The following is a 72,089-nucleotide window of genomic DNA, read 5'->3' on the forward strand; positions in this document are numbered from 1 at the left end:
TTTCGGTAGAGCTTTTTATGGCAAACAGTTTAATTCAATAAAAGTAGACTTCGTGACTTCTGGAAAAAGTATATATAAAAGTAGATTCTGTTTTCACAAAATTTGTAGAAGCTTAATGTGACTGTAAAAAACGACTGTTCTTTGTAGCTTTTAAAATTATCATACGCCAAAATAAAATAAAGCTTTTGACAGATCGTTCTTCGAGAGAATATTAGAATTCAATAAAAGAAGATTCGGTTTTCAGAAAATATGCGAAAGCTTCATGTTCTGCTCTCGTTCACCCAGACCCATTCGCTTTGCTTCTTTATCCAGTTTAGAAAAGGCAGAACTAACAGCGCGGTTGTTAAGGCCCATAGCGCCAATATCGTCGGCATGCGTTCTTTTCCATCATCAGGTTAAAGAAGGCGCACGACTGCGAGTCATAAATGGGTATTTTACAAAGGCTTTTCTTACGGATTTTCCTTCCAGGTCTAAAGCCGTACTGATGAGGTCCAATCAGTTGATTGATGGAGGGCTTCAGCCTTTCACATAATGCGCTCCGGCGGTATGTGGCGCAGATTGCATGATTCCCACTTAAATTCCCATCGACAGGCATGTTTTCATTCGCCCATATTTTGCATAAAAGTTGATGTATGCAACTTACCAGCTCCTCGACGCCCTGTTTGAGTAGCTCAGCCGGCAGTCCGTCGGCTCCCGAGGATTTGTTGTTCTTTAGAATTAGAATGACTTACATTAAGGAAATTCAAACGAACCAGTACTTGTGCCACTGGCAACTCAATCCTGGTAAGTAGATATCTATATCTTGAGCTCTCACTTTATGTTGTCTCAAAATAAGATATGCATTTATTTATACCATTCGATTTTTTTCAAAAACTTAAACTACTGCAATTAATTACATATATACTTATAAAATTATGTTCTAACTGTATCAGAGCGGTTATACACAAAAACACGCATGATATCAATCTGATAAATGGCTTTCAAGAAGTAAAAAACTAATAAAATATTAGCTGCTTATAAAAAGCAGCAGCCTAAAGCTAGGCAACACTGGTGAAGCATTTTTGCAATATTGACTTTTCAAATTCCTACTCTCATGCAACTACACACAATGTAGCCTACTTTTAGGTGGACTTTTTCGTAATGGGGTACGCCAATGTATAAGTAGCAGTAAATTGATGCAATTGTTTTTGTTGCAACCATTTATGTTGTTGTAGCATGCGCGCCATCACCCAGCTGGGTATATACGAATCGATTAAAGATTTTTGTTGACGCACGGCAAAGATATCCGGAAATTGTCTAACACATTTGCTTCCATAGCCGGCATTCTTGCTCTGTGCGCTGTGCGGTGGTGACGCAGTCGTGCTTGTGCTGGTAATGCTGATAAACGAAGGTGGATAAGGTAAGAGGGTGTCATATGCTGATGGGGTGCTCACATCCGTGCGACGCTTAGGTGCATAGTACTTCTGATTGGAATGACTTTTGTGATAAGTGGCTGGTTGTTTGTGACTTGTTGACGTAATAATAGCTGGCTGATCACCCAAGCGATTGCCAATTGATGATATTTGCTTTTCACGATCGGTTCGATAGTTTTGTGCTGGCGGCAACGCGTGTGGTGCGTATACAATTTCGGCGGATTTTGTGGCCAATTGGAAGCGCGATGGATGACTGTTTGCGGAGCGCGGAAAATTGTTGGCAGCTGCAGGAACATTTTGAACGCGTGATGAGCTAGTGGAGAAAGTGAAAAAAAGGAAATAATTAAGGATGAACTGTAATTAAAATCAAAAACAAATCTTTTGAAGTCCAACAGAAAGTTTTTGTTTAGAAGCCTACTACGATATCATGCAAAGTTCATAAAAAATACCCCTGACAAAAGTTTAAGAGCCGTTTGGAGATAAAGCAGAAAAGGAGCGACTAATAAATGAATAAAAAATATAGGAAATGGCTCTCACCAATGAGCCAAATATTTGTTGTTTTAGTTTATTGTTTTTATATACAATAAAACGAAAACTAACGCGCGCTAACGCCGGACGCTTGAAACCACTGAAATGTACCAACAACAACACGCAATGTTCCCAAGCGGTCCCCAATCCAAATATGTACTAACCGCGACCGACACTACTTAATTTGGGTGATCGGGCGGCCTTTCAGAGATATTTTAAGAATCTTAAAGTCAATGAAAGTAAAACTGAATTACTTTTAAAATTTATAAATGGTTTTAAGCGAATTTCTCTCTCGAATTAAATTTGTGTTTTACATAAAATTAGTTTTTAATTGCGTTGTATTTTTGTGCGTTGAACAAATGTTGTTATTGTTGACTTATACAAAATTTTGCGTTCGTAATGATTTTCAATATTTAATTAAGAAACTATTCAAAAAGACTTTTTTCTAAAGCTAATTGCTAAAGATAACTACAAAATTAATCTATTCGATAGCTTAGACTACAGAGCGCTAACAAAGAAACTAACGACACTGAAGCTAGCTTGGCACTCGTATGAAAGTAAGCAAACAAGGCAAATAAGAGTAATTGTGAAAGATTTCCATCACACTTGTGAGCCAGAAGAAATTGTTGCGGATCTGGTGAATCAAGGTCTTAAGGCAACGAATGCTTTTAGAAAATTAAAGTGGAAGACAAAAGAGCCTCTGAATATGTTTATACTATGCTTTGACTCTAACGAAGATATAAAGAAAATATATGAAATCAAACAGATCCTTAATTGTATTATTAAAATAGAACAATTAAAACCATCGAAACTCATCCCACAGTGCAAATCATGCCAAGGATTTATGCATACAAAAAACTACTGCTGCAAGCCTCCTAAGTGTGTCAAATGCGCTGAGGATCACGAAACAATTAAATGCACTAAACAAGATAACGAGTTACCAAAATGTTGTAACTATGGCCAAAATCACCCAGCAAGTTATAGAGGTTGTCAAGTGGCCAAAGATTTGCAAAAACTACGCAATAAAAACATTGCTGGTCGCAAATCAATAACCGCCGCTAATCCGATTTTAAAAAAACAACTGTCAAGAGTCGAAGGCGGCAAAACTTTTGCTGAAGTTCTTTCCGAGAATAAACCTGCACCAATAAAGGAAGATATCTTGGCTCGAATTCTGAAGAAATTGGATGAACAAACATCTTTTAATCAACTTTTGCTTAGTCGAATTACCAATCTAGAGAAAACAGCAAATGTATGACATGAAGAGCATGAAAAATGTCAAAATAATGGCTTGGAATGCAAATGGTATTATACAGCACCAAAATGAGTTAGAACTACTGCTGCACAAGGAAAAAATTGATATTTGCCTTATATCCGAAACACACCTAACTTAGCAAATGTATATTACATTTCAAGGTTACAATATGTACTGCTCAAATCATCCCCTAGAAAATGCAAGAGGTGGCAGCGCCATTATTATAAATAAATCCATACATCTCTTCGAGGACGAAAAAATAAGATTAACAGAGTTCCAAGCAGTAGCAGTTTGTATAAAACTATCTGAAGCTGGTTTAACAGTAATAGCGCTATACAGTCCACCTAGACATAACCTAAAGTCAGAAGACTATAAAAAACTTTTTGAAAACTACAATGGGCGTCTGCTGGAGTACCTCAAGGAAGCGTACTGGGCCCCATACTATACTTAGTATACACAGCAGATATACCAACGCCAACTACTCGAGGATCAATGATAGCTACATTTGCAGACGACACAGTTTTAATGTCAGGTAACCACAATGAAGAAGCAGCAACAAAAACACTGCAAGATACGCTATCAGCTACAACAAAATGGTTTGAAAAATGGGGCATAGAGGTCAATAAAGACAAAACACAACATGTAATATACGCGAAGAGAAAATCTGCAAGATATCCAATCCAAATTAACGGGGAAGACATAAAAATACACTCAAGTGCAAAATACTTAGGCATAACGATTGACTCAAAACTCACATGGAAAAAACACATACTAAACAAGAGAAACGAGATGAAAAACAAATTCCGACAACTCTACTGGCTATTAGGAAAACAATCAACCCTAAGCTTACTTAATAAACAAATGATATACAAATCAATAATCAGACCGACATGGACCTACGGACTAGAAATTTGGGGGACTGCCAGTAAATCAAACCTACAAATCATTCAGAGAAGTCAATCTAAGATGCTAAGGACCATCACAAACGCAAATTGGTACATAAAAAATGACGATATTCACCGCGACCTCGGCATAGACACTGTCACTGAAGCAGTAAAAAGAAGCAGCAGTGAGCACATCTTGCGACTATTAGAGCACAAAAACCATGAGATGAGACTAATACCGGAAATGGAACTTAAACCAAGAAGACTAAAGCGCAAAACACCCACAGATCTTGCCCGTACTGTGATATAAAATAAAATATAATAATATAAAATTATAGAAAACTATGTATTAGTAAAATTGTAACTAAATACCACCAAAGACAATAATGTTCTCTTTCAAAGGGAAGGGACATTTTAATTCCAAACCCTAACACCAATTACTTATTGTTAATATTAACAGATCGTAATTTATAATGGAAAAAAAAAAAAAAAAAAAAAAAAAAAAAAAAAAAAAAAAAAAAAAACAATGGGAGATACATAATTGGTGGAGATTTCAACGCGAAACATGTAAGCTGGGGTTCTCGCCTAACAACAAGTAAAGGTCGTGAACTATGGAAAGCGGCAAAATAACTTGGCTGCCAAATTATCTCAACCGGAAGTCCAACCTACTGGCCTTCAGACCCTAACAAAATCCCCGGTGGTATAGATTTCTTTGTAGTCAAACAAATACCAAACCATATCATCCAAGTAGAAGATGGCGTAGATCTGAACTCAGACCATTCACCTATTTTTATGTATCTTAATGGCAAATCAAAATTTAACGAACGAAGTCCCGTACTCTCAAATAAAATGACCTACTGGAATTTTTTCAAGTATAAACTCGATACGTATATGGAAAATACCGACACAATTACCAACGAAGAAGATATTGAAGACGAAACAATAAATCTTACAACACATATTCAGAAAGCAGCTTGGATAAGTACAGCAGCAAGTAAACAAACACGAGATAACCATCAACAAAGATATCCACAAGAAATATTAGAAATATTAGGAGAAAAGTAAGAAAAAAGTGGCAATCAACAAGGGTGCCCTCCAAGAAAACTGAACTAAACAGATTAACAAAATTGCTCAGAGAAAAAATACAGGAGAATAAAAACAATATCATAAAAAAAACTCTGAGCAACTTATCAGCAGAAAAACCAGGTGATTTCTCGCTTTGGAAAGCGATGACGTGTGTCAAACGACCAATTCAACATAATCCGCCAATGAAACAGCAAAATGGTATTCACATTTGGGCTAAAAGCGATGAAGAAAAAGCTGACGTATTTGCCAACCACCTGCAGAAAATCTTTCAACCGCACCGAAAAACAATAAATTTCACTCCGCCATCAACTGTACAAGAGTTCGTTAAAATAAAGCATTTCAGTATAGATGAAGTTGCTACCGAAATTTCCAATTTAAAATTAAGGAAGAGTCCAGGGTTCGACTTAATAACCGCCGAAGTTTTGAGAAATATATCAATTAAGGCGCTAATGAAATTGACTTTTATAATGAATGCATGCCTAGATTGGAAATATATCCCATTCCAATGGAAAGTATCCAAAATAGTAATGACACCTAAACCAGGCAAAAATCCGAATGAAGTGTCATCTTACCGGCCAATCGCTCTGCTTCTAGTAATGGGTAAACTATTCGAAAAGTTGTTCTCCAAACGCTTAAAATCTATAATTGCATGTAGAAACATCATACCCTCACAACAGTTTGGCTTCCGGGGAAAACACTCTACCCTCGAACAAATACACAGGATAACACATACAATAGAACACGCGCTAGAGAGTAATAAAGTCTGCTCAGCAATATTCCTTGACGTTGCCCAGGCATTTGATAAAGTATGGCACGAAGGACTACTTTGAAAATTAAAAACCCTTCTTCTGTTGCAGTTCACTGACATTTTGGAATCGTATATAACAAATAGGTACTTTAGAGTAAAGCAAAAGCAGGCGTATTCGGAAATAAAACAAATATTGGCCGGAGTACCACAAGGCAGCATACTCGGCCCAGTACTGTACCTACTCTATACCACAGACCTGCCAGTACCGAAAATATGCAAAGTAGCTAAATTCGCTGACGATACATGCATCTTAGCTGTTGGATCAACTGAAAACGAATCCATCCAGAAACTGCAGAAGTCCATTGACGAAGTAGTCACATGGACTGGAAATTGGAACAAAAAGCTAAATGAAACCAAATCAGTTCATGTGGATTTTACTAATAAAAAAATTATCTACAAACCAGTTCATATTTTGTCAGCAATAGTGCCAAATGCTAATAGTGCAAAGTATCTAGGCATGACTTTAGATGTAAAGCTCAAGTGGAAAGAGCACGTGAGAATCAAAGCTGCTGAGCTGAATCTAAAGACGCAAAAACTCCAATGGCTAATTGGTAGAAACTCTGAGCCATCAACTCAAAATAAACTCCTCATTTACAACCAAGTGCTAAAACCGGTGTGGACCTATGGTCTTCAATTATGGGGATGTACTGCAAAGACCAACATCGATATTATACAGCGCCTCCAAAATAGAGTAATCAGGGGAATCGTTAAAGCTCCCTGCTACGTGCGTAATGAAGATCTGCACAAGGATTTAAATTTAAAAACCGTCTCAGACACAGCCAATCTCTGTACAGTTAAGCATGCTGAAAAGTTAAAAAAACACATTAACGCAGAAGTTTCCGTACTAAGCGATGAAGCAACTGTAAAAAGAAGATTAAAAAGAAAGAAACCTCAAGACTTAGTTGTCAATATTGTTTAAGCTACTTCAAATTATGAAATGAAAATTACTTATTAGTTTTATACTAGGTGTAATCTTTATGGAATGTAAATAAAAATTTATAACAATTCAATAAAAAAAAAAAAAAAATATTCAAGGCCACAAAAAGGCAAAAAAAAAAATATATAACACAATTGGCAAATTTTTTTCAATTTATTCAAATGTAAACACTTAATTATCTCGTAACAAGAAATATATGACTTAAGTAGACCACTTTCAAAATTATGCACACATTTGACATTGAATCCGTTCTGAGTAAATGGATGTAATTGCTCCTCAATCAAGTCAGACTCTTAAAAATGAAAATATTTCTATTAAACTATGGACCTTGTAAAATCCATTAATTTTCGCATCAACTTTATCAGAACGAACGAAGCAAAAAACCCTGTGAGAAACTTTCCATAATCGCTATTGACATGAGAGTGACTGAGATTGAGAACTCTTGCGCTAAGGCTGAAGAACTTGTTGCTGTTCGCGCCCAGCTCACTGAATTACAAAGCAGTGCAGTCGTCACAGACAACGTAATAAATCCTGAAGAGAGAGATGAAAATTTGCCTGAGATCTTCGCTAAGCTGCGCAGTGTAGCACATTACAAAACACCGCCACTGCGGGAGGCGATCAGACTGCGAAGTGCCAAAGGCAATATGCGAAATAACAAAAGCCACGCACCAATCGTCGTTAAACTGTTCTATTTGCATGACTGCCCAGTGCTGTTTAAATCAATTGCTGCCTTGTGCAAGACCCGCAAAAGCTCTCTTAAACTCTCTGACATTGATCAGCCCAGATATGGGAATGTATATGTGCATGAGAGTTTACCAAAGACGTTGCGTGAGGGGATGGCTTGTGCAACTGAATTCCGGAGAAAAAAGCTACTAACGTCAGCGTTCTCGATCAGGTGCACAGTTTACATAAAACAAAACACTAAGGAAGAGCGCCAACTAGTGTGCAGCACCGCTGACGTGGATACTGTTATAGGCATAACAAAGAAACGAGTGCGAGCAACATCTTAGACTTGAACCCAAGGTCCTTTACTATCTTCATAGATGAAACAAAACTGAACGACAGCGTCCACTCCAAAGAAATCTCATTAAATATGAGACTACGCCCAGCTGACGGCTGCGGTCTCTTTCAAGCTGAATTAGAGGGGCCTTATATTCGGTTTTACATTACCAGAACGACTCGTTTTTATATTCGATCAAGATTTTGGCACTTTAGCTGGATATCGAAAACATTTGTAGCGAATATTTTATGTTGTTACAACAACTACTGGTTACTATAAGATGGCGCAAAATTAATCATTCAATTTGGTTTCTGAATAACTCTTGTACTAAATAAAAAAAAATATTTTAAGTGATATAAATCTTTGTTTTAACCTTTACGCGCTCCATTGGTTGTCTGCTTGTATATTGCAGCTGTCTAATTGTGAAGTAATATAATTGAAGCGCAACGCCATTTGCAAAACTATAAACTTTCCGATACGGTGATTAATTTTGCGCCACCTTGTACTTGACACTAATATTGAGAGTAGAAGAAAAAATAATTGACGCGTACACTTCTGTTAGATGTTGGGCCGAGCTCCTCCTCCTATTTGTGGCGTGCTTCTTGGTGTTGGAGGGACGTTCAGCTTTAAACCGATTCCCAGCGGCTTTTTTGGTTTTCTATGCGGATCTCTTTCATGGCAGAAATACCCTCGGAGGCTTGCCATTGCCTGCCAAGGGGCAAATATTTTTAGTAGTAATAATGGCAGACTGTTTTATGGCGATGCACGAAATGCGGATAGGTTGCGCAAGAAATGATTTTTAACGCAACCGTTGAGTATTGCACACCTCCGCTTTCACTGCTTTTCCCTGGTTGAGGCGCGGATAAAGGTGCATAATTAGTTCCTCGCATGCCTAGCGGATGTACTATACTCAGCGGTTGATACAAACAGATGCTGCTTCATTAAGCGCACTCTGTGTTGCACCTCAACTATCGCATTTGGGCTCTATAAAAGCTGTGCTAAGCCTCTTCTTTTATCATAGTTGTTTATTTCTAATTTCTAAAGCATTTAAAATGCTTCACGGATCTACTGTGCGCTCTCCTATTACCAAATATTGTAAGTCTTTGAATATCTACATTTTTGCGCTTTTTCTACTTTGCGCTTTTTCTACTTTGCGCGCATTTTTGGAAAAATTGTATACCGAGGTTCCCTTTTTCTAGTTTTATGCACGCTTTTGTGTTACAATACATACACATATACATAGATAAACATATGTACATACGCATGCAAGTATACATAGTTCCATATCATTATTGTGGTAATATTTTGCTTTATTAGTAGCACACGGCGGGTGGCTAATAAATGGCTAACCACAAAATTTTGTAACGGTATGGCGGTACTTTTATGTGTATTGCGGCTGCTGTGTGTGCTTGACTAACAAACACTCTGGCAAATACTCAGCAAGTCAATGAGTGAGTGAGCGAGTCAGTCAGACAGACAGACATTAATGACACAGCAGATTTGAATGCATATGAAACAATTAAAACTTTCAGAATAACAACAGCAAAAGCAATAGCTCAACTAACAACACTATTATCTAATATTGCCAGCACTAACAGCAACGTCGCTCAACTGATGAAAATGTGGTTGCGCGCATGCGTTGTAACGCATCAGCTAGTTTTGCTGCTGTCAGCTGTTAATAGTGTCGTCAATGCATTGGTAAATGCCCATTGCGGTAATTATTGCACCTTTATGTTGCAGAAACAAAAAAAAAGATAGGAATTCCGCCACAAGGAAAATTTCAAAGAAATTATTAAAAAAAAATTCAAGTTATTGATTTTGTATTACTGAAGTTGTCAGGTTGAAAAAAGTTTTTTTCTGCTTAATAGGAAAAAAAATCAAAAATAATATTTAAAAAAAAAAATTAAATACAAAATAAAAACACAATTTTTTTATGTAAATAATAAAATAAAAATTTCTTTAAATAAAATACAAACAATTAAAAAAGCTGTTGAATTTGTACCAGTGACACTGGTTTTCTATTATGTAGAAAAAAATTAAAATTCGAAAAGAATATTAAAAAAAAATTTAAAAAAGTTAAAAAAAATTAAGCCTTTGATTTTGAACCAGTGAAGTTGTTGGGTAGAAAAAAATTGTTTTTTGCTTAATAATATAGAAAAAAATTCAAAAAGAATATTAAAATTTTTTTTAAACACAAATTAAAAACACAATTATTTATACATCAAAAACATTAAATTTTTTTTTAATTAAACACAAAAATGAAAAAAGATCTTGAAGTTGTCAGTATGACAGAAGTTTTTTTTCTACTTAATAGAAAAAAATTCAAAAAGAACTTTTAAAAACATTTGTTTATATACAAAATAATAGCACAATTTTTTTATATAAAAACATAAAAATTTTTTAATAAAAAAAATTGAAAAAAAACTCTTAATTTTGTACCACTGAAGTGGGTAGGTCGAAAATTTTTTTTCTAAATAATAAAAAAAATAAATAAAAAAAAATATCTAAAAAAAATTAAAAAAACAATTACAAAAATAAAAATCAAGCTCTTGATTTTGTGCCAGAGAAGGCCAGTAGGTCGACACAAATTTTTTTTCTACATAATAGAAAAAAATGAATATCAAAAAGAATAATCAAAAAAATTCAAAAGGAATATTTAAAAAAGTTTATTTTTATTTTTTTATTGAAAATTTAATTTATTTAAAGCAATTCTCTTACAGATTAGCTGGCACAAAATCAAAAGCGTGACTTTTTTTCTTTACAATTTTGTTTTTTATTTAAAAAATCTTCTTTTATTTTTATATTTTTATATTTAATTTTTTTTAATTTCAAAGTAAATTCAATAAACTTAATTAAAGTTTATAAATTTATTAAAAAAAACAACAAAAAAAAAAAAAATAAAAGCTATTGCAGGTCGGAAAAAAAACTTTAAATTCCTGGTTTAACATAATAATTCAAATTCTAAACATGCAAAATAACCGAAGTATTCCGTTTTTTGTTTTTAAAGATAATTTTCATGCTAATTACGTCCATATATAAGTTTTGAAATATTTGCTTGGTGATAGGCCTAAGCATACATTAGTTTTATATATTAACTAAGAAAATGGGTGGCAACCCTATTTAAAAATAAGTCGGAATAAAAACAAGTTCCACTTGAAATCACTTTTTAACCACGGGTATGTTTATTAATTAATTTATGTATTTATTTCATTTAATATACATTTTTATAAATAGTTGGCAATCCTATTTAAAAATTTTCTGACCACCGCTTATATCGTTTATAATCTGAGTTGTTGTATATTAATTAACTTATATCTTTAATTAACTTTAATTTTTAGATAGGTGGCAACATTACTTAAAAATATATCTGTAAGGAAGAGCATTCTCTTTGGAATTCGTACTTTAAAATGCATATTAAGTAATGTTTAAATTTATACTTTTTTATTTACTGTTATATTTATTTCATTCCAACTTTTTAGGTAGGTGGCAATCCTATTTGATTTGAAATAAATACGGTTTCTTTAAATACTATAAAAATAAGTTAAAGTGTCTCTTTTGTTCTTATTTATATGTGATAATAGTTTGCATAGCTGGCAACTCTGTTAAGAATATATTTTGACAAATGTTTGCATATATATTTTAAATATATACAAATAAAGTTCTCTCTTATTAAAAACTATTTAATGATCAAATTATTCTGAATTACCTTTACTTTGACTTTCATGTTGCAGCAATTTTAATTAACTTTTCTATTTATTGTAAAATGTTTTAAATATGTGGCAACCCTATTCAAAAATATGTCTTGATTAAAGCATTTTGAAGTAGCTGCGGTTTGATGCAAAGATTTTAATTTATTGTTTAGCTGTCATACTTAATAAATACATTTTTATTAAGGTGGCAACCCTTAATAAGAACTATTTAACGATTGAAGTATTCTGATTTACCTTTAGTTTGGCTTTTATGTTGCAGCTTTTTTAATTAGCTTATATATTTATAGTTAAATTTGTTAAATATGTGGCAACCCTATTCAAAAATATATCTAGATTAAGGCATTCTGAAGTAGCTGCGGTTTGATGCAAAGATTTTAATTTATTGTTTAGCTGTCATACTTAATAAATACATTTTTTATCAAGGTGGCAACGCTTTTTATAAACTATATATTGATTAAGGTATTCTGGATTACCTTTAGTTTGGCTTTTATGTGGAACCTTTTTTAATTAACTTACATATTTATAGTTAACATTTTTTTTAATTAAAGCATTCTGAAGCATTCGGCTGCCGTTTAGTGCATTATAAAATATTAAAATATTATTTAAATATATTATTTAGCGCCATACTTGCTTCATTAAATATACATACATAAAAAAATATATGGCAACCCTAAATATAAATATTTTCTGATTAAAATCTTCTTAATTACTCTTTGTTTGATATATATATTGCAATATTTGTTCAACTTACATATTTCGCTGGTATACATATTTGAACATGTGGCAACACCTTTCAAAAATATGCCTGCTTTTACAAATTGCCTTCTTCCGATACGAAAATCGATTGAAAATTTTATTTTAGCATGCGCGTGTATCCGATACAACTTTGTTATTTTAACTCTACAAACATACATATCTATGTGTGTGTGTATGTGTGCGAGTATAAAAAAGTAAGTAATGTTTTCGGAAGAATATCAGTCAAGAATAACGAATTTTCTTGTTTTTACTTTATTTGAAAGCTTATTGCCTTGCGAATTACTCTCTTTATAATAGAAAATTGCCACCTTTTTGTAATTAACGACGAATATTTTTTTCCAAAAAAAAAAATAAATAGCGATATAAAAGTTTGGGGAAAAAGAAATCCATTATTTTTGCATAAAATGTTTGCGCAAATAATTCAAAACAGTTTTATGGTCGATCTTTAGCTCCTGGGCGATGCTGCGACTACTTACAACTTCGGTCAGCTTCGATTATTTCTGTGAGTTTATCGACATTTTTGATATTTTCACCCTGTAATTCACAACTGAGTGGAACAAAAAAAAAAACAGCAAAATTATTTATTTTTTACAAAATTATTTTGTCAAGGTCAACGAGCATAAGCTTTAAATAATTTTATCGATACTTTACGAGATATCAATCACTATAGCCACCTACCGAGAAAACAGTGGATTTCTTTTTCCCCAAACTAATATAACGTCCAACGATATTAAATAGCCATTAACTGCCACTTTCACCAGTTCTGAAGCACAATTGAATCCGCCTTTAAAAAATGGAATTGATGGATGACGATCGATTATTTTATAATTCAATTGGCCAGATTGAGTTGGTCGGCCGTGCAATAGGATTTGAACTGATGCACAGAATTTCGACTTTACACTTTTATCTAAGTTAGAGTCGTTTTCTCAACTTCCTCTTCGTGATGCAGATATAAATTCCATTTCGTTTATTTGTGATCGTACGCAAGTCCTTCAACTATCAAATTTTAAAAATTAGTGTATAATGAACGATCATAAAATGCCAGGGTTTCGCGCTATTGAACATAAAGACCTCTATAAAACCAGAATGTTTGAAAATAAAATTAACTCTGTAGGTCACATGGCAAATGGGTTAAATGCTTTTTCCAGGTATCCGAAAATGGTTAATGTGTGCAAGTGATTGAATATTTGCATGTAAATATGTAAGTATGTTTCCGTGCCAAACCCATCAATAGAGCCCGTTTGTAAGCAACCTCAAGCTATGTATGTATAATTTCCAATGCATGCATATATGTATGTATGCGTTATAAAACGCCACTACACATTTTGTTTATTTTCAATACAAAAGTCAAGCTTGCTGTCTTTGACTTGGGAAAAAAGGAAGCAAGTTTGTTGAAAATTACCTGTAAAACCTGCAATGCCAACAAGGAAGCGACGACGGCAGATGAACTCAGTTATTTGCATAAAATACATATCCATGTATGTACGAGTATGTACAATACATACTAACATAACCCACTATATTTATGAATGTATGGGTGCTTTTTTGTATGAAAATAAGCTGTTAATAAAATTATTTGCTTCGCTTTTCTTCTATCAAGCAAGCAGTTGATTAGCAGAGACAGTTTTTCGCTTACTCGTCAACGCAAGTTCGCGACTTAAGTCTTTGCTAAGTACGTACACAAACCCTATGCAAGTGGTATTTACACAAATACATTCCACTAAATCAAAACTTTTTGTGGCAAAGCTCTAATGGGGAGTAGCTTATTAGATATTAAATTTGTGTGCCGTATATTCTGCTAAAAAAGTGCCGAGAGTTGATTGTTTAAAAAGCTCGTTCGAAGAGTTTGTGAAAATTCGAAAGAAAATCAGTTTTTGAATGTGGAATATACTAATTTTAAAGAGCAAATTTGTGGAAAAAACTCATCGATTTTGCACTACGTTAAGGGTTAATATCATAATTTTAGAGAGCAAATTCGTGAAAAAAACTTATGGATTTTGCACTACGTTAAGGCCTAATCTCTTAATATGTAATCATTGCGAAATAAGATTTTCAAAGAGGTCAACAAATATCAGCGAACAACTAATGCAACTACCGGTGCAGATTGACTTTTTTCTCTATCCAAAAATCATATAACTACACCATTTTCTGTGCTTTAGAATACAAACAAGATAATTCGCGAAGGTAATTCGAGAAAATTCGTTTGAAAAATATTTTGAAAGTTGGAATATTCGTTATCGCCCACATTGCTGCATTTTATAAATTTTTTGTGTTCTATGGTCCAATTCTGCGCACTTTTTTGAATACCTAAAAATGTGCAGGTAAGACTGCATTAACGGCGTCCTTAATTAAATGGGGGTTTTCATATTCATATTACTTATTACGTATTAAATACCAGCCTGAAAAAGAAATTATTTGTACTCTAGAAATCGCACGTAAAGGTTTTCCAATAAGAGGTGTTATTGGAGGTCTTTTCCCGTAAAAGATCAACGGTTTCGTTGCTTGTGTGGCACGTAGCGCCGTCTTGTTGAAAATAAAAGTTGTCCAGATCAATACCATCCAATTCCGGCCATAAAAAATTGGTCATCATCTCTCGATAGCGCAATCCATTCACCGTAACTGTTGCTCCAGTTTAATTTTCGAAAAAGTATGGTCACCGGACCATAAACCGCATCAAACAGTCACACGTTGAGGATAGAGAGGCTTTTCAACAACAACTCTTGGATTTTCTGAGCCCGAGATCAGAAAATTTTGCTTGTTGACGAAGCCATCGAGGTGAAAATGAGCCTCATCACTCAAGATGATTTTTCGATGGAGTCCCGGATCATTTTCATGCATTTCAACGATCCAATCAGCAAAGACACGACGTTGTTGATAATCGGCCGGTTTGAGTTCTTCTGTTAACTGGATTTTATAAGCCTTAAGACACAAATCTTTATGCAAGATACTGTGTAATGACGTTTGTGGAATGCATAATTCCAAAGAATGACCAGGAAAGGACAAACCTTGGTTTTCTTCAACACTTTCGGCACGGGTTTTATTCTTCACATCACTAACTTGTCCCAACGGCTCGATTTTTTCACACCAATTTCTGTATTGCGGTCCGAAAAGGTGCTTCACGATGACCTAAAAATGTTCGAGTTCTACGAACCGTCTCTGCCAAATTTTCACCATTTTTATAGTGAATTTTAATAACTTCCATGCGTTGTTTAAGCGTGTAACGTTCCATTTTTATTAATGGCGTAGGTTCTACTTGTCAAATATCAAAAAATGACATCTATCGAAATAGCGACATCTATTTTCCAAAAGGACATCTACCGAAATAGCGGGCTATTCAAAATTACACCTGTTATTAGAAAACTCTTTATAAAAGCTGGCATGCGTTCGCGTAACAGGTGTTGGGGAACCTCTCTAAAAGCGCCAGATCCAAGCAAAGAAAGCTATAATGAAAATAATTTGTGCCAATATTGGCGGCGGAAGGACTTTCAGGGTTATATGCTGATCTATAATCCGAAGCATAAATATGAAGAAATCGTAATACCGAGTGACACCATACAACTAAAATTTAGCTTTAAAGAAATATTTTTACCGGAACTTTGTACGGAAAATAATTGAAGCATATAGCCTAAAACCTATCTATGATAACCATGTATAAGGATGTGTCTGTAACAGTAGCTGGTAATGTACCGAGATTAGATACTCTGAAAGTATGTGGAAAAATATGCCCATCTTTTAGACTGGAAATAATAAAATAGAAATTTGTGCAGACTTCTGTATCAGACGTAATTACCGAAAATGAAAAATTGTATTCTCGCCACACAGTAAAGCGGCTATTAAAACCCTCAGATTCAACCAGACAACCACTGATTAATGTAGTGCCCTAGTAAGCTCAATGCACATAATGGAACTAATCAAATTTGAATTTTCAGGGCATCGGATTACATTCGCATTGAAAGAAATGTGATTGCGCACAAACTCAAAACGAAGGCGAAGAAGCTTCTAGGGAGCTACACTGAGACAATCTACTCTCCAAAACATGCGTAGATTCTTACAAGCAAAAACGCTTTAAGGAGTGCATGAGCTAGCAGGCTGAAGAATCTACTAAATAAACTTGGGATCAATTAATGTGAAACCTGTAGATTTTGCAGAAAGGCGAACGAAACTGTGAAGTATTTGCTAGGGTATTGCTCTGCACTGTTGCCAATCACAAAAAAATCGCAGGGGACCATACCTGGACCGCAGGATGATCTGCAAGGACTTGGGGTACATCCAGTACAATCCAGTGATATACAATAGATCCTAAGGTTTGCGTTGCGCTATTCCCAATAATAATAATAACCCACATATAGAGAATTTAAGATGTAGTGTAGGAGGCTGTAAACTAAACCCATTCGGGAAAATATTCTGCGATGAAAGCAAAGCTAAACGTGGCGCCGATTGGCTCTGAAGAGAATAAACTGCTGAAGTACTTTCTTGAGCTCCAAAAAAAAACCAGCACAATAAGAACAACAATGAAAGTTGTTCTGATTATACTTTTTAACGAAATAAATTTTTCTTCCTCAAAAAGTGTTGAATTTTCTTGTATAGTGGGTCGTATGGGGAGAACCGTTTTTTTTTAATTTCAAGTAACTTTTGCCGATAAATTGGCCAACGGCGGATCAGCGGTTACCCAGCAGTGACCAGAATTAGTGCTACAGGAATTTTGAATTGGATCGGCGATTTCGTATGCAATTTAAATAAAGGGCGATGATACACAACCCATGAGGTCAGCATATGACCACCATTGGAATTATTGAGTACCCGATTTGCCTGCCTTGCTTAGAGGAGCCGGATAGCACTGAGCATTTGTTCTGTGAGTGTCCTGCCTTTGCTAGAGCAAGGCTACGAATTTTGGGGTTCGATGTCATGAGAATGAGTAAAATTCGTTCTTTCGAACTGAAGGATATTTTGAGATTTGCCAAAGAATCTGGACTAACTTATCTGTTTCCAGGATAGCTATATCTGTCTCTATTCTACTCCATCCCTTTCTCTGTAATACTTCTCTCCTTTCCTGCTTCACTATCGACACTTTTACTTTTCAGAGCTTCGAATAACTGAATGTTTTAGAAGTTACCAAATCCCTCGGTGCTTCTTGGCTCGACTTTTTTAAATTTTAATTTCAATTTGAAGTTGTATAGGAAGCACCGATTTCTTAAATTTCACGTATATACTTCGGTACCTTGTTCAAGCTTGTCAGACAATATTTACGCGCTAGTAATTCGATGCATTGGGCACGGAAGTTCGGTTCAAGCTAAACTTAGACTATTTCGTTGCTTTTCATTTCAATTCACTTACAGCTCATATTTAGGTCCCAGCGCATTGTAAGCATCATCGTTATTGGTTTCTTTATTTTTGTAAAAAAATTGTTGGGGTTGATGTACACTCAGTGATTTCTCATAAGCGCCTCTCCCATAATAATGTTCGGGTAAGAGTGACTGCGGGTTTCTATTCTGGTCGATTTCATTATCATTTTGTTGCTTAGGCAATCTGTAGAACATGGCAGCGGGTTGTTGTTGTACTTTGAGCGGTGCGAATGTTTGGTCAAGAAGCATATTGGGATGAAAATATTGTTGCTGTATGGGCAGCTTTGGCAAAGTTGGCGACTCATATTGATTAGTGGAATCCAGACATTGTCGTTGTGGTGTGACTGCGTCTGTATTGCGACTCAGCAAGGCGACACAGAAATGTGAGATGAGCAGCGAAGTGAGCAGGCGAACTGCTATTGAAGGCTATGGGGGAAAAAGGGGAAATTGAAATGATTAAAAAATTGGAGTTAAATCTGAGTTGAGATGAGATGAGATGAGATGAGATGAGATGAGATGAGATGAGATGAGATGAGTTGAGATGAGACGAAATGAGATGAGACGAAATGAGATGAGACGAAATGAGATGAGATCAGATGAGATGAGATGAGATGAGGTGAGATGAGATGAGATGAGATGAGATGAGATGAGATGAGATGAGATGAGATGAGATGAGATGAGATGAGATGAGATGAGATGAGATGAGATGAGATGAGATGAGATGAGATGAGATGAGATGAGATGAGATGAGATGAGATGAGATGAGATGAGATGAGATGAGATGAGATGAGATGAGATGAGATGAGATGAGATGAGATGAGATGAGATGAGATGAGATGAGATGAGATGAGATGAGATGAGATGAGATGAGATGAGATGAGATGAGATGAGATGAGATGAGATGAGATGAGATAAGATGAGATTAAATTAAATTTATTATAAAAAATATATTATAAACTTGAGGCCACACAATGGGGGTTATATGTTTAAAGACAATTCTCACTTTGCCCCAAATTTGATTGACCCGATTTGGAACCATTTTTCTAAGCATAGCAGCTGGTAACATACAAATAATACCAGTAATATTTACTTTCAAAAGCTCGACCTTCAATTTTAATGCAAGTGGCGGAGGCTCACCTAACTTTACAAAATGTTAAATTAACAGTTCATCGAATAGAAAAAAGTTAAACTTTCTCGCATGAATTTTTATATTTTCATTGGGTTTTTTACCAAGATTATTCTTCTATTTTGTGGTGTGCGTCTTGATGTTGTTCCACAAATGGAGGAACCTACAGTTTTAAGCCGACTCTGAACGGCAGATGGCTTTCTATGTGGAGCTTTTTCAAATATACCTTGGGATCACCTAATTGAAAATAAAATAGGGTCACATGTTACCTGTCAAAAAACGTTCCCATAAATGGTTGTCAAATCAACTGGCCGCATTTTCCATAAGTTCATTGAGAACTAATGACACTTTAACTTTTTGAAGGAACGCGAGCGATTTTAATTTATTTTAATTATTTACAAAATAGTGGGCAACACAATAACAAATTAGCAGATATAGAAATCAGAGAACATTCACTTTTCATCTTCGCTCTGCTTTCCTACTCCAGCTTAGTGAAATTTGGCACACAATGAGCATACATACACTCAAAGAGTAATTTTTGGAAAATATTATGGGAACATAAAATTTTAAAAATTTTCGTAGTAAAAGGCAATAACTGTTAAATTTAATTAATGTAAATTGTTAATAAACCGTTCCAAAAGTTTACCCATCGTGTCAAGTGGGCATAGAGGCTCGTAGGATCCTAGTATACCCAGCGCCTTCTTTGGCCTCGGAAGCAGCACAAGTCTTTATCTCATCCATATATTCAGGAACATACTTTGCACAACTGCATCACCCTAGCAAATAGCTCTTGATTTTCTAGGATACCTGCTTTTAGTGCTGTGTGCGGAATACCATCCGGACCGGAAGTTTTGCGATCTCCAATCACTTTTGCTGTTTGTACAACTCTTTAGCTGTTTTATCTGCGATGTAATTTCTAGATGCTTGCATGTATGACATGTTGTCTGTTTTTTGCTGAGGAAACAGGGTCCGAACTATTTTATTTTGCAACTCAGGCATTTTACTTATGGTGCCTTAGGAATTTTTGACATCACTGCTCTGCATGCGATACGCCAAATATTTTTGTCTCCCTCATGGCAGAGCTGATTAAAAGGGGGTCTCTTACAATACCTTCATAGTTTCATAGGCGCACACGAAGCATTCGAAAATGTTCTTTAATACAAAAAAAAAAAACTATTTCATTCATAAACGCAATCGCAATATCAAAAAAAGGCTCGTGCGTTCAGAAAACGAGCCCACCACATCTTACCTTACGCGCCTGAGCTGTCCATTAGCCGAATATTTACTTGAGAAAGATCAAATATTTGATGATCAGTCAATTTTAGTTGTGGCCAGTGCCGGCATCTTCGTATGTATGCGAATACGTCTTCTAAAAGCGCGATAGTCGTAGCGAATGCTGATTGTTTTAGCTGCTGTGTGTCAAGTGCGCGCAGAAGCATAGAGGAGTAAAAAAAGCAGCCGCCAAAAACAAGTTTAGGTCTTTCGACATATGTATGTACGCGCCTTAAAATAACTGGGACTCCACAAACAAATGATTCAATGTATAAGCAAAATTGTTACGGACTTAACAGTTATGCTTTCAAAAAGTCATATTTTAATATGAATAATTAGAACCAATTAAAAATCTTCAATTTTGACGCATTTAATTCAATTCGCAGTCGAATCTTCAATTTTGAATTGAAGTATTGGGTTGAGGAATAACTTCATAGCGTTTTTATATTTTCTTTTATTTTACAACGATTTGCTTGCTTGGCAATGGTTAAGTATTCATTCGATGGAACTTTTTCAGCTCTACAAAAATATGTTAATTGTATTTTTGAGTTATTTAATTTTTTATTACTTTGGAGGCTTAGAAATGGAATACTCAGGAGGCAAAAATCAACATTTTCGACAGCTGCTCTTCTTTGCCTTTCATCTGGGTCAAAATGCTGCCAAAGCTGCGGAAGCAGCCCGAGACATTTGCGACGTTTATGGAAAAGTTATCATAGGTGAGTCTACAGCACGCAAATGGTTTGCAAAGTTCAAAAGCGGCGACTTTTACATCGATGTCACGTCCCGCAGCGGACACGTCAAATCACCTTTGAAGGAGAACTGACGCCAAACCAGTCGGGAATTGGCGGAAAAAATTACCCCTGATCATAAAATGATTCTCAATCAACTTCAGTCAATATGATTTAACGAAAAATTGAGAGCCTGGGTGCCTCACTAGCTCAACGAAAAAAACAAAGAAAGTCATCTTCAAATTGCTTCCCAGCATCTCACCCGCCATCGAGCAACACGCGGTCATAAACTGCGCTTTTTATACCGAATCGTCAAGGGAGGTAAGAAATGTGCCTATACATCAGCATATGAAACAAAGAAAGGAGCGGGTGCGTGGATGGCTAGAGGAGATACGCTTAGCCGAGAGTCACACCGGATCTTCATCCAAAGGCGATCATGATATGTGTTTGTTGGGACTGGGAGGACATGGAGCACTGGGAAATGTGCGAAAAGAATACCACGCTCAACAAACGCTCAACAAGGAGCTTTACATTGTCGAGCTACATGGCGTGAATGAGACTATTCGACTGGAAAGACCTGATCGAAATGGTTAAACCATACCGCTTCACGAGAACGCCAGGCCCATGTTGCACAAGTCCGGGAGGTCCGGTCCTCAAGCATCCGCCGTATTCTCCGGACCTTGCACCGACCGATTACCATCTTTTCTGCTCGCTGTCAAAACATATGAAGGGCGTTACCTTCGATAACAAAGAGGTCCTTAAAAACTGACAGCAGTCCAGCCGATTTTTGGCGGAACGGCATCAACGAATTGGTCGAGAGGTGGGAAGAGGTTGTAAAGAGCAACGGCGAATATATAATTGATTAACTTATTGATATAAATATGTTTTTTTGTTAAAATAAAAGTCTTCGATTAAACGCTCCGCACTTATTCCCCAACCTTGCAATTTTTGATAGATAGTGACTCGCTGTTTTTATTTACTCAATGCATTAACTCTGTGATTTTCACTTCTTTTTCTTCTTGATTGGCGCGATATTGGCCGAGTTTAACAAAGCGCGCCAGTCATTTCAGCGCCATACGTTAGGACGAGATTTATAGAATTTAAGTTTTGTTGGTCGAGAGAGGACTTTGCTACTCAAGTGCCTACTTAGTCCAAAGTAACACTTTTTGGCAAGAGAGAGAGAGAGAGAGAGTTTGTGTTGGATTTCCAGGCTGACATTGATATCGGTGTTAATGCTGCTTCCTAAATAAACGAAAGCCTTTTACACCTCGCAATCGTAACCGTCAACAGTGACGTGGGTGCCTATATGCCAGTGCACTCACGGTTCGGTTGATGGCAGGAGGTACTTGGTTTTGTCTTCGTTCACCGCAGACCAATTCGCTTTGCTTCTTTGTCCAGTTAGGAAAAGGCAGAACCAACAGCGTGGTTCCGTTGTTAAGCCCGGTGATATCAATGACATGATTTTCACTGTGTTTGTTTTTTCACTATTTTATTTTTTAGTTTTTAATTTAATTATTTTTTAATTTAGTTGTTTTTTCAATTTTTTCTTTTCAAACGAACAAATGTAAGCAATCAAACGCTTCAAAACTTGATGTTACTCCTAAAAGTCATCAACGATTTTTCGCTACATTCAATCAAGTGCACAAATACTTAATTATGCGTAGTTAAAGGTAAATTGGAACTATGTATAGCAACAGAAGACGACGATAAAAACTAGTAAATCTACAAAGACATGGAACCATAACAAAGAAAAAAAAAACAAGAATAGCCTTCATTACAAAATTTTTGTGTGTAGCACAAGAAAATTGATATAGGCCACTCGCAGACGGCGCTCGAAATTTCAGTTGCACAAAGTAGCCGGGAAAGCAAAAATAATGCAGTAAAAATCTCAAATTAGAAAATAAGAAAAAAAGCAAAGATATTTGAAATTCCTAACATTATTTCTTTGTAGTTTTGCTCAACTCAATCTCTTAGTTATCGAAGGTAAATTATTAACAAAAGTTAAGCGTTCAAAAGAGAAGTTACTGTGGTTCAATAAAGAACTCGGCCACCCAAATGCTATGGTTTTAAACAAAAAAAAAATATATATTAAAATCCAAAATATTATCTTATGAAATAAAAATTCCATAAGGATCATGTGGGTTCCGGGTCATGTCGGAATACAAGGCAACGAGTGCGCTGATACTAGAGCCAAAGATGCCGCCAAAGAACCCCTTCACTTTAGTGTATATTTTACTATCAAAGATATTCGGAAAATTATACTAAAATCTCTTCAGGATGCGTACAATAATCAATGGATTAATTGCCGACACTGCTACAAAAAGTACAATCTTACTGGCATCAAGCCCATATATCCTACACACATATCTTCTCAGAGCCTCAAGATATTTACACGCCTTCGAATCGGTCACACTATAGCCACATCCTAAACGGCAGAGTCAAACCGGACTGCCCTTTTTGCAACTCCGACAACACACCGCCTCGATACCTGCCCAGGATTGGAGTACAATAGAAATGCAATTCATCCTAACCTTGAACTTTCGAGTCTACTCAACAACCCATATGACAATAGCATTAACTTAATTTGTAAATTTATTAAACTAACTAAATTAAAACTTAAACTCTTTGCAAAAACTATATATAAAATTATACTCCACTCAAACCCGCACTACCCACTAATCTTCTAATAGTTCCTCAACTACCCTCTCCCATCCTCTTGTATAGTTACTTATCTATATTATAACTCTAGCTTAAGATACCTTAAGCCAAAGGCCCTGGTAGCCAGGGCTTATTTCGTAAGTGGAATAGTTCTTAATAACTGTTACTCTTTTAAATAAATAAATAAAAAATATTAAAAAGCAAATCTCATGCGCTTATGTGTCACATTTACTTTCGTTCTTCAAGCGCATTTTTCAAAACTACAAAAAACATAAACGAGCTTCAACTCATTCGTACACTGAAAATATAAACATAAAAACTTAGCAAAATCCATGACAAAAAAGCACTCGGATATTTATATAAATTAAAGTTCGTAGAGCAGATAATATTTAAGAAAAAACAATATAATTAATATTTAGTCGGCAAGCCTTTATTTTTTCTCACAGCATTCAGTTTGCTTGGCACGGATTCGACCAGCTTCTTGCATGTTCAAGGATCTATTTTCCCCCACTCTTCTTTAATAGCATCTTCTAGGTCTCTCGTGTTTCTAGTAACATGCTTTTTCAGTTGGTTTTCCAAATGAGCCCACAGATGCTCACTTTCATTGATGTCTGGAGATTGTGGAGGTGTTTGAAGTACTTTAGGGTAGTTGTATATAAGCCATAGACGGACATGAAGAGCCTTATGTTCGAGATGGTTGTCTTAATAGTGCTGGAAATTGTCCTTAAGGGGGGCCTCTTATCAGTCGGCTTCAAAAAATCGATTTTTTTACTGCAACCGATAGATATATCATAGGAGAATATGACCTCAAAATTATATAGCGGAATTCAAAGTGATTTCGGAGTTACACGCCTGTGTACCGTCCCTCGTGTGAGTATACTGTCTACCTTCTTAAAACTTTGAAACACATTTTCTTAAAACCATGTTTTTGAAAATGGCGTGTGAGATTAAAAAAAAACGACGAAAGTTGTCGTTTCAAACCGATAATTTATATAAAGATAATTAAAATGTGCAACTAATTAACTAACAAAATACAAAAAAAAATCATTTTTTAATGTTATTTAACACCTTTTTTGAAAAATATAGCGAAAAAAGCACTTTCTTTCAATAGTTAATTGTGTGTTCATTTTTTCATATTTTTATACAAGAGTAGTCTATTATATGCTGGAAGCCTTCTGAATAAGACAATATTTCTTCTTTTGTGTTTCAGGTGAAAAATACGACCGCAATCTTTCACGCCGTTTTACTAGCGCACAACGAGAAGCTGTGCGAGATTCCTCATATCTCCACCATTTTTTTTTTTTATTTATGTCAAAAAATTGTTTATTACTCTTCAATCATGCCTCAAATAATTGCAAAAGATTATTCCTGTGTGTCGCTTTTTTCGTCTCTAAAAAAATTGAAAAAAACACCTTTTTTGAAGCCACTGATAGGATGCCCCCCTTAGTTCTCAACTTTCCAGCACTTTCAACGAAATTTTTTTACATAACTGTTAGGTATTCTTTGTGGTCCATATTGCCGTTAATGAAGCACAAATTTCCAGTACCTGCAGAGGACATACAACCCAGTACCATTATCGATGTACGTTTTTTATCCAGCAACTCTTCATTGGGTCTTCTTATGATTATGACTTATGATTGTCCATCTGACCGAAATATTTTGCTTCATTTGCAAATAAAACGTGTTTCCAGCTGAGAATGTTAATGAGATGAGAGGCCGCAAATGTTACTGTTAACAATTTTTAGTACAATTGAGATTTGAAAGGTTTGTAGTAAGGGATTTTCGAACACCGACTTTATAGAGACCACACTGAGTTTTGAGCACAAAAAATTGAAAACACCACACATCTTTCACCTTAACACACAAAATATTTCTCACCTCGACATTAAACCAATAAAGTTTTTACTATTTTCGTATTTTTGAAATAATAAGCGAATACGTAAAATTTATTCCACAAATTTTTTTTCGTTTACATTATAAAAAAAAAAAATTGAAAAAAAATGGGCGCCGGGAATTGATATCGAGTCTAACATGTGGCGAGGAAAAATTCGCGGTGCGTTTATTTCTGCGATTGCCTATTTTTTTAATATTTTGTTACTTTTGAAATAATAAGCGCATACATGAAATTTATTACACTTTTTTTCGATTACATAAAAAATAAAAAATAAAGTAAGAAAAAATAAAAAAAATTGGTGCCGGTAATTAATGCCAAGTCATACATGTGGCAGGGATAAAGGTGCGGTGCGTTGTGATACAAAGCTGTGGATATCTTACATGCGACGGTGACCGTTTTTAATATATTTTCTGAAATTCATGACGTTTTTTCATTACATGCACGAATGAATGTACAGACTAAGTATTTACTCAATGAAAGTATATAATACATACATACATATGTATGTACTATGTGCATGTTAATAGGAAGTACTTGTGTCACAAATAAAATAATGGTTCAAGATAAACCAACACTTACTTTATGTTGTATTTCAATTTCATATGTAACTACATCCATGTACGTTCATACACACATGCATATATGCGCGAGCACAGCGCTCCCTTCTTGATTTCCTACCGGCAGACGATATTCCTAATATTGTACTTACAAAAACCAAATACTTTGATTGACGCAAAAGCAGCAGCAAGTGCAACGCAAAGGCCACGCATTCCAAAATGTTCTAGAACACAACAAAAACACATACCTCAACATGCGTATGTCGTCCAAAGCCAAAATCCAGCGACAAAACCAAAATCCATTCATATAGTATACGCAGTCGCAGCGGGCATGACTCTTTTAGTCGCCACGGCGCTGAACAATTTAGAATATTATATATATATATATATATATATATATATATTATATAATTGGCGCGTACACCCGTTTTGGGTGTTTGGCCGAGCTCCTCCTCCTATTTATGGTGTGCGTCTTCATGTTGTTCCACAAATGGTTATTTATAGATTGGATAGAATATTATATAGTACAAAAACAAAAAAATCATTCATAAACGCGAGCTCATATTTCTAAGAGCAAAGTACTTTCATTCATAAAATGAGCCGCCCAATTGCCAATTTTCTCGACTATTCGAAAATAGTGTTGGTTTATCTTAAACCATTATTTCATATGTGACACAAATACTTTCTATTAACATGCACATAGTACATACAAGTGTATGTACTTATGTATTATATTAGGTAGTGTTATATACTTTCATTAAGTAAATACTTAGTCTGTACATTCATTCGTGCATGTAATGAAAAAACGTCATGAATTTCAGAAAATATATTAAAAACGGTCACCGTCGCATGTAAGATATCCACAGCTTTGTATCACAACGCACCGCACCTTTATCCCTGCCACATGTATGACTTGGCATTAATTACCGGCACCAATTTACTTTATTTTTTCTAACTTTATTTTTTATGTTTTTATGTAATCGAAAAAAAGTTGTGTAATAAATTTTATGTATGCGCTTATCACATGCCTAGCACATGTTAGATTCGATATCAATTTCCAGAGCCCATTTTTTAAAATTTTTTTTTTGTATAATGTAAACGAAAAAAAAATTGTGAAATAAATTTTACGTATTGACTTATTGTTTCAAAAATACGAAAATAGTACAAATTTAATTGGTTTAATGTCGAGGTGAGAAATATTTTTTGTGTTGAAGTGAAAAATGTGCGGTGTTTTCAATTTTTGTGTGCTCAAAACTCAGTGTGGTGTCTATAAAGTCGGTGTTCGAAAATCCCTTACTACAAACCTTTCAAATCTCAATTGTACTAAAAATTGTTAACAGTAACATTTGCGCCTTCTCATCTCATTAACATTCTCTGGTTTGACGAAGCATGAAATCGTTGATATCAGAAGTGCCTTAGATGAAAGACCACTCCATATTGTATATTAAGGATAACAAATCGATCTGTTCGCACAATTAGCATCGTATTCGAACAGTATTTTGTAGAGCTTCTGGAAATTCCTTTAAGAGATGGTATGAAAATATTGAAGGATCATTGGGATAGGGTGAGAGATTTTGAAGATGAGCGAAATTACATTGAATAAAAAAACGAATTTTATTTATAAATGAATTTTTTTTTTTTATTTTGGCTTGCTAACTTTTTCACTGCAGAATATAAGTCTAATATAGCATAAATCTAAAATGAGGCATGACGAGTTTTTTATTATCAGCTTCAATACTCATCCTTTCGCTACACCTTCGCAATAGTGCTGGAAGTGTTTTTTGTTTTTGATAGCTCCTTTAAGCTCATGAATTGATGGACGATATCCAGAAGATTCACATAAAAGGTAGTGAACAATAAGAATACAATTAAAAACAGCCATACATTTAGTTTGGAAAATTACTTTTATTCAATTCAAAGTAAAAAATGTGTGAAAATAATACAAAATTAAGAATCAATCAATTTATAATTTATGGCCTTGAAATGGTCCAGAAACGAATCGCAAGCTGCCCGAATGTGACTTGCAGGTATTTTGGCCCCCTCGCGGGCAATGTCTTTTTTCAGGGCCCCGATGCTGGTGAATTTTTTAGTACGGACCTTGCTCACCAAAATGGCTCAATGAGAATAATCCATCGGATTCGCGTCTAACGAATTTGAGAGCTATTGTGTGGACTTTATAAAGTTCGAAATGTTGTTTTTTAGCCATTCTTGATTCACTCGAGGTTTGTGAGACGGTGTCGTGTTCTGTTGAAACGTCCATGGTCTGCCATAGAAATGTTTCCTTGCCCACGGCTTCAAAGCAACCTCCAGAATACTTTCCAGATACTATTTCGCAATTACCTTGATACCAGACTCGACGAAAACAATTGGATAGCGCCCATTTGCAGTTACAGCGCCCAAACCATTATCTGTGGCTGGTGCTGCCTCTTGGTGGCCAATCGATGACTCAAATTCTCTTATGAACGGTCAGTCAAAAAACCCCATCGTTTGTAGAGAGTTTACGAATTGCTCAATTTGAAAAATTTTCTCGTCAGAACACACAATGTTCAGAAATTGTCGGCTTTCGACCAAACGAAGCAACTCCTTCGCCTCTCTCAAGTCTGACTTGTTGCTGCTTTGGTGTGAGATCATGCGCCTTTTGAATCTTGTAAGGCTTGACTTTGAGATCAGTTTTCAGTATGCGGCGGAGGCTACGGTCAGATATTTTCAGTTCTTTCGCCATTTGATTGGTACTTCGTCGGGGACTTCGCTGAAGTCACTTCTGCACTTTTTGAACCTCTTCACGTGACGTTGGAGTCTTTTGATGACTACTTTCATGACGTTTCGCGATGTTACCAGTATCATTGTAACGAGTAATGGTGCGAGAAACAAAAACTTGATTTACTTTAAGCTGCTCGAACTCACGAACAATCGCTGGTTGTGATTTCCCAGCCAAATATAATGCCACGTTTGAAATCCATTACTGATTTTCTTTTTTCGTGTTTACTTTCGGTAAAATGCTTGCGCGCTTGTAAGCAATACTCTGGACTGTCATTTAGCCAACAGCTGATGCCCGTGCACCACACTTCGAGTGCCGATCAGAGAACTGCACCGGCTCAGTGTAAAACATTCATACGCTTCGCTTGAACAAAAAAACAGGCCTTTGCGTTCAAATGATCGAACTTGTTCAAATAAGTTATTGTCATTGTTTATTTCAGCTCAATGAAATCATGTGCTGCGTTTTAGCTCTCCGATGTTATCACCAATCGTCTTCATAGCAGCCGTTTCGGGTATTTGCTCGTTCGGCTATACATTCATTTTTTTGAGCAAGAATAAAAGGGCTATAGAGCCAAATGAGCTTGTAACTAACGATAGCAAAGTAAAAGCAAAATTTTAAAGCAAAAACACTACATTTTCATATTTGTTTTTTTCTTAAAACTTATAATAAAACTCGAAAGAAAATAATGTAAATAAGGAAACATTGCTGAAACCAACTAATCCTTTCAAATACGAAACGCAATTTACAGCGTACATTGTACGCCAACGCTCGTTTGCTCGAACATGTGCTATTTACAATAATGACAATTACTTCTTTGAACAATTTTGATCGTTTGAACGCAAAGGCCGATGCTAATTTCATTCAATGCTGCTTTTTGTTCAATGATTAGATTTGAGCCGAAGACATTAGATCATACGTGTTGACTGAGCTGAACTACGCGTTCGCCTGCATGAGCTAACTGCACTTGACCAAATATTTTGGTTCAGTTGACTGAATGTGAGCAAGAAATTTAGCGTATGAACAACTCAAGAAAACAGTGAGCCATGCAGGTCTCTGGTGCCGATCCCTGTAATGAAACACTCATGCACTTGGCGTTCCCCTGACAGTCGGTTTTCCGTTGTCAGAATATCCCAGATTTAAGTCACGCCAAATGCTGCCACTTCAGCGGCACTACCAAAACATGTATGCGTAATGTTTTATGCTAATACATACTATACAACAACAAGAAACTCTGTACTTGAAAGAGAAGCTAAAGTTGCTGCGATCATTTGTAGCAGATTAGCAACTCTCTGAGCCTGAACATCTTACAGCCAAGGGATATGTGTGCAGGGCCATTCTAAGTGAGAATCAAATTGCACTAAAGTGTCTCTCATCTTTTGAGGTGAAATGCTTATTTGTTTTGGAGGCGGAGGTGATTAAACTTCTCAATGGCGCTAAGTCGCTTGCAACATCTATGCAGTTTCTTGCGCCATTTTTGATAACAAAAGTTATCGTTTTTTTTCATTTTTTGTTTTTTGTATTTGTATACAAATCTTTTTAAATCTTTCGTGAAAATTTTTCTTGGAAAAAAAATTGTTTTTTGAAAATCAAAGAATCAAATAATAAATAAAATTTTATAAAAAATTCACCAACCAGATGTTGCAATAAGAAAAACTCATATCATGTGATTCATATCGTATGATATTTTTCCTCTGATATGTAGCCTTTTTATCTCTTAGCACATTTTTTTATTTATTGAAATCTATTGTGATATCATCTGACATTCATTTATGCGATTTTTCAATGCATGGCTTATGCGTTACCAGATGGTCACACGCCACCTGATGTTTGATCATGTGATGTTTTATTTATTTGAATGGACGAGTAGTGATGCGATGTCACATCGACGAACATCACAGCGCGAGCTGTTAGTTGGGTACCTGAACTGGCGATATGTTCCACAAATAATGCAATTCACTTGATACAGTATTTTTTTTGTTAAATACTATTGTATTTTTTTGTTTTTTTTTTTTCTTTCTTGAAAAATTCACATCTGTTCATTTTTTCGTCTTAGTACAGAGTCATGCAGCGTACCAAATATTTTTTTACTGCTACTACCAAATACTTAATAATGGAGCTCAAATGACAGCAAAGACACTTCATACCTGAATGCTTTGCGCAGAATGCAAGCAATTTAATATACAGGGTACGGTAATTTCCAACAACTTAACAACTAAAAGTAAAACTAATTAGCTTTTATTTTTAACAAAATTTAATGAAACATCACGAATTTTTTACACAACATTGACTTATATGTATAAAGTCATTCAATAAAATGTCCACTAGCAGCAATAACCTCCTCGTTACGATTCCGGAAACCATTCCAAGCCCTTAAGCCTTAAAGGTAGAATTCAAGATCCCGAACAATCTACTAAAGATTATTCGTAGCTATCTAAGCAATCGCGTGCTCTTATATGAAACGCGAGAAGGATGTAAGACTAAACAAATAACAGTAGGTGCGGCCCAAGGATCAATATTCGGACCTGAACTTTGGAATGAAATCCTTCGAATAGAAATGCCTGAGGATGAGCATTTAGTGGGATACGCAGATGACATTGCAGCTGCAATAATCGCTCGAAATACTTTTTTTTTTTTTTTTTTTTTTTTTATTTCAAACATAATAAGTAAATTACAATGTTTAATTACACTACAACTAGTTCAGAAACTAACGAGCAGTTTGATTCGAAAATAAATTACAATTGATAAAAAGAAATTACAAACAATATTTCTTATTTTCTGTTAATAGCCAGCAAGTTCATGTGGTTTTTTCCTCTTTAATCTTCGAACTGGGCACGGGTTACTAAGGATGCTCCTAGCTTCTTCGTTTACATGCCCTTGAAGTCGAATTTGATGCGCTTCTGCTATTTTCTTAATTTCTTCAGTTACAGTGTTAACTTTAAGGTCCCGATGAATATCAGCATTTCTGACGTACCAGGGTGCTTTAACGATGATTCTCAGCACTTTGTTTTGAAAGCGTTGTATTACATTGATATTTTCTTCACTGGCGCAACCCCAAAGCTGTGCACCATAGGCCCATAATGGTTTTAATGTTTGTTTATAGAGCAATAATTTGTTATATATGGATAAATGCGATTTCCATCCAATTAGCCAGTTCATTTTGTTTAGCCTGATGTTAAGCTCATTTCGTTTTATTTTTATATGCTCTTTCCATCGCAACTTCGCATCTAGGGTAATACCTAGGTATTTTGCAGTATTAGCGAATGGGACTTTTTCATTAGAAATCATTATTGGTTGGTATTTTGTAATTTTATTTGTAAAATTCACGTGAATGGATTTACTGTTATTGAGTTTGATTCCCCATTTTCTCGTCCATGATACCATAGAGTCGATTGCAGTTTGAAGGTTCCTTGCAGCTTTTTCTTCTGTCTTTTCAACACATAAAATTGCAGTGTCGTCAGCGAAGGTGGCACTTAAACAATTTGCCATTAGTGGTAAATCTCGGGTATAAAGAATATACAGGATTGGACCCAGGATGCTACCTTGTGGTACGCCGGCTTTTATTTCAACCAGTTCAGAATATTCCTTTCCCTGTTTAATTCTTAAATATCTTGAAGTAATATATGACTCCAGCAGACTACAATATTGGTATGGGAGGCAAGTCTTTAATTTGTAAATCAAGCCTTCATGCCATACTTTATCGAACGCCTGTGCGACGTCGAGGAAAACTGCTGAACATACCTTCTTTTCCTCTAATGCTTTTTCGATTTCTGATATTATTCTATGGACTTGTTCCAACGTGGAGTGTTTACTTCGGAAACCAAATTGGTGAGAAGGTATTAGATCTTTTAATTCAATAATGGGTTTCAACCTGAGGAATATTAGTTTTTCAAACAACTTGGATATTTGTGATAACAGAGAAATCGGACGGTATGAAGACACGTCGTGAGGATCTTTTCCTGGTTTTGGAATCATTATAACTTCCGCAACTTTCCACAGTCCAGGAAAATATTTTAGTTTAATAGCTGTATTGAAAAGATAAGCCAATCGTTTTAGGGCTTTATTTGGCAATTGTTTTAAAACTTCTGCAGTTATAAGGTCGAAGCCTGGAGCTTTTTTATCTTTAAGTTGCTTGATTTCCTTTCTGAGCTCAAAATACTGACCAAGCCAAAAGGAAGTTCACGCAGGTGATGATCCGAGTTCAGACATGGCTAGAAGATCATGGATTAAAGCTGGCCACAGATAAAACAGAGCTAATCCTTCTAACCAACAGACGCGGCCCTTTAGAAGTAGATATACAAGTACTCGATGCCACTCCGCAATCTGTGCAACGCATCTGCGCACTCAGAGTGGCTTCCTCATACATAACAGTATCTGAAGCAGCGGTTTTAGTTATCAGCGGAACCATCCCTATAGATATTCTAGCACAAGAGCGCAAACGGAGATGGGTGACAAAACTCTCAGGACCATACTTCTCCGACATTATAATTCAAACGCTCACACTTTGGCAGGCAAGATGGAACTCTGAACGGTACGGTAGATGGACAGCGAGACTAATACTCAATCTCAAAAAGTGGGTAGAAAGAAAGCACGGTGAGGTTAATTATTACCTCACACAGTTTTTGTTCGGACATGGGTCCTTTCGCAAGTATTTGTGGCGAATGGAAAAGGTGAACCTACCAAACTGCATTTATGGAGATACTGAATATGATGGTGCGGAACATACTTTCTTTAAATGCGAGAGGTAACTCCTGAAGAAAAATGTAATTCCGTCGCAAATTTCGTGAAGGATATTATTCGAAAAAAGAGGCGAGAAATGGAATCTTATGCTGAAGAGCATTGAGCATAGGTTTTTCGAGCCAGACGACCCTGAACGCAGGGTGAGTAAGTAAGTCTTCTTCTTAGGACGCCGTCTTGGCCCTCTACCTCGAAGCAATGCGGAAGCAGTCCCGGGGTGGAGGGAGAAATCCAAAAGCAGAAGAGGAACATTTTTAGCGGAACCACCACACGCGTAGTAGCGACGGTTACTATATGGTGCGAAGGCATTTTTAACCCAACCTCACAGCAAAAAAGAAAAACTCCCAACTACGCGTCTTACGTAGTAATCCAGCGGAGAGCGCGATCTTGGAAGTTAGGCGGCCATAAGTGTGGCCTTATATGATGATGGAAATTTTCAGCCAACCAATCGAGTGCCACCATCGCTTTGTGTGAGGGAGCAGAGTTTTGTTGCAGGATGTATGGGCTGCCACCACGTACACTATCCATTCGGGGTTTCGCTACTGTCTCGAGAATTTTGATATATGCAGCAGAATTTACTCGAAATATTTGAGTAAAGGGCATGCCCTTCTTTGCTCACAACACCTAAGTCCAGAACAGTGGCTGTGAACTTTGCGTGCATGGCAAAAGGAATCCCTGTAGGATTAGAACATAGCCAACTGTTATTCTGGTCACTTCTGTGGTTGGTGTTTTGGTCTTGATTAAACTTTTTTTTGTCGGAAAAGAACCTTAACATTTCAAGCGCTATTAGGTATTTACTTTCACTTAAAAGGCATTTTGATCGGATAACTCGTTGGCCGCGGGTTTGCTCCGACTTAAACTATCTTTTGTGCGTAATATAGGATTTGTTTCCTTGTTCACGCCTCTCTCGACAAGACTCTTCCATCGTACACGGTTATGTGCTGTTATTTTTGCACCGTTCAATGAGATGTCGGCATCTGCTAGTTCGGGCAGCATCGACCTTCTCCAAGTAATTTTTGATCGACTGCGACCTCTGTTTCCTTAAGGGTTCCAGTCCAGTGCCGTTCTCGTGATGCTATATAGTGGATTACTCAATGTGTGCCCTTTCCATCGCCACTTTCTGCGTTTGATTTGCCTAAGGATGGGCTCCTCATTCGTTAATCTCCACAGTGCGTCGTTACTGTTGGATGCATAGGATTTATACAAGAGATATTCATGGACAACTGGACGGATAAGAGCTTCAGAAACCTTAAGCCCCCTCGCAAGGGAATAAATTCTGCAGATCGGGAAGTGTCAGAATGTTACTCGTGTTTTTTTGTGCTTTGGAACAGCTTCTACATCGTGGCCTAATGCTTCTAATTCACGGCGAATTAATTTAAGAATTTTAAATTTTTTACTATTAGAACTTATCGCTTTTAGCGACAAGTACTGCATGTCTTTTCATTTCTTGAGTTTAATTGTAGTATCAATGTCTTATCTAAAAAAAAAGCAATTAGAAAAATAATGGTTTCCGGAAATTATAGCAACATATCTTGATGCATATCCTCAAATAACGCATGCACCCTGTAGAAAAAACAAATCCAAAGCACAAATCTTAAATATATGGAATCTTTAAGAATCGCTTGCCATGGATCAGCCGAAATTTTAAGTGCAAAATTGCGTAACTTGAATACAGCAACTATGTCTAAATGTGATTTTAACAAGTCATTCACATGTGTGTGTATGTACGCGTATGTATGCTCATAAAATTGGCAGTGCAGCTGTAGCCATTAGTGCACTAAATTTATTTGGCCCACTGCGCTGCAACGCCACCATCACGTGGTCAGCTCACAGAGCACAGACAGCAACCGCATATGCGCATACAAAGTAAAATGCACAAGCGCATACTCATACCTACACACATACCTATGCATAAGTGCACACATATATGTACATCTGCGCAAATTCGCATCAACGCGCATCTGATGTCGTGAAATGGAATTGGCCGCAGGGGCTTGCAATTGAGCAGAAAATTACCAGTTGTTGTTATTGCTATTCTAACGATTATCATCCTTACTGTGCATTCACTTTTCATAACAAACCAAAACAAAAAAGTCAAACAAATTAAAGATAATAACGAAAACAAAAACAAAACAAAAAGAAAATCAAAACTTACAAACCAAAAATATCAGCGTGAACGAGTGTCAAAGCCAAAAAATATGAAATAAAAATATAAAAAATTAAAGGCTAAGTTTTTAGCGTGCCTCGTTGTTTATGTTATATTTTTGGTGTTATAATATTTCTTTTTGCAACAAAAACAAAAAAAAAATTATAAAAAATAAAAATAAAAACTCTTACGATCGTCAGTATGAAATATTTTAAATACTTATCTATTTTGGTTGTTCTTTTAGTTTTTAGTATATAATATAACATAAGAGCGACTCAAAAACAAAAATGTTAATAAAAAAATTGTTAAAAAAAAAAGTAGAATTTTTTTAGAAATAAAAAAAAATTTTAAAAAACTAAAAAAACTATTTTTTTTAAATGAAAAATACAATTCTTTCTAAATAAAAATAAAAATCACAACTTTTCTTTTAAATAAAGAATACAATTTTTTTAAATAAAAAGTAAATTTTTTTTACTAGTAAAAAAAAAACTGGTGTGTTACTGACGCTCAATAATCTAGTCCCACAAATACTTGAGTTGGATGAAAAGTGGAGGGCAATACAAATTTTTGCAACACGAATTATCGTGAAACTTCGCAACATTGATTGGAGGCGAAGGAATGATGAGAGACCAACGCGGCAGCAACAACAACTGCTGCATTGATAAAATGCTGTAAGTCGAAGAGCAGACGAAAGTAACTGACGATTGATGCCTCCAGATGTGATTACCAAAACGATATCCCTGTAGGATGATGTCGGACTTGAGGTGCCTTTAGTGCGTCCCACACTGACTAAGACCTTCGATTGCTTTTACACCTTTAAAGAACAACAAAAAAGGCAGATGAGTTAGCTAGATTGGGCTCCTCACTCCAAATTAGTCAGGTCTAGATCGACATACCCATGCCCTTGGCAACATGTAAACTTTTAATAGGCAGACACACTACTACTGGAAACAGTTAAAAAGTTCTGAACAACATTGCGGATGTTGCGAATCTCAAACTAGTACAGCCAGCTTTCTAAAAGCCACACAATGGCTGAAAGAGGACCAAGTAGAGTAAGAATAAGATAGTTACGGTGGTATCACAAGGGGCCTATAACTGGCCTAGGTACATAGAAGGACAGCCACTTCACCTAACCTAACCTAATCTCCTCTTTTAATTTCCTTTAACAAATGTTCAAAAACTGATATGATTCACTTAAAACACTATATACAAATATTTTACCTATTTTTTTGGAAGCTCTGAAAACTGTCAAAATGAAAAAAAAAATTTTAAATAAAAATAAAAAATATTTATCCCGTTTTTTTATTTTTGGTAAATTTCTTTTGGTAATTTTCAAAGCATTTGGGGGCACGCGAAATTTAAATAAATAAAAAATAAAATAAAATTATAGGCATCTAACTTGTTTGGCAATAGAGCAAATTTGGGGGTTAGCATCAAGAAAAAAAACATTTTTTGAGCCCTCCTAATGTACATACACACACCCATATATATATTTTAAAGGATCATTAGATATTTATTAATATTTTTACTGTTAAAGTTACTAATGGCATTCAGCTGTCAGAATATTTAGTAGGCTCGCCATTTCATCATGCATGGCTTCACGCTTGCGGAACGTGTGGAATTTATTAAAAAATATTATACCGAAATACCGGCTCAGGTGCTAATACACAAATCCGGATTTCGGTGAAAGAATCATCACGCGGTCGGGGCCCAGTTTTGGCTCAGCAGCTTTGTCAACAAGCAAAGTTGCTGTTACTGGTCCGAATAGAAGACGCTAGCGAGAAGTGCTACCAACCTAGGGTACAGTTAATGGCATGGCGGCATCAGCGAACCAAAGGAGTCACCATTACCGTCATTGACACTCAGTATAGAGCGATGTTAATCGACTGTTTGTGGGCAGAGCTCAATAATACCGGCGCTACATGCCATGCAAGTGACGCAACACCCGAAGTTGTAAAGAAGAAACTAGACAACTGGGTCATCTCGCGGCGAGCGTTCATCAATTGGCCGTTGCGATCATGTGACTTAACAGCCCTCGATTATTTGCTCAGGGACTGGCTTAAAGCGGCGGTTGCCTCTCCATGATGATGCACTTTTAAATATTTTTTTACCTTACATACATTTTTTTTCCACTTGCACTTCTATTAGAGATCAGGAAGTTGTTTCAGGGCGAGGGTATGGCTAACATTTTTTTACATTTAGTTTTATTTTATTTGATTTCATTTTATTGTGCTTTTTTAACTTTTTATGCGTAATTTGGTGTTGCTTTATTTTATTTTCTTTCATTTAATTTAGTTTAATAAAATTTAATCACATATTTTTTATTATTTTATATTAAATTCTACTTTTTTTACTTTTTTTTCTTTTTTATGTGATTTTATGTAACTTTATTTTATTTATTTTTTAATGTTATTTTATTTTGTTTATTTTCCGGTACCATGGAAATATTTTCTGTGGCAGCGAAGCTGCAGGCTATTGTACGGGTCAGTGGCTGCGGCTGGTGAAGGATCTCCAGGTATAGAAATGGCAATTTGTTGCTAAGCACCTTTTCCTTTTTATGCACTACTCATTTTGGGTCTTTTTTCTTTTAACTTTACAGAAATACCATTTTTATTTAATTTCAGTTTAAATTTATTTTTTTATCTGTTTTTTATACTTAAAGTTTCATTTATTGAATTGCATTTTTTTATTTTTATTTTTAATTAAATTTGTTATATTTCTGTATAATTTCTTTCTTAGCTTTTGTGCTGTTTTTTTTTGTTTTTGTTACGCACATTTTATAGTTTTTATGAACTATTTTTCACTTTGTATATTTTTTTGTTTAGAAAAGTTTAACATAACTTTTTAGCAATATCATTTTTCACAGTTTAAATCTATTTTGTATACTTACAGTTTGGTTTTTTACAATAATTCGGTTTCACTTAATTTAATTTAATTTTTTTTAATTAATTTTATTCTATTTTATTTTTATTTTATTTTTTTATTTTATTTTATTGTAAATAACTATTTAATTTTTAATTTTTTTTTTTGTTTTTAATCAATTAAATTCTAACATTTCCTCTTTTCATTGCAGCAAAAATCTGTAATTTACGAGTTTATTCTTACCATAGTAAAATTTTTGTTTGTCCTCCTTTTGGTGAATTTTTTCTGCTCTTCTGCTAAGCAGTTATTTGCAATCAAATAACCAAATATTACTGTATAAAAAGTCATTTATTAGGCAAACTGTTTTTTTAATTAAAATTTTTTGTTTTTATTTTTCACAGTTTTTACTGTTCTGAACCGACTTTACGAGACGAAATAGTATCTGCGCCACACCAATTTTTATTTTGTTGCTATTAAAAGTATTAACAATTTTCCGAAATCACGCTGCAATACATTTACACTTGAACGGCATTGTGCTGCGCCGACACTACGTATGTTTGTGAGTGGCTCTAGTAGAAGTTTACTATTTTATACATTCACATCCATTAAGAGTGGCTTTTGTACATTTGGTCGGCATTGGTTGCTGTTCTCAGACTCTCACAAGCAATTTGAAATCATCATAACGACAGACGGCACAGTGGTGGGCACAAAAATGCGCTCTGATTTAATCATAAATGAATTTCGATAATTGCAACTTGCGATAGGCTCTTCTACCTAAGACTCGCAACAATTTTAAAATTTAGATTTTTTTATGAAAATTAAGATACATTAAAGGAATGTCATAAAAAATGTAGAACTTAAATTGTGTTTCTACATACAGTTAAGTTCTGAAGTTTAAATACAGTGCATACAGTGGGTTTCATAATTGAAACACATGGACTTTTTCTCGTAATTGATTTAAAAATTCTTCAAAATTTGTTCGGTTAAGTGTGGGCATTGCGAAGAAAAATGTCGCACAATGTCATAGCAAAAAATTTAAATAGTCACAAATATTTAATAAAACCTTGTCGGTTGAACGAAGGCCTGAAAGTGGAACAAAAAAGGATTTGTGTGGCCGTCACAAGCCAAAGAAGTGGTGTCATTATTGCGAAAAAAACCTTACCGTACACTTCGAGATACTGCAAAACTGGTCAACATGTCGAAAAGTTACTGGAAAAAGTGCCCAAAAGTGAAGATTTACCATTATATAAATAAATTTTAGCACTCGATCGAAATTATAAATCAAATAAAAGTGCTAAAGTAGGTGCGTAAAATAATATAGTCAAGACATCGATAAATATGGCTGTGTGGTTATGGACGACGAAACATATGTCAAAGCAGACTTTAAGCAGATTCAGGAAGCTGAGTTTTATACTGCAATGAAGGGAGGAAGAGTCCCAGGTGCCTTTAGGCTAAAAATGTTAGACAAGTTCCCTAAAATATATTTGGTTTGGCAAACCATCTGCCTGTGTGGTATAAAACGTAAATTATCACGGGTACTATATATCAAGAAACTTATATGAAGGAGTGTTCGCAAAATGTTTGCTCCTATTCATAAAAAACAACATACAGACTCAATTTTGTTCTGAACCTATTTAGCATCGAATCATTATAGCCGTCTTGCCATGAACTGGTGGGAAAACCACGAGATAAATATTATAAGAATTAATGCGGCTGTAAGAAGGAGAATCTATTAAAGGTGGTATTGACGCAATGACGAAAAGCCGTTCCATTCGCACTATCATCATATGGTTTTATGTGTCTGCAACTTCATGTCGGCTGCATAACGTAGCTCGTCTTGTCTTTTTCATTCCTACATTCTTTTGTCGTGATGTTCCAACATATAAAACATTGTTGCTGGCCTAGTGCCACCACTTTTATTGAATGCGCCTTGGTGTGCAATTGCATTTCTCAGTATTTGACAGCATTCTCGCTCACAAAGAGAAAGAGAAAATATCGCTAAGAAGAACTAAAGAACTTGGATTCCAATTAAATTGTTTGTTGTAAAAAAATATATATATATTAAAAAACAAATGTGGGAAGAGTAATTGTTTCAATTTTTTCGAAAACAATTAAAAGGGAACATATCATAATTTAATCGAAAGATAATTGAAAATAATATACTTTTACTGTTTTTTGTTGTTTTTTTTTTTTTGTAATTGTAACTAGTTAATACAAGTAACTAGCGAAAAATTTGTTTCGGGTTTTGCGTTATACAAATGAGTTTAGATGCTCTGCACACTCCTTGCAGAGTAGTTGGCTGCTGCGTTAGGTGATCCAGCTTGTTGCTCTACAGTTTCTCTTTCCACTCATTCCGATCGGTGAGAGAGAGTCTCTTCATTTGCGAACATACTTTTACTGCAATGATAGTTATATTGTGTCAATAAGGCAAATTAAAAAAAAAACTGAAAAAAAAAACAATAAAAATATCGTTTTATGTAAATTTTTCGTATTTTTTCATAAAAGTTTTATATTCTCAAAAACCCACACACACGTTGTAATCAGCCTAAAAAGTTCTGTCGAACCCAATTTGTTGTTGCTTTTAAGAAACGGTACTTATCCCTTACCTTTTCCAAATTTCCCTGGCTACAGAAGCCAAAAACGGTGCCAGAGCAATCAATACCTATGTATGTACTCGTATATACATATACATATGCAAGTACATCAGCGTGCATACACAAACTGTAATTTTTCTTGCCTGCGCTCAGCTCTGTTAACTCGCCGCTCTCAATTGCATCTGTTGTTGGTTGTGTTGAGTTGAGTTGTTTATGTGGAATTTAATTCGCAATTTTTGGAGGTTTCAAGCAATTAGCGTGACTTTTCGTAGATTTTGTAGATTCGTAGTGGAGGCTTCTCGGTAGGTATCACTATTTGTTCTGTAATGAGTTTCATGACCTATTTGATGGCTTGGAAACATTATTTATTTGATAGAAGTAGTTAATTTAAGTATTGCAATCAAGGTTTAGTTTTTAACTTAAACTTATTTTTATTTATTATTTGATACATACATATATGCGTTTTAAGAAAATAATACCAATAATCTTTTAGTCTTTTAATTACATAAAAATTAATATAAATTAAAAATAAAATAAATTAGTATTAGATTAGTAGTCTCTTCATCATCATCTGGATTTAGAAGAGAGAACTTTAATTGCTTATTTATACTTAAATAAATATTTTTAACCAAATAACGTATAGAATTATATATGAAATGACTACTCAACATACGTTCACACTTGCCTATATATTGTGGCAGAAATTCAGTAATTTGAGATTAAAAAAAAAATGTCATAATTTCTTTGCCAGTACTCAAGGCACATTGAACAGATGATAGTAGTAAAGCAAACACTGCAAGAGAAATATATACATATATTTTGTGTTTGCTTTTGGTAGCTACAAACAAAAAATGTCATTTTTAAGTAGTTTAAAACAAATTTGACAATTTAGGGAACATATAAATACAACCAAAGAATCAAATCAGATGCTCTACTGCTACTACCTGCCAGTGCTTTGCTTTTTTTCCTATATTGGCCCAAAAGAATTTAATGCTGCTCATGATTTTTTAATACCATTCAATAAGCGTAAAATGTACGGCATATTTGCATATTTTTAGGCACTTTATTATTTTGTTAGGTTTACTGTCAAAATAATTTGAGACAACATCCTATGCAATCCCACGAAGCAGCCCGGCGAAAAACCAGCACTTCGATAAATGCTGGTACAAAAGCAATAATATTTTATGCACCTCACTTCAAAGTTACTGAACGGAGTCAGTATGAATTCTTCAATTTTTGTTTTCTGCTTGGGGAAATAATTTATGCAATTTTGACAATTTATTTAAGTTTAGCAGTTTTAGTGTTGAGCGCAAACCAGTGAATGTTAACAACAAAATATCACGTATAGTACAATGTTATTCTATGTTTGTATGTGTATCAGTTTTGAATTATTCAGAATTTCAGTGTTGCCTTGAAGCCTTGCCTTAAAAAAGTGCTAAGGCGAAATAGTATTTAATTTTTGGTGAATAGTTTGATTAATTTTCAAATGGCATGTTTTATGTTTTACTAAAAAAAGTGGTAAGTCAAAATATATAGTTTTTTAAAATAACCAAACTCATTTTAAAATTGCATGTTTTACGCAAAACAGTGCTAACTCGAAATATATAGTTTTGGCAAAAAGTTTAATTCCTTTTCAAATTTAATGTTTTACGATAAAAGTGCTAAGTTGATGTATCTAATTTGTTAAAATAGCCGAAGTCATTTTAAAAATCCATGCTCTATTAAAAACAGTGCTAAGTCGAAACATATAGTTTTGGCAAAAAGTTTAACTCCTTTTCCAATTTCATGTTTTACGAAAAAAGTACTAAATCGATATATATAATTTTTTTAAAATTGCCGAGTTCACATTCAAATTTCATGTTTTACGAAAAAAAGTGCTATATCTTATTTTTCTGAAATAGCAGAATTAATTTTCAAATTTCGTGTTTTACTAAAAAAGTGCTATGTCAAAAAAGTTTAATTCCTTTTCAAATTTCATGTTTTACGAAAAAAAGTGCTAAGTCGATATATATAATTTTTTAAAATAGCCGAATTCACTTTAAAATGCCATTGCTTACGAAAAAAGTGCTAACCCGATATACATAATTTTTTAAAATTTCATATTTTACGAAAAAAAGTGCTAAGTCGATATATATAATTTTTTGAAATAGCAGAATTAAAAAATTTCATGCTTTGCTGAAAAAGTGATAAGTTGAAACATATAGTTTTGGCAAGAACTTTAATTCCTTTTCAAATTTCATGTTTTACTAAAAAAAGTGCTAAGTTGAAACATATCGTTTTGGCAAATTCGTACTTAAATTCATTTGCTTTGCGTTTTATTCAACTCTGCTTCGCCATCACTCCTCTTTCACCTCTTCCACTTTTATTACAAATTTTCTTTCCTTCAAACCCTTCAACTGCATCACTCGCATTCTAATAAATTCAAGGCCTTCCGCGCATATACAGCGGTCGCAACGCCTCATTGGGCCCCGGTATATATTCATTCATATTGAGTGTCATTGTAGCGGGGAAGTTTTTCCCCTTCGCCTCACGATTTATACGATAGCTGCTACGGTATGGCTGTATGGCGTTCGCATACGTTTGGAGTCCATATGGCAGCGCTGCATTCGACACATCTATCAATGCTGCCGTAGCTGCTGGATGTTGTTGTTGCTGCTGCAGCTGCTGCTGCTGTTGATGTATAGCATCGCCATTGATCGATTCGGATGTTAGTATGACAGGCGTCCGTACTGCATTATGCAATGGGCCACCATTGATAGCTGCAGCCAATGGCGGATGTAGTGCATGGGAGTTGGGCTGTGACGCCGACGGTGCTGTATTTCCATTCAAGTATGGACTTATCGGCACAATAAGTGGGCGCGTCGGTATGAGTTGCAGATAATGCACGCCGTTATCGGGCATTGCTTGTGGCAGGTATTGCATTAAGACGGGCGTGGGCTGTGGCAGATTACTGCTGGCAATGCTATTCACATTGGGTGCCACAGCTGTTAGCGCGGCGGCATTCGGCATTAAGTTGCCACCATTAACCGTTTGTATTGGCGTAAAATTATGCTCTAAATCGGGTAATTTATAGGATGGCTTAAAGTTATTTGTGTTGGTGGCGCTTGCGGTGGCAGCGGTGTGAGTTTGTTCTGCACCATTGTTTGGGATCTGTGCCGCAAAGTGGCCATAGTTGGTCGCATATGCATTGAGCGAATTCAGTTGGGCATTCTGTATACTCGGCTTGATCATTAACGAAGCGGATGAGGATGTGCCGCCAATATTTTTACCAGATTTGCTAACTATTTCGGGCACAGAAATGGGGTTAGCATTCGACAAAGTGCTGGCGAACAATAGGAAAAGGGATAATTGAAGGGTGCGGTGAGTGTTATGTAGTGTCCCTTTTAATTCGTAGAGCATTGCTGGGTTTACGGCGGCCGCGAAAAGATTCATCTAAATTGGAAAGAGAGCAAAAGTACCGAAAATTTATCAGTGAGCAAAAACGTTTAAAGAGACTATCAAAATTAAAAAAAAAAATCAATTGGTGTACGTGGAATATTATCTGAAAATCATCGAAAAAATGTATAAAAAAAGCAAAGACGTTTTATTTCACAACGCACTCATTGTGAAAGAATTTCACGCCATGAATTGAACAAATACCATCGAACAACCACCATCTTCACCTGTAGTGGAACTCACAAACACATTTTAACGATATTCGTATTGTTATCTTCCCTTAACCACAATTTTAACGATTTTCCTATTCGGTTAGGGGGCGTCCATAAATTACGTGAGGTGTTTTTTCAATTTTTTGAAATCTCCCTCCCCCCCTGGTGAGATGTCGTGAGATTTTATTCAACCCCCTCCCCCATCCCCAAATCTCACGTGAGATTTTTCAAAATGTGGGTTTCTTATGTAAACGCGTTGGATTGTTATTGTAAAAAGAAAACAAAATTTGCTTCGTGCTTTTATTTACGACTAGTTAAGACTAGTAATCAATATTGCTGAGAGTTATAAGTGTAATAAAAATTTAACAATAGAAGACTTAAATCGTAACTACTGCGATTAAAAAAAGAATATCTACTCTAATTCAGTCCATGGAGAATCATGCGCGGTTTCAAGAGAGACTATTGGGACCAACATGTCCATATGATTTTCAGTAAAATCATGTGCTCCTTCAACTTCGTTCTAATCTAGCCACTCTAAGCCGTTGATGCTTGCGCACAGTAACTCACTAGCTCGTCTTGTGACAATCCGTGAGGGTCGCAGTTTGCGGAACATACGCGCTTACTTAGCTGGTGCAATGTGAGCTGCTCTCCTGTGCTCTGCAGCTCTTGTGATAGATGCGAAGTAAATACCGCATGTACTGCAGCATATTTTCTCTAAATCATCACGTATACTTGGGCAATAGAGATAGGCGTGCTGATGAAGGCATTCAGCGGTTCAATCGGTACGCGTATTAGAAATGGAGCAAATGATTTTCCGTCATGTTCTTTAAAGTCCGGAATTGTCAAACGTCAACCTGAGTGATAGGGCGTTCGGCTCATAGTGGCGCGAAAACAACCGACGGGCTACACTGTACCGCAAATTCAGATTAAATTGAGCTATTTGGTATAAAACAAATATGGTGGTTTGACAGTAGTAATGTATAACGTCGAAGTATGAATGAAATTATTTTCTTTCGAACGAATTAGTGAATTATCTTAATCATACTACGATTACGCTTGAGATTAAATCTTAAGCATGTACAATTTTATTGTTTCAATCAGAAAAAAAATTGCGTGATATTTGCCGAGACCCCCCCTCTCTCCAACGTAAGATTAGATGAGATTTGACTCGACCCCCTCCCCCCCTTAAACATCTCACGTAATTTATGGACGCCCCCTTATTCATTTCATAACGAAAATCGATAAGAAAAAATCAGCTGTTTTGGTTGACTATTCGATTATCGCAAATTCATTTAACGACAAACTAAATGGCAACAATTTTGATGTGAGTAAATTAAAAAAGAACTAGCAGTTGAAATTAAAATCGTGAAATTAAAACTGTGAAATTACATTAACAAAAACTTATTAGAAAAACTCGATTATGTCTTTCGAGAATTTGGCTTATGACTTATCGCATGGAGAGACGGTAATGAGCCCTCAAACAGTGGATGGACGTTTGGCTGATGGAGAGTTCCAAAACGTATTCCGGTTAACTCCAGACTTGACTTAGGACCTAATTTCTCAGCTTGACAGTAATCTTAGAAGTTCCAGAATAACAGCGATTTCAACTGAAAAATACTTTCTGAACTTTAATACTAACAGAACGAAATCTGCCCTAACCCTAGACAAAAAGAGCCGCACGTTACTCTGTGGAGCACTTACAGACCACTTTGCCTGCAATAAACATTCCAATATAATGGGATTATCTAGCACTAGTTTATGCAATTTCTGCTGTGGTGAAGAGAAGTCCATGGAACACTTAATTATTAATTGTGAAGCATTAGGTCACAGGAAGCACATAATCCTGGGCTCGTACCTTCTAGAGGATGAAGACTTACAAATACCCACACCCAAGGAGAGAGTTCGATTCCCCGCAATACTAAATAATTCAAAATAAGCACTTAGAGGCGCACAATAGATCGATCTGGTCGCAATGCATAAAGGCCTTAGCCTAACCCGTACAGCCATTACCATTTCAGAACAACAGGTAAATATCGTAACCGAAGAGTTTCAGAAATGCCTCGCTGCGGTACAGCTTGAATAAGATTTTTTGGGTGCAACACAAACAAATATATATATATATATATATATATATAAGCCATATATGTATAAGCCGCGTACACCCTTTTTGGGTGTTTGGCCGAGCTACTCCTCCTATTTGTGGTGTCTGATGTTGCGTGTGAATATTTCAAACACGGAAGTCTTGTATATCCCTCTCAGAGCAACTTTATTGCAAAAATCAAAACAATAAAAAACAATAAACAACAACAAATACTGTATATCAATTCTGTTCTTCACACAGTTAACGGCACTGAAAGTAATGAAATGCGAAATGCTCATTCCTTTGCTGCAATTTTTTCTGTATTTTTCATTAATTATTATTAAGTTATCTTACTTTCTGCATGATTTTCTTACTTTTTGAAGTTTTTTTGCAGTTATCCTTAATTTTTTTTTCTGCAGCTTTTCGTGAGTCTCACGGTTTTTCAGCGCTTTTTATTTACACAATTATTAAGTTCTACTTTTTATTTTAATTTTTTATTACCGTGAAAAAATTTTATATCGCAACACTTCTTTCCCCGCTTACATGCGCTTGATAACGCTCCTGACGACCTTCATAGCTTATTTACCAGCGTAAGCTCATTGCTGTGTGTCTTTTATATGCCAACCATAAATTTGACCACAAAGTCGCGCAACTTTAAACAACGTTTGAGTAAACAAGAAAAAAGTTTCCCACAAATACATATGCGTGCGTGTATATATATATATATATATATGTGTGTGTATATAAATATTCAAGTAAGAGTTTTTCACAAATTTTCCTTCATTTTCTGTTTACCTGTTGGCGCACAAAACATTGAAACTGGAAAGTTTGCGTGTGTGAAGTGGTAGTGGGGCTTTAGTAGCTGCATAAAGCAAACACTGGAAAATCAAATATAAAGCAGTTTTTATGAATAGGTGTGGCAAACAAGTTAATTTCATGGCCAATGTCAACAATGGTAAGGCAAAACTGAAGCAGGAAGAAATAATTTCGAGGTGCATTGAAGTGAAGTAAATGAAATGGAAATGCCATAAAATGAAATAGAGAAGTAAAATTTAATGAAATGAAGTGGAAAAATAAAATAGCATAACATTGCATAGCATAGCATAATGAATATAATTTATTGAATGATGAAATATAAAATTAAATTATGCGAAGTGGAAGAAAAAAAGGTAAAAGGCAAACATTTGGAGACAGAGCATGGCAAATATGTTCACGGACGGCTCGAAGTGGGACGGAAGATTTGGTTGAGGAGTATTCTGCGAGGAGCTCCTCATCAAGCTCAAATTTAGATTTCTAGACTAGTAGTGCCTTCCAAGCGGAGGTTGCCGCAATTAAGGAAGCAGTAAATTGGTTGCTTACTTCTCTAACTACTGTAAAGGACATAAATATCTATTCCGACAGCCAAGCGGCAATAAGGGCATTAAGCTCGCTGTTTTCACGTTCGCAATTAGTCGGCGAATGCCTGGGTTTGGGTTTCCGGTAACAGCGGCATAGAGGAAAACTACTGGGCCGATGAGCTGGCGAGACAGGGGGCCCTGGAGACGGGTCTCTCATCGCAAAACGAGAGGATTGGAGTTCCCTTGAGAACCTGTGGTCTACTTCTGGAAGGATGGGTCTCGCGTCAGCTCAACGAGCGTTGGGCTAGTGCACAAACGTGCAAAGTCACGATATCTTTCTGGACACTGGTAGATCGGGGGCGCTCTGGGGAACGTTTAAGACTAACAAAGCCGCAGCTCGCGAATTCGGTAGGTATTCCTAACATACCAGACATTGTCCGCTGGGTGTCCTTGCGGTGAGACTTGCATTTGCTCCAAGTGTTTTCTGCAGAAGCTGTCTGGAGGTCGAAGAGGAACCATCTCAGCTCCTTCTTCTCAGTTACCCTGCCCAGATTTAGACATCTGGATTCTCACTTTTTTGTAACACCTGCAGATATTGCGAACACAGCATAACTATAAATTATGGAAGCAACATAAAATAACTTAACATAATGGTGTAGCATGGTATATATGGTATCATAACATAAGAAAGCATAACAAAACATAACCAAAAGTCTTGAAGTAAAAAAATAATAACATAAAATTATATCAACACATAACATAACATAATATATTGTTATGATGCGATAACATAAGAAAGCATAACAAAACATAGCACGACATATCCGAGTATAGCACAACATAAAATAGAATTTAAAATTAATATAAAAAATAGTACAACACATCATAAAATACGACAAAATAAAATTACGCAAAATGTAACAAATATAAAAATTGGTAAAATAAATTACAAAAATTAAATTTAGTTAATTTATTACTATCAGTTTTTTCATACGTTTATTTTGCAAACCAAATGTAATTTTGTCTTAATTAAACTCTCTAATCCTCAAAGCAAATAGCTATTTTTTTCTGTTTCCCGGTCTCTTAATTTTAGCATTCAACCAGAGTTCAACGCTCGTCGTGCAATGCTCCGCCAAGTGGCGGTCGCGTCAGTTCGACTGGCGGGTGGCAAATGCAACTACCTACATAGAAACTAGCAACGCTGGTCTCGAGCTGCTCATGCGTGTATGCAGACATTCACAAACGCTGCTGTGGCATGCCACATTTTGTTATTATTTAATCATATTGTCGTTCACTGGTTTAACTGGTTCAATGGCAACTTTTGCTTTTTGCAGCACTTCAAGATTGTGGCAGTTGTATTTGCTTTCATCCTAATGCCGTATTGTGTCTTTTCCGCAACCATAACATCGTTACATACATAGATACATACATATGTACTTCCATGAGTAATACATAAATATCAACAAATGCGTGTGTAAGTTCCTGAGTCCTGCAAGATAATCCACTAATTCCGAATCACTGAGGTTAGAGTTTATAAGGCACCCATGTGAGTGTTAAGCGTTCCGATTAGCGGGAAGTCAATTAGCCTTTTATGAGGTATGAACACAAACTAAGTTAAATTGCATAAGTCTGATGTGAATTGTAAAGAATAATGCAGGGAATGAATTTGGAATAGATCGTCCATTTATTAGAGTGAGCTCAGTAGCTTGGGTACTTTGGTAGTAATTTCAGTAGTTTTCTAAGAATTGCAGGCATTTGTGTTATTCGAATGAAACAGCAAGCAGTTAGTGCAGTAGAAAGTTGGGTTGTCCAGGACGCCCAAAAACTGCAACAGTACCAAAAATCGTAGGAAAAATACAGGAAATCGTATTGGAAAATCGTCGAGTGACTGAAAGAGATTTAGTAGAAGCTCTAGGCATCTCATTGGGCAGTGTAAACAATTGATAGTTGACGGAAGTATTGGGTTTCAGAAAGCTGTGTGCGCAATAGGTGCCGCATTTGCTAACAATGGAACTAAAACGCATGCGAATGCGACTTTCTCAGCAACATTTGGAGCGCTTTCGGAAGGATAAAGTGAATTCGCGCATCGCTTCATCGCTATGGTTTCGACTTGGGTTCAGCACCAAGATCCTAAATTAAAACAAGATGCTGTGAAGTGGGAAAGAGTTCGTGCACAGAAACTGATCAAGAAGGTGTAGGCATCAGTTTTTTAGGGATGCGAACGGAATTTTATTTGTGGATTACTTGCCAACTGGTGAAACAATAAATTCTGAATAATATTGTAACCTTTTAGACCAGCTAAAGGAAAAAATTCGTGAAAAAAGAACAGGTTGGCAAAAGGAAAAAGTATTTTTCATCAGGACAATGCGCTGTGTCACACGACCATTTGGACAATGGCTAAAGTCCATGAATTAAAGTTCGAATTGTTGGATCATTCATCGTATTTACCAGATTTGGCCATTAGGGCCTGTTTCCAAACCTAAAAAACTGCATGCGTGGTAACCGTTTTTCATCAGATTATGTGGTCATAACAGCTATGGAAGCGTATTTCGTAGACCTTCCAGATTCTCACTGCAGAGATGGAATTCATTAATTGGAATCTCGTTGGAACAAGCGTATTGCTGCTCAGGGAGACTATACTGAGTAATGAAGTGCATTTCAAATCATGAAATTGTGCTTTTCTTATCGAAATGCAAAACCTCGTATTTATGAATTTTTATCAGCGTAATACATTTTTTTGTTGCCATTTGAGTTGGATAGATTTTATTTGTGAGAACTAATGCTTTTTTGCTTGGCATAGAATTCTCTGAGCTATTGAAATCCGATGAGCTCATGGGAGAACTGGCTAGCGAATACAACTAATATCGATTATTGAAGAACAAGTGCACACAAAACAAGGAAAGACAAAGCAAAGTGATTTAATAGAGCGGCATCGCCTGGTCCTACGCTTCTTAATGCGTTAAAACTCATTTGTAAACACTGAAATTATAAGTCATACCGTCGCTTTGGTTCTTCTTAGAAACTATCCTCTCCGACTTTTAATTGTATCAATCGTTGAGGCAGTGCTGGGCAGCATTTGAGTTCTTCTTAAGAGGCTAGAAATTACGTCGATTCGTGAATCGCCATAAAATACGAGAAGCCTTTAGATAAACCGATAAATTTGATATACTTTAAACAGAATTAAAATTGGCAATCGCTTATGTGCCACCATGCGGCCACAACGGATTTATATTTAGAAATTAGTTAGCCCCTTATTTTTTAATAGTTCCATTTTTAGGCTATGTTTTTAGTGAATTACAGTAAAAGTGCTGAGCCATGATTTTTCCTGCAGGGCAGGCCTACGCATAGGATAGTGTGTGTATGTGTGAATATGGCTGCGATTTATTTATTAACCTTTGGATTCTCTCTTATGGCTTCGCCTAAAAATAGGCAATAAGAGTATAAAGCTCGTTGTGAGCATTTGTTGTTGTATTTTGCATATGCATATGTAAGCATGTAAGTATGTATGCACTCTTGTTAGAAGAACATCATAACTCAAAATATAAAAAATGTAAGAAAAAAGCCTTCATTGTTTTAAATTTTCTATACATACAAATTTTCTGCAAAATAGGCAACTATGGAGAACCTGATTTTCCATGCATTTTGTATGCGAAATTTTATTTTCTTTTGCTTTTTAGGAAAAGTGTTAGGCTGAGAAAATTTTAAAAATAATTTGCTCGCTCAAACGTCACTATTAATATAACACGATAACACTATTTATTTGCCAAGTTATTCTTTTTTTGTCTTGACTTTTTAATTTCTTTAAACGGACTTTTTACTTTTTCGTCAGAATATAGTCAGTCAGTCGCTAAGCCTTTGGTGGTGAGCGCGAGCTTCTTAAAGTTTTTATTACTGATAGTCTCTCAAAGCTTTCTTTCCACAGTAAAGCCATTATTTATTTATTTTGCTTAGTAGTCACATTTTTATTGAATTATTTTCAGTAAACGTGTGGCTGTTGTAGCTATAGTTTATGCGTTGTGAGCTTGACTGATTGAATGCGCGAATGCAGTATTTCGCGTTCTCCGTAATTTTTAATTTTTGGTTATTTTTACTCTCACAAAACTATTTAATGTAAAAGATTTCTTTACGAATATGCAGTTACTAATCTGCTCAGGGATGGTTCTACAGTTTCTCTTGAACAAAAGACTTAAGCAGCGAACTGAACTGAAATGCTTTTCATAGCTAAATAAAATAAAATGATGGAAATCGGGCGAAATATTATTTATTTATTTGTATGAGATCGGCCTGAAAATTGTTTATATATTTTTTACATTGCACGTACGATTTGTCAAAATATTAGAAATAAAACGAAGAATAAAAATTATAATTAAAGTGTGAGCTGAATATGTGCTGAATAGCCACTTATATTAATTTTTATCCACCAATATTTTTTAGATTCAGATTACAAGGGTGCGTAAATTTATCAGACATTCTTATCTGAAGTTTTGACATAGATACTACAGTAATGGCATTTAAAATTAAAAAGTTCTAAAAATTGATGCATAAAGTGTTAGCTGAATATGTGCGGAATACATATCTGCTCATAAACATACACTTAATACGTTGAAACTACAATTTGGTGGGCCCGTTCTGAAAGTACAAAAGGTAGGTGGATTGAATATATGCAGTTAAAATAGTGCTAGTACGCATAATCATTAAATGTGCCCAAAATTACTCAAAATATTGCCCAAAATTGCGCTGAATACATGCTGAATAAACTGTGCTTGCATAAAAGTGTTTTAAAAATTGTAATAATCTTAAATTTTGCGCGCTCAATATGCATTAGATGTTCATGTAAGCGCTGAATGTGCTGAATATGCTTTACATACACTTATATTGCTGGAAAAGCTTACATTACCTAGAATATTTGCTGAATTTTGAGTAGTCACAAGTCATCGGTTTAATGCGTTGCATACAGTTGAATATGCTGAATAAGCTTCATTTGCTTATAATATTTGCTGAACATGCTTTGCAAATTACGTAAGGGTGCTTGATGCGCTGAATACACTTTGAGTAGTCAGAAGTGATCGACTTAAGTGCTTAGTAATGCTCAGTAAGCTTACATTACTTAAAATATTTGCTGAAAATGCTTATAACACTTATAATTCATGCGCTGAATATAATTTGAGTAGTGAAGCGTTATCAATTTAAGGCCAAATTGTGCTGAATATGCATGGCATACACTAGAATATGCTGAATAATATTAAAATTACTTAAAATATTTGCTGAATATGCTTTGCAATTTCACAGGTGAGTTGAAAATATTTATAAAACTTGAAATTTAGGCGCTGAAAATAATATGAGTAGTTCGCCAAATTGCGCTGAATATGTGTTGCATACACTCAGATGCTCTGAATAAGCTTAGATTACTTAGAATATATATTGCATACTCTCAGATTTGCTGAATAAACTTAAGCTGCTTAAAACAGTTGCTGAATATGCTTTGCTATTTCAAAAGTGTATTGAAAATGCGTATAATACTTAGAATATATGCGCTGAATATTTTTTAATCACCAAAAGTGATGAGTGTTAAGCTTAATTGTGCTGAATATGTTTTGCACACACTTAAAATATTTGCTGAGTATGCTTTACGAATCACGTAAGTGGGCTGAAAATGCATATACTACTTAAAATTCATGCGCTGAATATAGTTTGCGTAGTCAAAATTGATACGTTCAAATCTGAATTGTGCTGAATATGCGTTACACGCACTTAGACATGCTGAATAAGCTTTAATTACTTAAAATAGCTGCTGAATGTGCCCTAAAATCTCACAAGTATACCGAAAATGCTTGTAAAACTCAAAATTTGCGCGCTGAATATGTCTTGCATGCACGCTGATGCACTGCAAAATTTGCAATGCCGCGACACCGCTCACCTAACTTTGCAAACAAGTTTTTAATCAACAAACCTAAGTACAATCGCCAATTTGCTGGCTCTGCCAAAAACTTTACACCACAAAGGCAATTCAAGTGATCGCACTTTGCTGATGCATCCGATAAAAATGTGTCTAATACTCGTAAAATCGTTTAACTGCTTTCATTTAAAGCATTTTTCTCGTTTTTCGCTACTATTTTCTTTACTTTGATTTTATTTTATAACCGTAATTTGCTGCTGTCGCTGCCACTGCCGAAAGTTGGCTTCGTTAATATGTAGTTAGTTGCTTTGTTGCATTGTTGTTGTTAATGCTGCTTTGCTTACCTATGCCTGACTCGTTGTTTTTGATTTGTTTATGATTTTTTATTTACATTATTTTTTTATTTCTCTCTCAAATCCATTTAATTAAGTTTTTGTTTTGTGTGCTATTTTGCCTTTTAAAACCCTATTTCTTTTTTTGTTGTTTTTTTTTTTGTATTTTCTTCTTCATTCAGACTTTTATGCCATAATGCAGACATTCACTTTCGAAAGCAATTGAGAGGTGTAGTAAAATGATGTAAAGCAGCAGCACTCAGCGAGGCCATCTCTTCGCTGTGACTTCGCTAGCGCCACTCCATAGTGAATGAGTGTGTATGTGTGTGTGGCAGGCGGCGGAAGTGGCGCACAAGGTGGGCAGCTGTGCATCACGTCATCGCTGTGCGTTAATTTCAGCAATTTGAGTGCAAGTAATTTGCTTGCTAAATTTACTTGAAAAGCCGTAAAGAGGCTTTTCTTCGATTCGACTTAAAGTTTTTGCTATAATTTTCCAATGCAATTTGCCTTACTACAATTCAATTTCCTTATGCAATATTAAATAGTTCAATTCAAAATAAAATAGTTCACATATTCCATCCAGTAGCAATTTAAAACATGAAATGATAGAGTGGACAATAAATTAGTTGCAGTTGGTCTCGCTTAGTTTGAAGTGTCCTAGAAATATTTTCCAAAAAAAAAGAAAAAAAAAATGAATTTAAATATAAACCTGCACGCATCATTTCATAGAGCATAAATGAATTTTGCGATTTATGAAATTTTTGCACCCAATCGCAATTCGCCATAGTTACTTTTTTTCATTTTCTTACTATTCAATCAATTTCCTTTGCTTGATTGTGTTAATGTTTAATAGCGTTTGCCGACTTTTTGTTGTACCATACTTTCGTCCAGCAACTCCACATACGCTACAGTTTCGCACACACTCACATTAGTGCAAGTAAATGAAAAACCAAGCAACAAATGTAGATGACAACAGGTGCCAATGACAGTGAAAAGTTTGGCAGACAATCAGTGGAAAACATAAAGAAACACAATTGTAATTGCACACATATCAACATACATCTTTGTACATATGTTTCTATGTAAATTTAAGTGGGCATTTGTCGGTGCAGCAGTATAAACATTTCATGGATGATTAGTCAGCACAAGCGAAAAATGAACGAAAGAAAATATAAACAAATACATAAATGAAATGTAAAAGTTGCAAAAAAAAGGCGAAAACAATAATGGCACCAATAAAACTTTAAGTAGTTTTTATGGTGGTTCCCATTGCAACATTTTCTTGTCTGTGAAATCATACAACAATTATATAAGATAAATTGCCGCAACTTCCCAAAACGAGATCAAATAAAGCGCAGCTATGTAGAAAAATGAAAATAAAACTAAAACAAATTTGTGTTGCATGAGAATTTGTGCTGTAAAGCGCATATGGTACCAAAAATTTGCTGACAATTACACAAAAAAGTGCGTTGAATAGCGCTGAATTACTCAAAACTCAAGCTGAATTGCGCTGTATACATTGCTTGAAGAAACAAATTTATAGTTTTTGGAACTTTGCCACTATTAGTGAACAGCTATCCATTTGTGAAATGCATCAAGACGCACATCACAAATACGAGGAGGAGCTCGGCCAAAAGGGTGTACGCGCCAGTTATATATATATACAAAAAGTGCGCTGAATAGAGTAGAATGACTCAAAACTCGAGCTGAATTACACTGAATAAATAGCGAAAAGAAAAAAATTTAGGTTTTGACACTAATAGTGAAAAATTATAAAAAAAATTTATAGTTTTTGGCACTTGGCTACTAATAGCGAAAAATTATACAAAAAAATGCGCTGAATGTCTCGAAACTTGGGCTGAATCGCGCTGCATACATAGCTCGAAGATCGGAGTTCTCGGTTTTTGGCACTTTGCCACTACTAGTGAAAAATTAGTATAACAAAATCTTAGAAACATAAAAACAGAACTAATAAATCATTTTAGTGTCAAAAATGTGTTGAAACATATCCAAAAATGCGCGTTGAATAGCGCTGGATGACACGAAACTCTAGCTGAATGGCGCTGAATAGATAGTTGAAATAATATAATCTATAGTTTTTGGCACTGTGTCACTATTGGTGAACCATTAGAAACACAACAACGTAAAAACATCTAAATAAAGCTAATAAAGCGCATAAATAACAGAAATTAATTGAAAATTATACACAAACGCGCGCTGAATGAGGTAAAAAAAAAATCCGTGGTATTTTATGTAATAAATCATATATATTAGCAAACCCCAACAAATCTAACACGTAAATTCATCAAACTAAAGATACCTTAATAAAAAAGCTAATAGAATTACCTTTGCGTGATTATTTTTGCTAAAAAAGGCATAATTACAAAAACTTATTACAAATGATTGAAAAATCTGCGCTGAATGGAACATAAGTTTGACTGAATTGTGCTCAAAAGCTCAAAAAATAAAACTCTGGGTATTTCATAAACTGTTTTGCCACAATTAGCAAAAATAATGAGATTATTAACGAACAAAAAAAAAAAATAATAATAATAAAAGTAATAATGATAGAAAATTTTAGTATCAAGTGCGCGCGGGTATAGAAAAGCAGCGAGCAATAAATAAGAAAATAAGCCTAAGAAAAATGCTTGTCGTATGGGAGTTAGTGCTTTAAATTGCATAAATTAAGAGAAATTCATAAAAAACATTTTCTAAAGAGCGTTGAGCTTTGCTGAATTGCGCTGAATAGTTTAAAGTGCACTATTCACGGTATTTCATATTATTTTTACTAGCTGCTGAACGAACAAAACATACCCGCTGAATGCTACAAAGAGAAGCTGAATAGATTGTCTTAATAAGCACCAAAACAAAAAATTAAAGCATAAATAACAGCAACGTACAAATTTGAAAGTAAACATAAGGAAAATCATTGATGTGTATGAATTTGTGCCGTAAAATGTATAAATTAGGGGAAATTCATTAAAAACTTATTTATAAACTCGCGCTGAGCCTGGGCTATATTGCGCTGAATTGTTTAAAGTGCACTACTCAAGGCGTTTTATACTATTTTTACTAGCTGCTGAACGAAATTTCACTACATCATTGAACTTACAAAATACATCCGCTGAATGTTACAAAATGAAGCTGAATTGCGCTGAATAGTTAAAGAAATGTAATTCTTAGCATTTCATACACTTTTTTACCAGAATTAGGAAAAAAAATGAAGTGATAATAGAAAAATAAACAAGAGCAACACATAAATGTAAAAAAAACCTATGTAAATGCTTGTTGTATGATAATTAGGGCTGTAAAATGCATAAATTAAACACTTTTTTATAAATGCGCGCTGAGCCTGTGCTGAATTGCGCTGAATAGCTTAAAATGCGGTATTCACGATTTTTCATAAAAGTTTACTAACTGCTGAGAGAAATTGGGCGTGGAATTGCGCTGAATGTCATTAAGTTAAGTTGCGCCGAATGGCTCTCAATTCAAGCTGGGCTGTGTAGTTTTTACTTGTAGTTGAAGTGCTTACACGCTGCTCGTGTTTTTATACAAAATATACTTGCATGCTTATATAATTGAGTGATTAGAAAACCAGCACAGAGCTACAGCAATCAATGATTCTCAAGCAATTTGTTAAAATTTCCTTATATAGGAATTAAAAAAATATTAGTTTTGTTACAACAACAGTAGAGCACTTTTATTTGATAAATGCTTACTTAAATAAACTCCTCGATGAACTCCTAAATCAAATTTTTTATGAATAATTAAATTGTTTCACTACAGCAATCGTTGTTTTCTTGCCTTCTCTCTCGCACAGTTGAACACCTGCTGCACAGTAATTTTCGCACCAACAATTTTCCAGCGCACATGCCTTGGCAACAAGCGCCAATTATTTGTGCAAGGCCATAAAGTCAAAAACACCAAAATACCAAAGACATTGTCACACCTTGCGTACCCAAAAGAAAAAAGCGAGAAAAAACGTTCCCACAACGAAGGTTGCTGACATCAAACATTTGACAAATACGCAAATCACAGACTTTGAAAATAATTTGTTCAAATGACAAAATATTTATAATTTCTTGGTTTTGTAATTTTCCGTTTTTTACGCTTTTATTTACATATTTTTCGATAATACTCGTAAATTCAGGCCCTGAAAAGGATTATATCTTTTTTCAGTCCTATGATTGGTGATGCTTGCCAATTTGGCAGCTGATACATCACTGACAAATGCGAAATTTCGTATGCAACATTTGGCACCAAAACTGAACTTTCAGTTTCATTTGGGCGCATCATTAAAATGGCAATGCTGTCGCTGGCCTGGGCGTTGGTTGATTTTGAATTTCGAAAATTGAATTAAATTTTCGAAGCGCGTGCGTGGTGAAAATTTTAAAATTCTCAAAGACGTGTACGGTGGGATTTTGCTCGATATGGGATAAATAAAGCAATAAAATGTAGATAATTAGATGCGCTTGTATAATCGTGCATTAGGTGATAATTTTCCAAGTAACCCCAATTTGGGGCAACTTGAAATGTGTGGTGTTCACTCGTTAAGTGCTTCGCAGATTCGGGTCATTGATATTCAGCATTAAAAGTGTTCACAAATCCCAGGCAAAGTATTTGCAAAAACTCTCAAACTATGCACATCTTTTGACATACATGAACTTGAAGCGCAGTCTGGCATAAAACTGTATGTGTTTTGAGCAAAAATTGTTGCAAGTCCTGGGATATCTATGCAATTCAGCGCAGTATTTCAAGTCTTAATCGATTTGGAAAAATATGAAACGCTTGCGTTATGGCCGACACAACTTCGTTTAATGCATTCAACTCCTATTTTTTCACTTTTGCAGTGAATTATTTCCTTATTTGAACTTAAGCTACAAACTAACGGGTGATCAGATTGGAAGCACTTTTTCCAATAGGGGTTTTTTGACAGTTCACGCGTGACTACTGTCAAACTAAATACATACTTTTTTTCAGTATTCATTGGCATTTCAGCACGAAAAGACTTACGTCTCAAAAAAGTTTACAAATGGTACAATTTTATTGCGAAAATCGACGCCATGTGAAAAGTGTTTATCGCGTGCTCAACCCAACTTAGCGATGTTCAGCGACGAGGCCCTTTTTTTAGCTTAAGGGCGTAGTCTGGTCAAATACTCATTTTTTATAGATTTGAGGACTCCTAAAGAGCCAAAATCCTGTTAACAAGCCACTTAACTTTTTCTAAGACGCTTACTTTGGTGCCACCCTACTACAAAAAAATATGTAAAAAAAAAAATTGTTTTTGTATACTATTTGATGTCAACAATAACATACTTTAAAATCAAAACGATCGAATTTTATTTTCTTAAAAAAAAATTCCTATAAAATATCTATAAAAATGAGTATTTGACCAGACTGCGTCCTTGATGGCTAAGTAATAAGTAAAATTGCCGTAGCAACGGGCTGAAGAGTTACTCGAATCCATTAAGGAACCTTTACAGCCACAACATCCATTGAGAACATTCGTTTCGTGCGGCCTATGGGCAGGAGGAATCAAGAAATCATCGCCCCACATTTTTGTCAAAGACGAGGCTGGCACCAATGTAACAGTGAAGGGCGAACGCTAACGCGCCATGATAAACGACTAATGAATCTCTGATGCCGGAAATTGAGGCCCATGATCTCCACAACATTTGGTTCCAACAGAATGGCGCTACTTGCCATGCAGCACTTGAAACAGTGGGTTTACTGCGTCGCTTTTTCGGTGAGCAATTAATCACTGATCACTTGGTATTTTTATTTGCGGGGGGTATGTAAAGTCTAAATGTGGATAAACCAGCTTCGATTGAGGTCATGGAAGGCAGCATTACTGAAGTTATTTAGTCATCCAACGAGTCTTTCACAATTGGTGTTTAGCCATGCTGAATTACGGCGCATACCTTATGTTTAATTTAAACGAACCGCGCACGTGGGAGCCGGCCCCTATTTCTGGTTATGTTGGTAGGACTCTAAGACTCACATCTGCCACTTTTTAGCGCCATCGGATCATTAGTGTCTGCCTGGCCGGCCGCAAATGTGGGAAAAAAGTTCTTGGATTTTGCAAGATGATAACGCGCCATCGCACCGAGCTCAAATTATGAGGGATTATTTGACCAAACACCAAGTAAATACCATCGTGCAAACACCGTATTTACCTGATATGCCCCCGTGCGACTTCTTTTTTTTCATTCCCGATACTTTCTGATCATAGAGTATTTTTAATCTAAGAGAATTGTAAGGCTTCAGCCGAGCTAAAGAGTTACAAAAAATCTCTTAGCGTTTGAAGAAATTTATTTCATATATTTCACATTTTAAATAAGCCAAAGAGCTGGAAAAAAAGTTAGAATTAAAAACAAATCTGGTTCAGTTTCTATAGATATTTATTTTTAATATGAGAGAATTTTTAGGCTTCAAGTGAGCTAAAGAGTTACAAAAATCCCTTAGTGTTTGAAATTAATTTATTAAATTCAGCTTCTAATAAAACCTATTCAAATACTTCGTACGAATATTTTAAGCAATACAAAAATCTACAAGCAAATCAGTTTGCATTAAAAAGTTTTAGTTGGTAAATTCAGCTCGCAATAAGCTCTTCTAAGAGCATGGCGGGAGGTTTTAGGCACTAAAAGAGCTAAAGAGCCACAAGAAAAGTAGCTGTCTTTAAACCGAAATATGTTCAGCCTGACTGTGTGTCTCTTTGTTTTTGCCTTTTGTATTTTCAGCCCAGCTTATAATAATTCAAATAAAAATAAGTAAATACTTTTGCAGTAATCTACCTAAGAATTGGCTTCATATATTCACCAACTAAATATCCACACATGCACGATTAATTGTTTCTTCTATTCAGCTAAGCTGAGAAGCTTCCCGGAGTTTCCTAGAACTGCCTATTTAAGCATCTGCACAGCCGAAAACTTGTATGATAAACCTGGAATATGCAGGAGTGGTAGACTTTATGGCATTTTTGATATACATTTTTTTTTTCTTGCCTGCAGGCATTGCAAAAATTAAAAAAAAAAATTATATCAGCGATGATATCTGCCTATTTCTTTGTTATTTATGAACTATTTGATGTTAAAAGAAGTATATTCAGTTACTTTTTCACTATATTCAGCGCTATAGAATTAAAGTCATCACAAATATCTCACCAGCATTTCTCGACATTTGCGTTATGAGTCGGTTTTTTGCTCAACTGGGTCTTTTGTCTTAGTTTGTATCTTCTTGTGTGGAATATATTTTCATTCAGCACATAATTCAGCTGTGCAGAAAGTGCCACGCATAATTTTTTCTAAAGATTTCGTCTTCCTTTGTACAATATACGATATTTTGCTCCTATTCAGCACTACATATTCAAATCACCAACAAAATAATTTATAAATATTTCTTGACTTTTGTGAAATATGCCAATTTTTGGCTGAGTGCTTTCTAGAAGTTCCCTTTTCTCTCTGTGAATAATATCTATTGATTCGGCGCTTTTTCAGCTACGCAAATAATTTTTTTTTTTCATTTTTAATTTTTTTTTTGCACAATATACAATTCAGCTCATATTCAGCACTATTGAATTGAATCAAAAGCCATCAAATAAAGTTGGTCAATATTTTTTTTTACATATTCAGCTGTATAGAGAATGCAACTATTCTCATCCACACATTTTTCTGAAATTATCATTTTCATTTTTACAGTATACCATTCAGCTCATATTCAGCACTGCATAATTAAAGTCATCAGCAAGTAATTCATAAATATTTCTTAACTTTCGCGAGATCAGCCGACTTTTTTCAAGCCATTTTGTTATCTTAGTACTTCTTTGACATTTTTTATTATCTAGCGCAAAATACATATTGATTCAGCGCATATTCAGCTGTGCAGAAAATATAAATATTGTATTCCATGTATAATTTTCATCATGGTTTTTATTGTTGTATGCTTTGATTGTAATTCAGCGCATATTCAGCACTACTAAATTCCAGCAAAAGCCATCAAAAAGAGTTTTTCAACATTTTTGACATTCCAGAAACGCGTCGACATCTTACTCAGGCTGCTTTTGCCTTAGTGTCTGCTTGACATCCTTCTTTTCTCCCTGCGAACAATACCTATTTATTAAGCGCATATTCAGCTGTGCAAGAAACTATATATTGTGTCTCTTGCATAGTTCTCACCAACGTTTTTATTGTTATATGCATTATAGGCAATTCAGCGCACATTCAGCACTACAAAATTGAAGCAAAAACCATTAAAAATTGTTGTTCAACATTTTTTGACATTCCAGAAACGCGTCGACTTTTTACTCAGGCTGTTTTTGCCTTAGTGTTTTCTTGAAGTTCTCCTTTTCCCCTTTGAGCCATATCCATTTATTCAGCGCATACTCAGCTGTGCAGAAAATACAAATTATGTGTCGTCAATTTTCATCATAGTTTTTATTGTTGTATGCATTAATGTGTAATTCAGCGCATATTCAGCCAGAGATGAAATACGGATTTGATGCTTTAAAATATGAAATACGAACCTCTGTACATTTCTCATTTGCTTGGCGAGAGCCAACAACAAAAAATTACTTGTGTTATTACGTTTTCATACTTTTATTAATTTCATTTATTTATTCGTACTTGAAAAATATAAAAAAAATATTTAAAACTATTTACATAACAAAAATCGTAAAAGAAGTTAAGTAGCTGTCAATAAATAAATAGCAGCGAAAAGAGGCGTATGCAAAGAATTTCCAGCGATTCACCGGATGAAGCCGCCCGACGAGGGTGAGCAATGAAATGGTGAGTATCAATTTGCGTTTAAGTATTGCGTGCGTCTATCAGTGATGATGCGGTGGCAAGTAGCTTGATCCAGGTGTAGACACTGGCGGCAAGTATGCAGAGTTTGGCTCATTTATGGCCGTGGATGCGCTGCCAGCTGCCGAGGTGCCACTGTGCAACACAGATTCCGATTGGTACTCGTAGCCAGCTGATGTGGGTGGTAAATACTGAGAGGCTGGTGCGGACACCTCATGGGAGGTACCCAAAAGGGTGGACGGCTTGAAGGGTGCTCTTACACTGTGTGCGGAATGGCCGGAGTGGCCAGAAGAGCCAAAATCGACATTTAAAGCATGTGGCTTGCTGGCACTGAAACTGAAATGACCCAAGCCTTTGTGTCCCGCCGCATAGGAGGGCGTATCATAACCGCTGCTGTGATATGAATTACCTGCACCACTAGCGCCTTGATAGGATGTAATAGCAGGGCCAGCAGGTATTCCATAATTGGTCGATGGTATGCTAGGTGCACTCTGCACATACTCATGGCCACTGTAACCTGCATTACCACCGGCGAATGAAATTGTCGCACCACTGCTGCCGCTGCCATGACCAGCCAGAGAGCCATGCGATCTGCTGCCCAAACCGAATGCTGCACCGCCACTGCCAGCATTGCCGCTATAGCTATATCCTTGTAGAGAATTGAATGTTACTGAATTGCCGCCATGTGCGCCGAAGCCGCCGCTAGAGTGACCGCCAAATGAGCTGCTTCCGCCGTGCCCACCGCCAAAGCCGCTACCATGCGCGCCACCAAATCCACCCGCGCTCGAGTGCGATGCACCGCCAAAGCTGGGTGTGTACTGATAGCCACCGCTGCCAAAGCCAGCGCTACTGCCACTGCCGCCACTTGAATGCACCGCATGACCGCCGCCAAAACTGCTACCTCCACCATTCGCTAATGAGTTGGCCGCTATAATGTAAGTTTGTATTTGTGGGCGCGCTTTGGTGTGGAACTTACTGCTGCTACTGACGCCGCTGCTGCCACCTCCAAAATTGCTGTGCCCCAGCAAGGCCAAGGTGCCGGCTTGGGAGCTGGACGCGCCACTGCTGTAACGATATCCACCGCCGCTGCCGCCGCCACTGCTAAGACCAGCGCCGAAATGACCACTGCTGCCACCGCTGTACGCTGAGCCGCCATGACTGCTCACTCCGCCACTGTAGCCACCATGCGCAGGCTCCGTCTGCACAATGTATGTCTCAACTTTTGGTGCGCTCGCGTGAACGCTAGCGCCACCAAAGTCATAACCTAAGCCAGCACTACCGCTCGCGCCGAAACTAGCCGAATTACTGCTATGGCTGCTGTAGCTATCATAACCGTTGCCACTGATACCTATCGAGGCGGGCGCTGGTGGTAAATACTTATAAGATGGTCCATGGTAGCCGCTGGAAAGAGGCGCTTCTCGCTTTGGTTTGCCTGTGGCACTGATGAGAGACTCAGATTTTGTTGTTGCGGTGGCGCAGGTGCTGAACGCTAGAAGCACCACTACGGCGCCGAACCAAACCTGGAGTTAGATGAAAACAATAAAAAAAGCGGTTAGTTGAGATTTAAATTATTAAGTTCTTTATTTCAATTGCATGCAATCAATTTTTACTCGGTCCATTTGGAATTTCACTCATTTTTACTTAATTTATTTATACACTTTGTAAAACCAATTCAGAAAAATATGTAATTCATTTTGTCATATCTAAGCACTTTAGATTAAATTGTTTCACTGCGTTCATTAATGCATTTTCTTTTTTATATAGGTGTCCTTTTTGTAATTCTTCAGTCATTTTGTCTTTTCACCACAACTTACAAAATATTTCATTTCTGCGTAATTATTGATTCGTTTTTACTCAGTACTTTTCTTCCTTGCACAAAATTATATTTATTATCCTTTTGCTACTGCTGCTGCTGTTTAGTTGACTTCTTTACGTTTCAAATTCGCGCGTTTCTCAAATGTTTGTTGCTTCGTTGCCGACAAGTGCACGACTGATGATTGCCACCGCAATGCCGTTAGTTTTTATAGACCACATTTTTAAGTGCAGGCAGCTGTGAAGGCATGACCGCCACGTTGTATGAGTAACCACACGCTGTGAGACATATTCACGTACATGTGTGTGTGTGTGTGTGTGCCATCATTGTGGTATTATTATTGGACTCTCCTTTATCAGTAAATTGCACGCACTCTCTCTCATTCTCGCACTCTTGTAAGATGGAGAGTTAAAATTAAATCTCTAGAGCCAGCGCTTGCTGTGGAATAATTGAGATTTTGGCCAGCAGGCAGATATCTGTTGTTGGTGCACAGGTTATTGTTATTGTTGTGAAATTAGGAGTTGTTCACCTTACTGATCTATATTGCTAATCAAATGTTTTAATTTTTTTCATTTGATCAACAAACATAATAATACCAAATAGTACACTGGCCCGTCACCTCCTCGATAGTCTTTTGAGCTGGCGTGTGTGTCTTGATGTTGTTCCCCAAATGGGGAACCTACAGTTTAATGCCGATTCCGATGGTGGACTGACTCTGTGGGAAGTTGGTTCATGGCTGATATGCCCTCGGAGGCTTATATTGCCTGCTGAGGCCAAAAAGAAAATTGAGTTCGAAAAAAACTTTTTGGTTTGTTTTATGCCCAAATTGAGAACTGAAACCAGAATTTAGTTATTTAATTATTATTTAATTTTATTTTGGTGTACTTTTTATTGGTGTACTATTTTTGGTGTATTTTTTTGTTTTTTGCTTTTTTAAATTTTAAATTCATAGGAATGTGAGTTTAGCATTTTTTATACGTATTTGTTCCCTCTTGTTGTTTTATATATAAATTAATTAAATTTAATATCACTTGGCTGCTTATCATTGAAAGGCGACCACAATTTTCGGGCCATTCTGTAGGTGGGATTTGTTAGGCAGTATTTCATTAGCTGCTCTTACAATTTTCCAAAAACTTAGTAGTTTATATGGCCTATAGCATTCTTTGTGTACTCACCAATTAACTTGGTCCCCAGTCTCGCTTTTTCATCGGCCCTGCAGTTCCTCTCAACGTCGCAATGGCCAAAAACCCATGTTACCTTTTGATGAAATGACTCAGCCATCTCGTCAACAGATGTGCGGCATTTCACGGGTACCTTTGAGTTTGTCGACTGTTTTGAGAGGGATTTTGTCGGCGCCTGGCTGTCAGTGATGCGAAGCAGCCGAAATATAATTTAGTTTATTACTATATTTTACCTTATTTACTTATTTTTATTTTTTTTATTGTTTTCTTTATTATTTTCATAGTTATTTTAATCAGAAAAAGTTTGTAAAAAAAATAGAAGTAAACCCAATCTTACCTCCTTATTGAGTTTACTTCTATTTTTTTACAAACTTTTTCTGATTATTTAACTTATATTATTATTCAATTTGTTTTATTTTATATACAATATATATATGTTAATTTATTAATTTTTTAGTTATTTTTTTTTTATTTATTTAGTCTTTATTTTATTTATCAATTTTTATATTTATTAATTTTTTATTTATTTATTTCTTAGTTTATTTAATTCCATTTTTTTAATTTTTATCTGATTTAGATTTATTTATTATATATTAATATAAATTTTTTTATTAAATTTGCTGCATTAAATTTTTTTAAATGTTTTCTTTCGGCTTCTCGTTTGTTTATTTATATTTTTCGTTTTTTTTCAATTTGTTATTTGTTCCGAAATCAATAAATAATTCTTCCTACTAACTAAAAATCTAAAAGAAGGTAATTTTATTAATTTTTACATTTTTTTATTTATTTTTCTTTCTTAACTCTTTCCTTAGTTATTATTTAATTTGATTTAAAATATGCCTGGTTGTGTGGTATTTAATATTTTATTAAACTATTTGTTTTTTTGTTTTTTATATATTTTTTTTCCGATTTATTTTGTTATGTATGCATTTTTTTTTGGTATTTAATATTTTAACTAATTTTTTTTTTTAATTTTTTCTGTTATTTTCTATTTTTTTCTAATTTACTATATTACAAATTAATTTTTTTTGGATTTAATATTTTCATTCAATTATTTTCTCGGTTTCTTTGATTTCAAATATTTTGGTTTTATTTATTTTCTTAATATTTTTTGTGATTTATTTTATTGCGTACTAATTTTTTATTTATTTAATAGTTTAATTTAATTAATATATTATAATTTTTTTTGTTTTGTTTTTTCCATACCTTTTCTGATTTATTTTACTACATATGAATTTTTTTTTGGTATTTAATATTTTAACTATTTTTTGGTTTTTTTAATACTTTCTTCTGTTTTTCCTCCAATTTTTCCTGGTTTATTTCAATAAAAATTAAATTTTTTTGGATTTCATTTTTTAAGAAAATTATTTTTTGGTTTCTCTGATTTAAATATTTTGGTTTTATTTATTTTGTAATATATTTTTAGGATTTATTTTACTGGATAATAGTTTTTTTGTATGTAATATGTTAACTAATTTTTTGTTGTTGTTTTTTTTCTGTTTTTTTTTTAATTTTTTCTGTTTTAGTTTATTACAAATTAAATTATTTGGGATTTAATATTTGAACTAAATTTTTGCTTGTATTATTTTTCTGAATTTTTTTCCGATTTATTTTACTGCAAATTAATTTTTATTTTGGATTTAATAGTTTAAATAATATCTTTGGTTTTTTTGTCTTAATTTTTTCCGATTTATTTTATTACAAATACAATTTTAAAATTTGAACTAAAGCATTTTTTTGGTTTTTTTGTAATTTTTTCCGATATATTTTATTACGAATAAATTTTTTTTGGTGCATTTTATTACAAATAAATTTTTTGGGTTTTTTGGTTTAATGTTTGAACTACATATTTTTTGGTTTTTTTTCTAAAAATTTTCTGATTTATTTTATTACAAATTAATTTTTTTTGTATTTAAAATTTTAACAAATTTTTTTGGTTTATTTTTCTTTTATTTTTTTCTGTTTTTTTTCGAAATTTTTTCTGATTTAGTTTACTGCAAAATATTTTTTTTTTGTATTTAATATTTTAAATAATTTCTTTTGTTTTTTTTCTAAACTTTTTTACATTTTTTTTGTATCTAAAATTTTATATTAACTAAACTTTGTTTTTGTTTTCTTCTACATTTTTATGGGTTTGTTTTATTACAAATACATTTTTTTTGCATTCAATTTTTCTTTTTGGTTTTTTCTACATTTTTTTGTATTTAATATTTGAACTTAATGTTCGTGTTTGCTTTTTTTCTATTTTCTGTTTTTTTCTGCATTTTATTTTCTTTTTTAATAATTTATTTGGACATTTAAAAAAAAAAGATGATATTTATTTATATATTATATATATATGATTTACCTGATTTGTTTTATTTAATTTTTTGTGTATTTTTCGGATTTCTTTTACTAAATATATGCATATATGTATATTTTTATTATTTTTGTTTGTATATTATATTTTACGGTTTTAACTTTTTTTGTTTGATAGTTGATTTCTTATACTTTATTCTCCTATTTCTTAATTTTTTTCCACATTTAATTTGTTCATTTATTTTATTTTTTTATTTAAAATTTTATTTCCCTCTTTTTGGTTTATTTATTTGTTTAATTCCTTATTTATGATTATTGTTTTTGTTCATTTTATTTTCCATTTTTTCTTTTTCGCCTGCTTCTTCACCTGTCCATCGCAAAGATTAAAAATTTATCCACTACTTTTCCAGCAATTAGAGATAATGACAAGCAGGTGCCGGGACGAACCAATGCCGTTTCACCCAATTACATTGCCAACAATAACAAAAATGAAATAAAACAAGTTTGTTTTGAATTGGTGGCAATTCTGTACAAAGAGGAACCCAACTGTGTGTAATTAGCTGTGGTTGCGAATGCCTCAGCGCTGAGGGCAAAAATTCACATATCAACATATCAACATGTTCCAGAAAACTATGCGTAGATAAATAGTCAAGTCGTAACTATTAGGAAAAATTTTCAAAAATTAATTGAAAAGTGTAAGTGGTAATTGAGAAAGGCCGTAAAAAACGGAGAAGAAAAAAATTGCTACACATTACAGCCTACAGCTAAAATCCCAGCTAAGTGCCACAATAACAACAATCAACATTAATAGCAACAGCCATCTTTCAGTTAAACATCAGCTTGAGGCAAATGACTACAGGCGTACTTAACAACAGGCGCAACAACAATATAAATACGCTTCCCATCACGCTAGCCAAATTGAAACGAAAGACTTAAGACACAAACCCGCTCACTAAGTCGCATGCGGCTGGCATGTAAACGATTGCATTGTGTAAGATAACCCACATACAATAGAAATAACCTAGCGGAAAATAATCGAAGAGGATGTATATGTGTAGCAGTTACAAAGCAAAGCAATAAACGAAAATAATAAGAGCTAGAAAGAAAAAAAAAACAAAAAACAAAACAATGGCATTAAAAAGTCAAAGTAAAAGTATGCATGCATTTCAATAATGTAGATATGAGCCATTTAACACTGTTTATTTATTTGCGTGCAAACCCAACAAATACGTTTTTGTTTAAAGGGCGCTTATTTGAATTAATCATAAGTTACCGATTGGAGTTGTTCGTAGCAATTTTTTTTTTCAATATTGATTTTGTTGTTTTTTTCTTCTATTTTTTGTTGTTGTTTTATAAAGAAAGAGGTTGCAAGCGAAAGAGTAAATGCAGGGTGAGCTCCGCATGCATGCGGCTTATAATGTTTGGCACTAATTGAGTGATACGGATGAGATTATAGATTAGGCACAACTGATAGGGTTTTGTGATGATGGCCATTTTGGGCCTAAACCGTAAAATTTTTTTCCAATTAAATTTTTACAATAAAGTATATAATACACATATGGAGCATTATTAATCTGAATGCGATTATGCGCTTACTGTGTCTTTTTTAATTAGTTATTTAGAGTAGGTTTTGTTAGTCTGCTGATAACACAAATAGCACGGGACGGATCGCCTCCCCGCGGCGCGTTCTGTGCAATACCAAATGATCTATGGCCGTAATGGTAATTCAAACGTAAACAGTGACTGCAGATTTTTTTTTTTTGCTGGTTTAGTAAGGGATTAGCTACCCTTTCTTTAGCTTACTTCTGCTTTTGGTATTTGCAGAAATCCCAGCAACCGAACATTTTTTAATTACATATTTTAGGAAATTTTATATCATGACACCAAGTTTCATTACACTACGTTTATACAGTGCAATTTTTGTTCATTCAACTCGTAACTAAAGAATGGCACTCATTGTTACTTCCATCTAATAATGCGCCTCTTAACTCTCCAATTCAAAAGCCAAGCTGGGTCGAAAAATTATTTTTTTTTTTAACTCTCCTTTTCGATAATAGGCAAGGTAAATTACACCACATTCATGTAGGGCAATTTTAATTCTTCAACTCGTAACTAATGAATCGAAAACGCTCATTGTTGCTTTCATCCAATAATTCACCCCTTAACGCTTCAATTCAGAAACCAAACTAAGCCGAAAAAAATTTTTTTGCCAACTCTATTTTCCGAAATTAGGCAAGCTAAATTGCACCACCATCTGGCACTTTAGTTTAACAGCTTTTAAGAGAAGGTTAGTAAATGTGTTTAGCAGCTAATTTTTAAGAGTCAAATTGAGCAAATAGCACTAAGTCTAAGAACACATCGCGAATCTCCCAAATTAGAAAATATGTTTTCCTTTTTAAGTGAATGCAAGTTTTATTCCTTCGACTTGTGCATAACTCTAAACAATGTACTTGTTAGTATTCATTTAATATAAGCATAAGTAGTATTAATAACGGTAGATCTAAAAACTAGTATTTATATTTATGATTATTTATATTTAAGAGAAGCCTAATCGCTTCGCGGCTTATTTGTGAACGAATATTGGTAAATATGCAAAGCACTATCCTTTTCCTATACGCACGCATTCTATTTCATTCTTAATCTCCGTTTTTCTAGCTTTATGTTTCTCATTCACTTTCCTTCTCCCTTTATCTATCTCTTTTCCCCTCTAACTACCTCTTTCTCCTTCTAACTATCTCTTACTTCTATCCTATCTCTCTCTTTTGCTTTATCTCTCAAACTCTTGCTCTCAATACCTCTTTCTCTTTCTACCTCCATATGTCTCTGTCTTACCCTACACAATCTACGCTGCTTTGAATAGCGCATACACACTTCGCGGCGCCATGTAAATATATCGCCCATAGCGTGCGTGTTGTGTCGTTGGCCCTTGTTGAAAATTCTGCTGAGCTCCATCGTTCATGAAATTCTCACGCATGCGCTCGTAAATTGGCTTCACTAGTGGCTGTTGCAATGGCATAGCCCCCATCATCGGGTAAGCTTCAGTGTAGAGTGGCACATGCGGATCAGCGCCACCTACCATGCGCGGCATGCCGCCACGCGCCTCATCGGGCATATACCCTAAAAACTGTGAGGCACGAAAAGGTGCCTGGAAATTTAGTGGCGGTGGTGGCAGCTGTGATGACTGTTGACCGTGCGGCAAGGGCGGTAATCGGGGCAATGGCAATGGCGGTAATGGTGGCGGTAAAGCAGTTTGCCCTGTTGGTGATTGCTGTGAGTGACGCTGATAAACTGTTTGCTGTGATGTTGATTGTTGTTGTTCGTGCGTTGGCTGTTGTTGTTGATGTGACTGCGGTGAAGCTGGTGGTGGTGGTAGGGGTGGCGATATTTGCGACGCATAATTTTGATATTGCGCCGGAGATGGTGGCGGTGGCGGTGGTGGTAGCGGTGGCAGTAATGGATTATATGCTTGCGTCTGCTGGGGTTGTTGTTGCTGTTGCTGTTGTTGTTGCTGTACCGGCCGCTGCGGATGTATATATTGCTGTTGTGGTCCCACATTTGGATGGTAGAGCACGCTCAACGGCGCAAAGTAAGTCGAACTGGTGCTGTACGATTGACCGCTGCTACGTGCCGCCACCGCGGCTGCTGTGTCGCCGGGGAAAACGT

At 35.2% G+C, this 72,089-nt stretch overlaps 3 protein-coding genes across 3 annotated transcripts; all 3 read right to left on the reverse strand.

Moving 5' to 3' along the window:
• Positions 1 to 802: 802 nt before the first annotated feature.
• LOC128858968 (uncharacterized) lies at positions 803 to 38,938 on the reverse strand. Its single transcript, XM_054095598.1, has 3 exons — positions 38,694 to 38,938; positions 17,708 to 18,141; positions 803 to 1,725 (listed from the first exon to the last, which is right to left on the reverse strand). The coding sequence occupies exons 1-3, from the start codon at positions 38,796 to 38,798 to the stop codon at positions 1,122 to 1,124; spliced, it is 1,143 nt and encodes a 380-aa protein (XP_053951573.1). The 5' UTR covers positions 38,799 to 38,938; the 3' UTR covers positions 803 to 1,121.
• Positions 38,939 to 43,199: 4,261 nt separating this feature from the next.
• LOC128856741 (uncharacterized) lies at positions 43,200 to 47,335 on the reverse strand. Its single transcript, XM_054092055.1, has 2 exons — positions 47,146 to 47,335; positions 43,200 to 44,476 (listed from the first exon to the last, which is right to left on the reverse strand). Exon 2 carries the CDS (start codon positions 44,474 to 44,476, stop codon positions 43,466 to 43,468), a length of 1,011 nt encoding a protein of 336 aa, XP_053948030.1. The 5' UTR covers positions 47,146 to 47,335; the 3' UTR covers positions 43,200 to 43,465.
• Positions 47,336 to 63,031: 15,696 nt separating this feature from the next.
• On the reverse strand, positions 63,032 to 64,753 carry LOC128857708 (loricrin). Its single transcript, XM_054093452.1, has 2 exons — positions 64,745 to 64,753; positions 63,032 to 64,654 (listed from the first exon to the last, which is right to left on the reverse strand). The coding sequence occupies exons 1-2, from the start codon at positions 64,751 to 64,753 to the stop codon at positions 63,158 to 63,160; spliced, it is 1,506 nt and encodes a 501-aa protein (XP_053949427.1). The 3' UTR covers positions 63,032 to 63,157.
• Positions 64,754 to 72,089: the final 7,336 nt, after the last annotated feature.

This window comes from Anastrepha ludens, chromosome 3, assembly GCF_028408465.1.
Source record: "Anastrepha ludens isolate Willacy chromosome 3, idAnaLude1.1, whole genome shotgun sequence".
Lineage (NCBI taxonomy): Eukaryota > Metazoa > Arthropoda > Insecta > Diptera > Tephritidae > Anastrepha > Anastrepha ludens.

What these genes read in the sequence shown, in the direction of transcription:
- LOC128858968 (XM_054095598.1), bottom strand. Translation starts at nt 38,798, where the DNA reads ATGACTTTTTATACAGTAATATTTGGTTATTTGATTGCAAATAACTGC. An exon ending in CAAACAAAAATTTTACTATG is followed by an intron (nt 18,142 to 38,693) that starts GTAAGAATAAAC and finishes TTTCCCCCATAG; the next exon opens with CCTTCAATAGCAGTTCGCCT. An exon ending in CTGGGACCTAAATATGAGCT is followed by an intron (nt 1,726 to 17,707) that starts GTAAGTGAATTG and finishes TTTCTCCACTAG; the next exon opens with CTCATCACGCGTTCAAAATG.
- LOC128856741 (XM_054092055.1), bottom strand. Translation starts at nt 44,476, where the DNA reads ATGAATCTTTTCGCGGCCGCCGTAAACCCAGCAATGCTCTACGAATTA.